Source organism: Protomyctophum bolini, assembly GCF_963924005.1.
Source record: "Protomyctophum bolini genome assembly, chromosome: 3".
Taxonomy (NCBI): domain Eukaryota; kingdom Metazoa; phylum Chordata; class Actinopteri; order Myctophiformes; family Myctophidae; genus Protomyctophum; species Protomyctophum bolini.
In genome coordinates, this window is record NC_137864.1 from 16,221,575 (window position 1) to 16,284,074 (window position 62,500).

The window sequence follows — 62,500 nt, forward strand, 5'->3', positions numbered from 1 at the left end:
CTAAAATGCAATGAGTATGAGTCTGAGCAACACACACACACGTCACACACACACACACACGTCACACACACACACGCACGCACGCACACACACACACACACACACACACACACACACACACACACGCACGCACCCAGGGGGACAGCAGTGAGTCAGAGCGAGTCACACACCACAAACTCTCACACGCGTCCGTACACAGCAGTTGTAGCTTGATGCGCTGCCAAGATGCCAAAGAACAAACAATCTTATTAGTTGCAGTCCTCGCTCCTTAACTTACACCTACGGTTTGACAAATCTTCTTCTTATACTCTTATACATCTTGTATTAAGATGACTAGAAGCTCTAGCATTTGTTGTGTAAAAAATTTACATTTGAGCTTGATTGAGACAAAGACCCAGTTGAGTGTCATTTTGAGTGAATTTGTCAGGTCTCATTCAGATCTGATAAAGACCAAGAAGCAAGAGAAACAAGCACCGTCAAGACTTATGTGACGGAGACATTATGAATGGTCTGAAACAAAGAAGTCAGTGGGCTTCATGGGCTATATGAAATATTATATTAAATAGCACCACTATCATGTCCGAAAATCCCGCAAATTACAAGTTACACAGTATCTCTATAGTCATGTGCTCAATACGGATCTGTCCGATATTTCATATTCCATCCTAACAGGCTAACATTGGCTTTCAAAGTTTGCAGGATTGGCCCGTTTTGAACAAATATATCCCAACCTTTGCACATCGGCCTGTTATAGCGCCACCAACAGGTGGATTTCTCAAAAACACATTTTTGGAACAAAATGCCTCAAATCATCCAATTGCCATCAAAGGCGTAAGAACAAATTGCACCCTTTTCACATTGGCCTATTATAGCACGGTTAGCGTCACCAGGAGGCCACAACCTGACCTGGCCTGGTGGAGACCTGTGCCCAGAGGCGAACTTTTTCTAGTTTCCATTGTGGTTCACTGTACTCAATTCATCAGTAATACAATACATATTGGAATAAAACTCGGTAGAATCATAAGGAACAGATGGAATGATTAGTAGGATGCCCCGAAGCAATGATTAACCACTTAGGTTCAGCTTCATTACAAAGAACAAATTAGCTGTGATAAGTGATGTTTTTGAGGGGCACTCTACCCTCCAATGTCTGGCTTTCAGACATGAAGTCATGTGGCAGCCATGAAGTCTATGGACTTTTAATGTTTGTCTTATTCATGCTTTCCCAAAAATCAGCAAGCCCCCAAAAATCAACACGACCCCCCAAAGAAATCAGCATGCCTCCCCGTGATGTCATGTGACAGGGAGAAGTCTATGGCCTTTTTCCTTTAAGCATGTCCCCCGTGACGTACAAAAGCAAGTGTGATTTCTGTTGTATCTATCATTCAGGCTAAATATCTAGTATCAACTGAGCCCTGAACCATATATATGTATTGATTGACATAACTGTTAAAAGGATAATACACAAAAAAGCTTGAGAGCTTATTTCCATTGTGGTCCTTGAAAAAGAACCATGATGACCACCAACCACATTAGTCTACTTGCCAGCCCATGGAGCCCCATTGTGAACCAGGACATGTTTTATGTTAGAAATGTTGAGTATGGGCCCCCAGCATGTAGAAAGTAAACTGCTGAAAAAAACTCCTTAGGCAAAAAATTGCCATAGCCATCATCACAAAGTTAGCATCCGGCAGTTTCTAAATGTTGGGGGACACATACTCAACATTTCTAACATAAAACCTTAAGGTACTCAAAATGTACATTGCAAATTGTTAAATAAAAATCACACCCATGTGAAGTGAGGGGCGCTCTTATCATCGTACATCATCATGACATAAAATAGACACTATGTCTATTTGCTCAGACACTATGACGTAAAATTGTCCATTCATTATCAAAGGGAATCTTATGTTTGTGTAGGACAAAGTTTGTGCACACACCAAAAGCTGGATATAGGAGGGGCTAGCACCCCTCAAAAAACAAAATCTATACAACTCGGAAATACACGTTTCTACGCACAACAGTTTGTGTTGTGTGTGTGATCATGTCACTCACAGCTCCAGTTAGTCTATATAAGATGCTGCAGGGTGAGAGACCAGAGTTGTACACTGAAGACATCAAAGAGAGAAAGAACGGACCGTGTGAAGACAGAAAAAACAGATAGATGTTTCGGTGGACAGTGACAAGAGAGGATGGAGGAAAGGACAGAGCTGGTCAAGCTGTCGTCGCAGTTGGACACCAGGTTTTTTCCTTTACGGATTCCAGAATCTATTCCAACAAGGACCACGTAGATGTGAACGTCTTCAACACAGTGTCTTTGCACTGGAGGACCCTGTTGCCCCCGGTTACAAACGGAATAATACGAAGACAACGTCACAAGCGCTACAGCCACACAGCTGTGCTGATAGAGCACGTCGTCTACATCTGGGGGGTGTTACTACATGGAGGGAAGACGTATCGAGGGAGTACTGTGATGTCCTTTATGCATTTGATGTCGACACACACAGATGGTTCATACCAGAGATTTCTGGGGCTGTTCCAACCCAGAGGTACCTCCACTCAGCCTGCGTCTTGGGGAAGGTCATGTTTATCCATGGAGGATGGACCCAGACTCCATTCACTAATGACATGTACAAGTTGGACACCACCACAATTGTCTGGTCTTTAATTAACACCAGAGGCACTCAACCTCCTGTTTCATCACATTGCTCTGCCTCTGCCACCATCATCGGGACAAAGATGTTTGTATTTGGCCTTGGGATCGGCACATATGGTCTCAGTTAGACAACACCATCAGTGTGTTTGACACAGAGACCAACCAGTGGATGAACACACCTTCTCCACAGCTTCTTCCAGAAGAACGATGTGATCATTCAGCCTTTACCTACAACGGAGAGCTGTACATATTTGGTGGCTGGAACTATGATCAGACCTTCAATGATCTGTGGAAATTCAACCCAGATACCTTCTCCTGGAAGAAGGTTGAGATCAAGGGGAGACGGACACTATTTGGTGGTAATCGTAGGATGTGCTGTTGCATGCTGGGAAATCGTATCCTCATCTTTGGAGGATACAGAGACAACGGCAGCTCTAAACCCATTCTACTGAATGATCTAGAAATCTTAGACTTGAGTCCTAGCCTGAAGACGCTATGCAAGCTAGCAGTTATTCAGTACGATCTGGAGCAGTCTGAACTCCCACACGACATCAGGTGGGAACTGGCAGTCATGACGACCAATAGTTCAAGGGTAGTTAAAGGGTAAGACCACTGGATTGTGTAGTTACCTTGCCATGATGTAACTCCACATGTGGACAAGAAATCCAAAATAATTGCTCCAGTTTTACAATTTGAAGATCTGGATCCTCAGATCCAGTCCGGGTGTTCTTCCTAATAAAAATGACAAAATCAACAGGAAGTTAAATTTTGTATTAAAAATAATCACACCCGTGTGAAATGAGGGGCGCTCATCATCATCGTACATCATCATAATGGTTGTCCCTTATTGGCCAAGTGCTCCCACCGACATGTGATTGGTTAGCCGATTTGCTCGTCTACATATGACGTACATTTCCCCTGTCAGTGTCAATGGCGTTTAATGTTTTGATGTTTATATCATCATATATATGTCATATTTGGCGGGAATTTGACCTAATTTCTCCTTTCATTGTCAAATATTGAGACGTGTGGGGACAAGATTTAGCAGACATTTGACCGGAATTCCCCGTTTGTGTACAACGGAAATCTACGGCAGAATTCTGATATATTATGTATTTTTTGCAAACATGACCCGCTTTAAATACAGTCTGTCTTTTTTATGTCCAATGTATTTCTATTTAGTTCATATAAGTCATCATAACTATAACTAAATGCATTTGAAATGAATTGGTTACTTTTCAGGATTCCAATTCAAAAATAGCCAAAAAGAATTCAGGATTTAAATTAAAATATAGCAAAGATAGCAGATCTACAAGTTAAAAATGCGTCACAGTTTGAGCTTGTAGATCGGCTATTTTTGCTACGACAGTAATATGCAATGTGGCCCTCTCTGGAGTGAGTGTGCAAATGTAGTGGCCCTCTCCAGCTTCAAAGTTGTAATGTACACCCCTGGGCTAGCTGAATATAGGAGGGGCTCAAAAAGTCTGACGATTGCCTTTTACATGCCAGGCATGTACAGTTGGATCAGGACTGATCCGGGCTAAAGTTTCCAGCCAGTGTGCCAGAGAGGCACCCCCCACACCATCATGTAAAAGCATGGCTAACCCTTAATCACAAATGGCATGATGTCATCTCTCCCACATTTCTTTTTACTGGCTGCCCATAAAATCTGTTAAATAGTAAAAGTCTTGCGTGGCTATAAAGTGCAGTTGCTAACAGTGATATTGTAAACAAGCAGGCAGCTGCAATCTGTGTTGTATTCCTGTTCTCTTAAAAAGCATGCTTAGCTGAAATAAATTAAGAGCCTATATAGGAACACTTTCTTTGCTTGCACCAATTCATCAGCTCACATTATAAACGCTGATGATGTTGGACCACAGCCTCAGCCGCAAGTAATTTTCTTCTCGTACACAATAGTTTCCCTTTAGCCTTAAACACACATAAACGATCGCTGGAAATATTTCCAATCAATCAGACTGTCAGACGGTCTAGCCGTAACAGATCCTCATATTTTCCATAGAGAGAAAGAGAGGAGAAAATGTTCTGCGAGTCCTTCAATGCAAGCTCAGACAAGGAGAATGAGGGGTTACGGAAATGGTGAGACAGCAAGTAAGGAGAGTTAAGGAGAGAATAGGCTCTATATGCATATGCATTGCACACACACCATTTTGGAAAGAACTTGGGTCTCTTCCCTACTTCCTTCACAGGTGTTAACGATGATATTAATAATGAAGGCTCTGTTCCATTCTGGTCAAAGTCAGAGTCAGGGTGCTGCTGTCGTGCATGTTGGCTCACTGGAAACACTAGCTGCTACACCAGTGGGTGTCAAAGTGTCCTCGGCTTGAGTGGGTTGCAAATGGGTCCCATTTGGCTCCATTTGTACACTCTTTATGGGGGACCTTGAAATTAATTTGAGAACCACTGTACACTAAATGGAACGGAGCCTTAATTAGTATCATCTGTAACACCCGGCCCGGAAGTAGGAAGACTCTGAAGAGTTATTCTGTTTGCATAGAGCCTATTTAGGGAGAGGAGAGGAGAGGACAGATGGCTGAAAGTTGTAGTGTAGCGAGTGGGGATGTGAAACAGGGCTGACTAGCTGTCAAAATGCATGCGTCACTGAAGTTATTCCAAGATGCTTATATCCATAGTCACACTCACAAACACTTACCACATTCCCTCATCCCAGTCTGGGCATTGTCAAAATCATTCCTTGAATCGTTCCCCACTTCCCCATGACTTTTTAATTAGGATCTCATGCTTGTTATCGAGCATAGCGGCCCATGACAAAATGTTTAAACAATCAAGACAAGAGGCGATCAAGAAATTAATATAATCATCCATGCTGGCACAAACATGTCGGTCTAAAAGTGTATTGATACCTGCCAACCAGCGCTGTCCAGGTAGACGAAATTACGCCTTTAAAGTGACACATATTAACCGTCTGTTAGGCTAGGCTACTGTAAAAGATATTGGTTCTGTTCAGAAATTATTGTGTCCCGTCTTTCCACAAAATAATAGAAAATGCTCGATAAGAACCCGGCTTGATAAGCCTGATCGATTAGGTGCCCGTTATCAATAACAATTAACAAGCTCCATCTCTATTTTTAATTGGCTCTGTTAGTGGGGCAACAGTGACTCAGAGGTATAGAGCGTCGCAGTCATGACGACGCCAGGCCCAGGAAATAGTTTCCAATGCATTTTTCCCATAGACATTTCAAAACGTATGGTTTGGTGTTTTCATTTATTCTTGATTTGGGGTAAGTGGGTACTGCCAGGTACACTTACCCTACAAATTTTGTGCCGGCATGTTGGCTTGAAAGTGAATCTCTTGAGAATGAGAATGAGAAAGGACAGAGATACAGACAGAGATCAAGACACAACGATTGAGAGGAAAGGAGGATAGAACATTTACAACATATTTGAGGCCCTCTTCAATATATGCCAACCTGATTTACACATCATGACCAAAGACGTATGAAATGCATTGACGTCATTTAGGGACCCTGACAGCAATATGAGTTGCTGCTTGATGTAACATTCTGTTCCCTTCTATGACTTTCAATGTGTTAATAACATGTCTGTGGTAATCTTATTCTAAGGTCAATAGTTGTTCCCTATAAACTAGGTACCATTTGAAAATACTCTCAGTCGACTCAATTGAAACGTCCAAAAAGTTAACTTGACATGGCTTATATGTGGTTATGAATATTCTGACCAACACACTCTTCCTTTGTCTTCTCTCAGCGACATACACGCGAACACACATACATGCATGTGCGTGTGTTACACTTACCATTTACACACACACACACACACACACACACACACACACACACACACACACACACACACACACACACACACACACACACACACACACACATGCGCACATGCACGTTCACTACAGGAAATAAAGCATTTCCTGCTGTATTTGGCACAGGAAATGAGGTTAGTAAAGCGGCGGGTTTCAATCTATTATGAATGACAGCCATGTGGATGACAGTCTCAGTGACAGTACTGAGATGATGCTCACACTGGTATTATTAGATTAGAACTACACACAATGCATCTGTCTGTCTGTCTGTTATCCAGGCAATCAATCAATCAATCAAAAAATAATTATATATATATATATATATATATATATATATATATATATATATATATATATACGTATTTACAGGGAAAGGAAGGTATGTAATGTATGCAAGTACCTGACGAAGCCAAACGGCGAAACGCGTCGTGCAATAAAGAAATGAAGCATAACTAATCTTGTCCTGAGTCTTCTGGAGTGTGCGGTTCCTTTCCCTTTCCCTGGGGAAGTTATTTTTGGCCAGCATTTATACCTTGCCTATCAGCACCTCCTCCACCTGGATGTGCATGAGAAGCTATCTGTATAATTTTAATTATTTTTTGATTGATTGATTGATATATATAATTATTTTGTGATTGATTGATTAATTGATTGATTGATTTGTTTAAGACAAAGTAAAGTAAGACAAAGTTTGTGGACGGACGGTAACTAAAAGCGGGATGTTTGAGGGGCTAGCGCCCCTCAAACATCACACCTGTGTGAAGTGAGGGCCGCTATTAATTACAGTATAATTTCTGGGTATAATACCAGACACTAACAGTAACAGTATAGCTGCATGGTGGAAGGAGAAAAAACTAAAAGCAAAAGTACAGTTGTTTAACCGTTTCGGCGTTTCACTGCTGGACAGAATTGAGTTGGCTGTGGTTATATACCTGACTGAAAGCTTGCCATGTTTCTCTCTTTATATTACTGGTGGTAGTTTAGTTTAATTCCAAAGGGGTTTAATGAAAGTATTGCGATGCCTCTCCCCCTGTGTGTGTACTATAGGTGTCTGGGCTACGCCTGCAGTCTCTGTTATAGACATGAGGCTCAATATACTAGTATATACTATAAGGTTGGATGGTCCTCCCTGACAGAGAGACGACAACTGCATTGGCACCTGTTCTTGTATAAAGCCATGCTTGGAGATTGTCCTACAAATACATCTCATCATTTCTGAAATGGGACTCTGAACCCTACCACACCAGATCAAGTAATTTCCCCAAAGTTAACTCTGAACTTGGTAGATCTGCTTTTAGCTTCTGTGGCCCAAATACATGGAACGACCTGCACACTACATTAAAATTGACCACATTGGTACCCCTGAGTCGTTTTAAAACCTTGGTGAGCATACAGATCCCCACAATATGTGACTGTTTTTAGATCGTTTTGAAATTTGTCTTAGCTTTTATTTGTAACCTATATGTAATTCACATGTATACCTTTTATCTTCCTTTTCCTGATCTTCTGATGTATTGTGATGTTTTTTTATATGATATTGTATTACTCGACAACACTGAAAATTAGTTTAATTACTCAATGTGTAATTTCGAGAATAAATAAAACTTGAATGAATACTAATTATGTGCAGACTGTTACCTACATGTCTGCATAATATTAATCCTCCATACCCGACTCAGATGAACCACGCTACTTTTTTTGAGAAACTGTGGCACCCTGCCACTGAGACTGAAACCAACCAAGTTTCCCAGAAGTGACATGTCAATCTATCTATAATAAAGATTGGATAGGATGTAGCCATTTCTTGTAATACCGTTAAAGATATATAGCACTACTGAAGAAAACCCTCTTGTGAAGTTGTGACCACAAATGACTCTGCAATATCTCCCTCGGTTGCTTTCTTATGAAGAGAAATAATGACCTTTTATAGAATTGAAGTTATTCTTGTCTTTTCATATTGTTGTTATTTATTATCTTGTCTTGAATGTATTGACGTGAGCAAAACGATTTTCCCTCGCAGATAATAGGACATTATCTACAAAAGCCAGACCTCTTGGTGCTGTTCATGGGAATTAAATGATGAACACAAGCATGACTAATAAACTGATTAACTCAGTACGCCATCAGTCAATTCTCAATTAATGATAACCAATCGTTTGTCTTCACTCTGATCGATTAAGTAATCCTTGCCGAGCCATGAGGCTCATATAAGGCCTATCTCCTGTTTCTGTAGCGTGAGGCAGCTTGATGTACAAGTACAGTATACACCCCCTGGACATGATGTACAAGAACACCCGCTGGACATGATGCTATGGTATGTCGCAGGGATCCCTGATCCAACCCTTGATAGATTCTGGACATGATGCTATAGTATGTCGCAGGGATCCCTGATCCAACCCTTGATAGATTCTGGACATGATGCTATAGTATGTCGCAGGGATCCCTGATCCAACCCTTGATAGATTCTGGACATGATGCTATAGTATGTCGCAGGGATCCCTGATCCAACCCTTGATAGATTCTGGACATGATGCTATGGTATGTGGCAGGGATCCCTGATCCAACCCTTGATAGATTCTGGACATGATGCTATGGTATGTCGACATGATGCTATGGTATGTCGACATGATGCTATGGTATGTCGACATGATGCTATGGTATGTCGCAGGGATCCCTGATCCAACCCTTGATAGATTCTGGACATGATGCTATAGTATGTCGCAGGGATCCCTGATCCAACCCTTGATAGATTCTGGACATGATGCTATGGTATGTGGCAGGGATCCCTGATCCAACCCTTGATAGATTCTGGACATGATGCTATGGTATGTCGACATGATGCTATGGTATGTCGACATGATGCTATGGTATGTCGACATGATGCTATGGTATGTCGACATGATGCTATGGTATGTCGCAGGGATCCCTGATCCAACCCTTGATAGATTCTGGACATGATGCTATGGTATGTCGACATGATGCTATGGTATGTCGACATGATGCTATGGTATGTCGCAGGGATCCCTGATCCAACCCTTGATAGATTCTGGCTGGGCAGACTGATAGATTACTGTCTCAATATTGTTATACCAGTAAGACGCGCAAACGCGGGAAGCGAACGCAGCTGAGACCCTGCAGATCATGTCTGTCTGTCTGTCTGTCTGTCTGTCTGTCTGTCTGTCTGTCTGTCTGTCCCGCTGTTACTGTATATGTGGCCCCTTTTGTGCCCATATATGGAGCTGAGTGGTCCTGGCCCCTTTTGTGCCCATATATGGAGCTGAGTGATTGCTGATGCAACACACTCCATATTTGGATAGCGGGACAGACACACACACACACAGACACACAGACAGACATGATCTGCTAGGTCTCATAGTAAGTGCTCACTGCGTTCGCAATAATATGACCTATATGCCTATTCGAAGTAACAACGTGTTCGATGCCATCTTTACGAGACAGCAGTGCCAGAGAGTGTTTACCAAACAGAATTTGACAGAAATTTGTGTTCACAGGCAGCTGCGACAAGCTGTCCACTCCTCTGTCTCTGCTTTATTTCCAGGAAGCAAACAGGACCAGAAGTGTTGAGTGTTAATGATCATCAAAGGCATCACGGAGCTTCAGAATGCATCTCCGTCGCCCCCACACACAGTTTCAGCAGAAATCACACTATCGATATCTACGGTAACCACACATGGCAGACAGCTCTTTCTCTGTAGTCGGTTGGTTAGCCTCTCCCCAACAAACATTTCTCATCACACAGATGCCATCAGTCTCATACTTACACATGCATGCATGCACACAACTGGCACACATGCAGAGAATCAAAAGCACTCGTGCAAACAAGCAAAAGCACACTGGTATATATATCAGTAGAGTAGACACATAATCAAGTTCGTTGTATAAGTAATCGATAGTGATAACTCCAGTAATCACTGTAAAGAATAAACATACCGTGGTACGTGGTAGCAACCATCTCTGATTCAAATTACCTGCTGGGAAAATGTGTTGACTGTGGGGAGAAAGTGACCTCAAACCAATACCACACCTTCAAGTGTTACACATATATAGAGGACATAAATTATAGCCTAAGTCATAACCATCATTTATCAGCTACAGTGATTATAATACAACCATTTGCCTTCATCTAAAAACAAGGCCTCTTTCTCACAGATCAGATTTAAATTGTGCAGGTAATTTGGAACTAGGTGCTTGCATACATAATATGTATGCAAGCACCTGACGAAGCCAAACGGCGAAACGAGTCGTGCAATAAAAAATTAAGCACAAGTAATCTTGTCCTGAGTCTCTGGAGTGAGTCAATTCCTTTCCCTGGGGAAGTTCTCTTTGGCCTGCATATATATATATATATATATATATATATATATATATATATATATATATATATATATATATATATATATATATATAAATGAGACATTGACTGTCTCAATTCACCTGAATATGAAAGAAGTATATTGTAAAACATTTTGTCATCAAATTTGGCATCATTCCCAATAAAAACTCAGTTATGTACAGTAGACAGCCCCCCAATGATTTGAGGTATACAGATATAACCTGGTGTTATGTTTTGCTACTTAGTAGACCATTACTAATCATGTATTTTAAGTCGTCTTTAAAAAGATGGATGTATAACTGTACTTAATTTTGATAACTCAACTGAGTTATGTTTTTATTATTAAATGTTTGTCTCTGTATTGAATCTGCCGGGCTACATCCTTTGATGTAGGGGGAATTTGTGTCATGTTGTTGATCAAAGGACCACAATGAATGGACATGATAAAATGTCTCTGCATGGGACCCAACTATAGAGGGTATGGGCGTGACATCATCGTCATACCTGGAAATTATGCCTACTGAGTGGCAAAAAACTACTTTCTGGCCTCGACAGCCCATACATCCAAACAGAAAAGTGCTATTTGATTGCATTAAATTACTTTAAACAACACTAAATTCACTTTTCCACTCCATTTGCCACTCGATCTGCCATTCACTTTATGCATGCACGTCGTATACACTCTATATTTGGTCCTCATGACCGCATCCATCTCTGTAGATCTTTCACATAAAACCTGGTGTGCATGCAGGGTGTTTGTTTGAATTGCTGTTGCCACATTGCAGGCTTGCATTCCAGCAACCATTTGGGGAAATGAAAATGTGCCATACCTAAAGGCTCCACACCCTCGCCTCCTACCACCTCACATTCACTTCTCTTATTTTCTCACAAAGAGGAACCTCTGACTGCGACAGACAGAGAAATCAAGCACACTCATCCTGAGACCCGAGCCTCCTCCCTCCCTCATCCCTGAAGGGCTCTTATGTGAACTCTGTATAAATCCACACATTGGTTTCCTAACTGAGATGAACACAAACGGACGCTTATATTCAATGATAAAAATGGTAAAATAAAACCATTTAACGATGACGAATCCATAAAGATGTCCAGAGTTATGTAATGGCAAACAAATATATTGTGTGCTACGCGCAGTCAAATTCGTTTAATACACGTATAGCATCACGTAATATTTAGATCAGACTGACTTTCCTGTTTTGTAGCACTGGTCTATGATGTGTTTGGGTGTGTGGAGGGGAGGTTGAAAATGACCTCTCGCTGAACTGCAATCCTCCCAGTGACCATCCCAGGCAGTGACCTGACACCATGCATTTATTCATTCATTCATTCATTCTCATAATCCAGCCATGAGTGTTAAAGCTCATGTTATTTATTCTCGCTTGTTCTCTGTTGTGATAATGCTATGATGCACAATAGTGTCTTTCCCCACTTTCCTCTTGCTTTGTTTACACAGTCTTTCTAGACTAGAGGCCTTTGTACAGTAACATGAGGAAAAGCCAAGTCTATGACTTGAGAAAGCAATATAAACACCTTTTTCTCATCACCAAATCAATGTAGTAATAACTACATAACAGACGAGACTTGTGTAAAGATGCACAATTAATAGCTTAAGATAACGGCAACGTAAGATAAATAAACATAATTATGCTTGTGAATCAATTCTATCCCAAATAATTCAGCATTGAAGCATCTTCATAGGGAAATAACAAGGGCAGCAATAAGTTAACTCAATTAATAAACCAAATGAGCATGTAAAAATCACATTAGATCTAATTAAATACTACACTCTCTGCCATTTGCTTTTTTCACAGATTGGCAAATGACAGAGTTTAAGCATCCACACACAGTAAAACTGTGAGTGTCAAAATAGACTGAACAGACCAATTTTTACACTCTAGAGTTAAATCAACACTGGGGATTTTCCTGTGCACGAAGATGGAGGGAAAATGGCACGGACAGCTCCATATGCGTTATGTCACCCCCAGGGGACAGTCGGGTCCGACTGTCTTTTCCTGCCACGCTCATTTGGCCCTAGAAATCTTTCCGTCTTGTGCTAAAGGTCTCTCGTTGCTACAAGGCTCCTTGGCACTATCTGGGAGCTGCAGACGGGGGATTTGGTGATTAAACACGCCTTCATTAAAGCGATTACATGCATAGGGCCATTCAATTTCCCACAGGCAGCCAAGTAACGATGAGAGGAAGAAGAGAAAGAGGAGGGTCTCGATTTGTGGAGGAGTACCATGTGGGGGAATATCGACAATAGCTGTTTGTTTGTGCTAATAACCCTGTGCCGTTATAGGACTATATTATTATATTATAGGACTAGCAGTCCTCTGACTTGGTTTGCTGGGCGAGGGCGTGAGCTTGATCTCCTTGCGGGGACAGCAAGGTTTTTTCCCCCCGATGAACACTTGTACCTGACTCACCACACCTACAGGCCACTTCCAGGTCAGTGAGCTTCCAGCATGGAGGACCTTGCCAAAGATGCAGGAAACATGTTAGTTCTGGTTCATTTAATCAAGCTGGCCAGTGTTTAGTGCCCGGCAAATGCCTTAAAGTGGATGGGAGAGATTGGGGTAGAAGGGAGGAGTGAGTTAAAGTCACGGTGAAGGCCAAGTGAGCATCACGCTCCTTCAGGGCTCCTCCTGTTTTGTCCTTGACTAACATGAAAGAAAATGAGCTAATTACAGGAATGGATTGTTGCCAATACAAGCACAGAGACTGCAGTGTAAGTTATTATTCTCATGAGTAAACGTTCAACATCAATGGAATGTCAGCTTGGCTGAAAGTTTATCATTTTTTATTTCTATGTAAAGTTTCACTCAGCAGATTTAAGGATGTGGTCCTCCCTTCTCTTTATTTTTGGCAAATACGTTTTATTAAAAGAAATATATATATAAATGTTCTTTTTTTAATGAAAAACAAAAAAGAGCAAAAAAAGAAAAACATCACACCCTTGTGAACTTAACAGTGCAACTATAGGCCTACTTTTTATATTGTGATAGTTACTGTACTGTACTGCATGTGTACTCTGTATACTTTTATTGTTATAGTTGTGCATGGTGCTCAGTCACATACGGACGTACAGACATAGGGACACACACGGCCAGTGTGCACTGCTCACAAAATAAAGAACAAATAAGACACACAAAATGAAAACAAAACCCTCAATCCCTCCCGCCCATACTGCTCAGTGACATTGTATAAAATAGAGTAGTACGATTAAATGCTGTCATCGAAAACAAAAAGAACACTGATGATGATAGACAGTCCAGTCCATTAAGTGCTTCTACTCAGGTAACGGACAAGGGGCAGCCAAACCTTATCAAATTGTCTCTCTTTGTTTTTGTTTTCTTTATTCATTCATAACGACAGTATACATATAATTGTACTGTTTCTGTTATGAATGAAAAACAATTGATAACAAAAAAAAATCTAATTTTCTCTCTATATTTGTTCAGTGTCAGTGGCCTTGTGGTTAGAGTTTCTGCCCTGAAACTGGGAGGTCGGGGTTCGATGATTCCCCGGGCCGGGTCATACCGAAGACTATAAAAATGGGACGAAATGCCTCCCTACTTGGCACTCAGCATCAATGGGTTGTATTGGGGGGTCAAATCAACTAATCAAATGATTCCCGAGCACGGCACGGCTGCAGTTCGCCGCTCCATGGCCGCGGCTCATCGTACGACTTTGACTTTGATTCTCTCAAGGTGAGGTCTACTAGTCATTAGCCAGTTAGCCATTAGCCAATGATTAAATGCAGGAGCCTCCTCCTTCGTCCAGTGTGCTCCCTTCTCTTTCATCTGTCTGTCCCCTTCCTCCCTCTCCTTACTTAGCACAGCCAGTTGACATGTATAACCTGTGACATAGAAACAGGTTCAAGCACTGTTTGTCCATGCTCATCACCAGGGCACTGCCACAGGCACCATGTTCAGCACCATGGCTATTTGCCTCCATGGGTTTCTGATTGCTCCTTATTTTCCTTAAATTTCTCGAAAACCAGATGAATTCTGTCAAGCGCATTACCCTTCCACTCAAAGCCAATGACAAAATTGCATATATGAGCTTTATCTCTCTCTGCGTGTGTGTGTGTGTGTGTGTGTGTGTGTGTGTGTGTGTGTGTGTGTGTCCGCATTTGAGTGTGTGGACAAGAAATACAATGTAATTTCTTCCACTGAACAGTCTCTGACGTGTGCTCGGATGTGCTGCCATTACAGATGTTTTGGAATCAACAGAGTTCACTGAAATATAGCATTTTTTAGCTGTGCCAACTGCTCCCATGAGTGACGGAGTGTGTATGTCTGTATGTTCCTATGTCTGAGCACGACCCATTGACCCCTGCAGCTGATGCTGATTGCAGCTGATTACACACACACACACACACATGCAGAGGCCAGAGTACAATACAGCACAGCACAAGTAATACGACTAATAGCCTACAGTACAGTACGTATAGTTGCACCGCTCAGTTCACATGGGTGTAATTTTTTTATACAATATTTCTGTTAGGAAGAGTCGTAAAACTGAAGAGTGACAATGTAAGCATCACCGTGGTTACAATTATGTCAATTATTTAGTTAACTGTATCAAACATTACTTATCTATTTTCAGCCATGGATGGAAGAAACAGGATGCATGTGGTGAAAAGTATATTTTAAGCCAAACTTCATAAATTGAACTTCAAAAGATGACATTTTACATCAAAAGATCAAATGCCATGATCATGCCATTACAAAACATTATGATGGCCATTGACTGAGTGGATGAGGTTATACACTCTGAAACTAGAACTGACCACTAAAACAACAGTTTACAGTACTTCTGTTTTGTTCTTTCCCCTGAAGTTAGATCACAAGACAGCAGAACAACAGATGGACGGTCAGGTCAGTCACTGGTTCAGTGGAAGAGGACAGATGGACGTCAGGTCATTGGTTCAGTGGAAGTTAAAATAACCAGTAGGCCTAACCAGAGTGGTGTAAGACCAGTAGTTCCCAAACTTTTTCATGTCAAGGACCCCCAAATTGACACTAATTATATCCTGTGGACCACCATTTCAAAAGATATACCATAAGAGAAGATTTTTAAGGATCTAGCAGTGACTTTCAACCCATTTAATTTGGACACAAATTTAATTTAATGGCATTTCTATCTCTGGGACCCCAATTTATATTGTAAAATCAATGTTAATTTAACTCTGAGAGTGTACAAATGGAACCAAATGGACCTGTTAGGGTCCCGGGTCCATTTGTACACTGAGTTACAGACTCATAAGGGTCCATTTGGTTCCAAACTATCATTTAGCTGGGGACCCCCTGGAACTCCATCAAGGACCCCCGAACCCCACTTTGGGAACCACTGGTGCAGACTAGGAGAGTGGCGTCATTGAGGGGGCAGAAAACAGCACTCGAGCGCTGTTCATGCAGCGCTGGAGTGTGACAAGCTGGACTTTCAAATAAATCGTTTTCAACGAGGGCGGCACAAATATCAGCGATTTTAGGCATGTGTGCAACACACCAACCATTTTAAAGTATTGGACAGTGACAACTAAAGTCTCTGTAATGCTGAACCTAAAAAATAATTTAAAATAAAGGAATTTAAGATCATTAAAGCTGGGCTGAGTCCAGTGCATGCTGTCAACTTCCGGTCCAGGACTTTGTCACTCTTCGACATGCTCTAAGTCTATTGTAGAAGAGCCGCTGGACCATTGGACTGGCCCCATGAAGTGAACGGAGATGTCTCAACAACCTCATCTAAACGGCGCTGGACCTAACCACCATGTGACAGCTGACCTATAACCACTGTAGGCAGTGGTGTACACTACAGTAACTCTGTGCATTTACTTAAGTACAATTTGGAGACATTTGTACTTTACTTGAGTATTTCTAATCTCCAGTACTTTTACCACCACATCTCAGAGGCAAATATTGTTCTTTTACTCGACTACATTTATCTGAAAACTATCGTTACCAATTACTTTGTAGCGTGGATTTTGATCATTATTACAAAACAGACATTAACCACTTCAGCTCTACATTTCGACCATGTGAAAATAGCAGATCTACAAGCTCACAATCCGTCGCGATGCGATACCCCACAACAGCAGGGGACCCCGGATGGTCCCCGGAACCCGTTTTGAGAACCAGTGCTGTAAAGATTGCAGGTGATATATAACATTATATCAGACCAATTAATTTACCCACATGCAGTCAAAAACCTAGTCTGTGGTGGTGGATATAGGCCAGGCCACTGTGTTATTGTCAAGGGGGGGAAAAAGGACAGATTGTGCACCACTCAGAGCCTGTCTGGGATTTGGCAAAGGTGAGCAAGCGTGGGAGGAAAGAGCCCTTCATATCAGGGAGTGAATCAGAGTTCATTAACATACAGTGGAGACAGAGACGTCTTTCTCCCAAAAACAGGTGTTCAGACTGTTCAGAGTGGGGGACATTTAATGTTATAGCCTACATGTCTGTCTGGAGTCATGTTTGTTTACGTTACCATGCTGTTTCTAAGGGACGTTGGAAGGAGCAGTGGTAATAATAATACTAATAATACCTGGGATTTATATAGCGCTTTTCTGAGTGGGCCCTTTTAAGTTGTGTGCAGGGCAGCCATCCCGGGGAGAGGGCAAGTAAAAACAACAACTTTACTAGGAGGGAGAAGAAGAAGGGCAAAGGGAAAACTGGTAAATGATTAAGCAACATATAAGAATCAAGTGAAGAAGGCAGGTATGTTGCTGCAGCAGCAGCTACATGCACAGACAGCACCTTGTTACCTTTTCTCTCTCTCCCAGTCCCCATGCAGCAGCACATCAGAATTGTAAGAGGCATTATTATTCTTTGGCTGATGTTGGGCTTTTTTTTATCCCACTTGCAACACCAAGCAACAACCAACCAAATAGTGTATAAAACATTAGGCTAATAATGGGAATAGCACATCATGTTGTAGCACACATTTCCTCCATTTACAGTTTGCTACAATGATGCGGTCATGCGGTCACATCACTTATTTCATTTTTCCGCAATATTTTAGTTTTTACACGCTCGTTTGTTCACCAACCAACCCCTCCTCCTCTCGCCTTGGGCGACAGAGTGGAACTGGAACAATATGCCTCCTACTCCTCCTCCTCCACCCACATCCCGGAGGCTTGCTTTTTGGACGCCGTCCAAAATGGGATTGGCTTCCCGCATCTCACAGGGAGGAACTGGCGCGGCAGGATACCCATATATGGCTTGACTGATATTGATTTCGATCGCATGCATGATTCGGCAGCATAATAGGCTTCTTATCAATTGCCTGGACATTGTTCATCTTGAAAGTTGAAGCCGAAATTACAAGGGATTTTCACTTTAAGCTTCCGTTTCAATGTCATAACAGTGCGGTCACTAGTACTCACTATAGTCTTTGATTGATTTATTGATTAATTGATATTGATCGATTGAATATTTTATTAACAGTTTCCAGAAAAAAGCACAGGAAAGTACAGTTCAATACCAGGTCTGCTAAGAGGATTTAACCCTCTCTCAGTCCTTACGGCTTGTTTCCTTTTGGGTCCTTCATACTCAATGAATCATCTTCAAGAAAAGCCATGTGTGTTTTTAGAGCGTATTCAGGTTACATTAGCTTTAATATCGAGTACAGTATGCTATCGTTTACCACACAGTTTTCTCTAACAATGATCTTGTTTACTGTCCTTGTTCCTGGCAACAACGTCATCAAGAACCTAACATCCCGGGGGGCGGGCTATAAGGAAGCGGCCAATCGCTGTAGACTAACAGGTTGGCCAGCCTGTGGAAGAACAAGATCCTATAAATACCACGGATCTCACAGTGCCACAGCACTGACAGTCTGACACACACAGTACACGAGTATAATAAACGAGGAAACAAGTACAAGTCAAACTTTTCATTAAGAGAGAAGAGCAAAGGGAAAACAGCGACAACAGGGATTGGAATCAAAACATCAGAAATAGTCGCTGGACACCGCTAAAGGAACACAACTACAAGTTGGTACAGTACAGTTCCACTATTTTTTTTGGGAAGTTTTGCTTTGCTTTGGTAACTTTTGATCATTCGTCAGCATAAATAGTACAGCCAGGACTTGGCGCTGTAAAACAGAGAAACAATTTGGGGCGATCGGTGTCTGTCCCAGGCAACATCGCTGCGCACACGTTGTGTATTTTGACTGTTTTGCTTTGAAATATGTCCACAATAATGGAACAGCCTTTTTATGACGACTCGTTTCTCTCTGCTTATGGCCATTCAGGCGCTGCCCTGCTGCCAGACTACAAGCTCTTAAAGCAGAACATGAACTTGAACTTCGCGGATTCATATCGGAATTCAAATCTCAAGTCACAGCTACGCGCCGCCGCCGCCGACGGTGGATTCTACCCGGTGGGAAGCGCATCGGTGGACGCGCAGGGCTCTCTAAAGCTCGCCTCTCCGGAGCTGGAGCGACTGATCATTCAGAACAGCAACGGGGTCCTCACCACGCCGACCCCCGCACAGTACCTACAGTACCGGGGCATCACCGATGAGCAGGAGGGCTTCGCAGACGGCTTCGTCAAAGCGCTGGACGACCTACACAAGATGAACCAGATGGCCCCGCCGAACGTGTCCATCGGCACGGTGGGGGGCGGCGGAGTGCAGGTGTCCTCGTGCCCGGGCCCCGGCTCCGTGCCCGTGGTGTTCGGCTCGTCCTCCGCCTCCATGACGCACGGCGGCGAGCCCCTCGAGTACACCACCCTGGGCAGCTGCTCCTCCTCCTCCGCGGCCTCCTACCCGTCCACCACCATCAACTACCTGCCTCACCAGTACCACCACCAACACCAACATCATCCCCAAGCCATGGCGCACCACCATCACTTCCAGCACTCCTCCTCGCTGTCCGGAGCTGGCCTCCACGCGGCGGCGCAGCGTTCCGCCTTCGGCGTCATGAAGGAGGAGCCCCAGACGGTGCCCGACATGAACAGCAGCGACAGCTGCGACTCTCCGCCGATGTCGCCCATCGACATGGAGAACCAGGAGCGCATCAAGGCGGAGCGCAAGCGTCTGCGGAACCGGCTCGCCGCCACTAAGTGTCGGAAGCGCAAGCTGGAGCGCATCTCGCGGCTGGAGGACAAGGTGAAGGTGCTGAAGACGGACAACGTGGGCCTGTCGAACACCGCCTCGGTCCTCCGGGACCAGGTGGCCCAGCTCAAACAGAAAGTCATGACGCACGTCACCAGTGGCTGTCAGCTCATGTTGGCACCCAATGTTAAGTCCTATTAATAGGCTATAGGCTACGAGACATTGATTGAGACAATGCACTTTTAAAAAAAGAAAAAAACACTGGACAATTTATACGAACAGCTGGTCAAAAACAAAGTAAAATGCACTGACAAGAACACGAGACTTTTTTTTTTAAAGACAATGTGTTTTTACGTTTGTATAAACGTTTAAATTGGTACGTTTTAGGACGAGGTTATAAAAGTGGTTTCTCTGAGTCTCTGAACACAAGGCTACGAAATCATAAGCACACAAGACTGAAACACTTAGGGCATTTTTTTAAACTATTTTGAATCTCTATAAAGTCACTTCTCTGGCTTTGCCTGTTTACAATTTACTGTGCCATTGTTTGTGATCGTGATGCATTCCACTGTAAGTTATTTGTGTTCGTCAGGCTGTGCCTGTCTTGTCTTTTTTTTATTACGTGTACAGTAAATATTTAAGTAAATACAATTGAGAAAACTGTGGAGTTTTGTCGACTTTATTACAGATAATTATTTGTAGCCTAGTCTATATAGAGATAACACTGGATTATGCAGTGAGTGATATAATATTGGCTTGTTTGTCTGACAACACAACCAGTTACCAAACAACACTACATTTCTGAATAAATGGTGGACTATATAGAAACAGAAAGTCTAGCAGGCAGGACTCGCATGAGGCTATATTAGTTAGTTTATAGAGCAGTATAAGTAGGCTAGCCTAGCGAGACGCTGACATGCCGATGGGGAATGTTTTCCTACTGACGCACTTACGTATGTCTATATATGGGCAACTTCTGTTAAACGTCACATTTCACGAAAAGGTTTCCGGGAACTCCCACCTACATTGCCCGAGTGCCCAGAAACGTCGCGGTCTGGGCGTGTGTGTGTGCGCGTGCATGTAGGTTTGTCAATGAGTGGTTTATTATCAGATAGGGAGTTTCCCCACTCAGTTCTCAATTTCCCATAACAGACAGCCCAGTTAGTTGAAAAAATGTTCAAACTTATGTGTATTATATAACATTGTCCTACAACTGATAGCCTATCGTTTAACAGATTTGAACTTATATTGGATAGTATTGTGGACTAAATTAAATTATAACCCAAGTACTGTAAAAGAATAACCCTTAGACTATTCAATACAAATGGACCAATATTGGCTATTGGGTCTGGATAAATGTTATTCCCAGTGTCCTAAAACACATTAAATGTTTATGGGAACAACAAGTGTTTCCCAAAGTGGCACAAGCTAATAACAAACTAAAAGCTAAAATAAAGGCAGCACAAGGAGTCTACTAAACAAGTCCACCATATTTTTTGTAGAACAATTCCGTTCAGTTTAGTACCCTACCAATGATACCCAGCAACTATTATGTTTTCCACATCTGGCCTGTGGCATTTGGGTGTAACATGGCAGTTTGGAAACAACTGGCGTATATAAAGACATAGCCCTACTCCAAATTCTTCACCACTATCAGTGGTGGAAAAACTAATTTTACTCACTCAATAAAAGTTTGGAATTCAAAATGTACTTGTAGGCCTAATGAAAATCTACATAAATTGTTAAGTTGTGGAGTAAAAGTACAATATTTGGATCCAAGATGTAGTAAAAGTAGTATTGTAAATACTCAAAATTGTACTCAAGTTTACACCACTGTTAACCACACATCCAAAATGTTACAGAAACTAACAAAAATGTCACATGGCAACATGTAGAAGTACAATGGTGCCACCTAGTGTTCATGTTGTAGAAATGTCGAATGACCAAGAGCAACACAACTAAATTAACAAGTATTTTCACTTTGCTTTATTTCTTTGACACAAAACACTCAACACTGCCAAACATATCAATACTTTCCATTGCTTTAAATGAGACGGCTGACTGATTAAGTAACAGAACAAAGTACAAAATAATCATTAGCGATGTACTTTCAGTGCGTAGGACTATGAGGCCAGGAACATGTCGTAGGAAGTGGGTTTGTGTAAATCACTTTCAAACTTGCAGAATTTGTTGAGATGACATTGGACACCAAAAAGAGAAACTGCCTGGAACGGGAAAAAACTTCTCATCTGAGGGTTAAGTGCTACGACTAGGAAGTCAACAGAGGGAGAAAGGGTCACTTTTACTGCTTGGAGAAAAATGCTTTGCTCTTCTGGACATCAGGGACAATGGTATCACTTCCTGGTTTCCAGCCAGCGGGGCAAACTGCGGGGAGGGAGAGAGGGAAAAAGAAATCGACCACATTCAGTGACAGTTTTAAACTTAAAGGAGAACTGACACGCCCCTCGGGAGCTAATAACTGCTATCAAACAATGCTATCATGATTCTGACGTCAGGGTGGCGAAAGCTTTCCCCAACGACTTCTATGCGGGCTCGCCGGGCTTGGTGGCCGTGGTAGCATAGCAACTTATGCTACTATTTTGGTGTCACATTTAGCTTGAATACTGGGTGAAAGTCTCATTCAAAAAATTAATTTTTCGCAACATTGTTCAGGTGAACTGTGTGTTTATGCTTGTTCATTGTAATAATCAATATCGCTATGATTATTTTATTTATCGCCGCGTCGCTCCGCATGACAACATACAGTCTAGCCCGTCTCAGATGCAGGCTGCACACACACGGACGGACGGACGGACACACACACACACGCAATGGCACGGAATCTGCCTCGGGCGTCTGTAGCTCTCTTCCCCGCTGTCATGCACTATAGCCGTGTGTGTGTGTGCGTACACACATGCCCAGTTCAATGCGGGGACCTGACCAGAGACTATACGTCCGTCCGTCCGTCCGTGTGTGTGCAGCCTGCATCTGAGACGGGCTAGACTGTATGTTGTCATGCGGAGCGACGCGGCGATAAATAAAATAATCATAGCGATATTGATTATTACAATGAACAAGCATAAACACACAGTTCACCTGAACAATGTTGCGAAAAATTAATTTTTTGAATGAGACTTTCACCCAGTATTCAAGCTAAATGTGACACCAAAATAGTAGCATAAGTTGCTATGCTGTGTGTGTACACATGCCCAGTCCCCCGTAGAGGCTCATGATCTCGTCCGCAAGACTATGCCTCGGCATAGCGATATTTATTATTACAATGAATACAAACATAAACACACTATAGTTCACTTGAACAATGTTGTGGTAACTAACTACGGTATTACAGAGTGAGAGCGAGGGTGTACATGTCAGCCTGCGGCTGAGAGGGGAAAAGAACAGTAGTCGCGCTGCTCTCACAGCGGCCAGACAACAGCAGACCGTCCGTAGTCGCGACTGTCGCGCTGCGGGGCTGAGAGGTCTCAGAGCGGGCAGACAGGGGTGTTGGCGACCGGGGGAACATGGGACTCCAGTCCAAAATTTGCGCTTGTGCTGCAGTTCCCCTAAAAAACCCCACGCCAACCTCAATTGCATTCAAACTAAGCATTTCTGGCGAAAAAATAATTTTTTTCAATTACATTTATAGCCAATATGACGCTAAATGTACCGTCAAAAACGCTAGCCTGACCTATAGCCACTTGTTGCTAGCGCCGTAGCCCCGTTTCAAACTGTTTCAAACTGTTTTCAGTCAGACCACGTGATGTGCTGTACCACCCATATTAATTTCGGGGCATGTCAGCGGACCTTTAACATCCTGTACATAGGCACAAGGACACTATTCATGTGTGAATAAACATCAGCATTGTAACTCATTCCGTGTCCTTTCTGTATGACTAAATAGGTTGTTCAGTTTATTTACCCTCTCCAAATTTGTCAGTGTGCTGGAAGGCCTGGACCAGACGCAGGGTTTCATCCACAGAGCGGCCAACAGGCAAGTCATTGATGGTGATCTGTCTCAGGATGCCCTTGTCATCGATCACAAACAGACCCCTAACAGGGACAAATGTACAAGTTTAAGTCCTAAGCAAAAGTGGTCAATCACACGTGTGTGTGTAGTAAACTATGCACCAATCATGTAATCAAACAGGGAAATCGGAGACAGACATGTGGCAAGTACTATTGGTTGGCAGCATGAACCTTCCCCTCTGAAACAAATTTAGATTTTTGTTCAAGTAAGCCTACACGTGTACAACAGACAAGTTTCAGTTCAGCAATGATAAAAGCCTACTTCCTTACACATTTCTCCAAATTGTGAGGAATACATACACACTGGACGACAAGCATATAGTCCCGTTTGCCGGTGACAAAGACATGTAACATTTTCAGGTTTCAAAGCAATCCATAATAAATTCCCAGACCCAACATTAAACTGTGGACTATGGTGAAGTGATATAGTAAAAAAATATAAATCCAACCTGTATGCGATGCCTTCATCCTCCTTGAGCACGCCATAATCTCTGGAGATGGACTGAGTGAGATCTGCCACCAAGGGAATGTTCATGGGACCCAGACCACCCTCTTTCCTTGGTGTGTTGATCCTAAATAAATGAATGAGTTTTATTTCACTTAAAATAAAATGAATTTACAACCCATACATCTCTATATATCTGCATACTCAAAGAAAAGGATAATAGAACAAAAACTGTTGCAGCAATAACAGAAATAAAATTCTATAAAACAAAGTTGATACTGAAAACATCCACAGGACAGGAGGAATTGCAACACAGTTGCTAGGACTTGTGACCCCCTCCTCATCCAAAATATGATATTTTTATATGACAACCCAATATAATTCTGGACTGAGTTGGACCTCCATACTAAAGTCCATTCCATAAACTGAAATGCACATTTGTTTCAATCTTGAGTTAACAGTTTTAATGCCGGGATTAAATGAGCGTCTTAAAGGCTAGACTGCCTTTAAAGTTACCTTTGTCAGCCAGTGCACCGATCGCTGAGTTGCTCGTCATGAAAATTCACTTTAAAAACGGTGTTATCACTTGTAGTGTTGAAAAATATTCCAAAGTGCCGACCACAACAACAGGCAGGACAGGGCAGCCGCGCGCTGCTATGCAACATTCCCATTGTAAACAGGGACTCAATTTCCCGTAACACTTTGCACGTCGGCACGACAGACCTTTTTGCGATGACGTCATTAAAACGCGATTAAACAATGAAAACATAACTCGGGCAACTCACGAATCGCAGCGAAAGTGTTCTACAATTAATTAATTCTGGCAAATTGTGAAAAGTAAGTCAAAGTGTTAACACGATGTACTTTGAAAGTAAACTCTCGTTTTAAATTGTAATTTATTGGATTATGATTCTTTCTAGAAAGCCAAGTTGGACAGAGTCATGAGACTGACAGTTGGCTCAGCATATCTGGTGCCAAAGAACATATCACCACTATACAGATCAGCAGAGTCAGAAGAGATAAGCTGGGTCGGGTGTTAACCTTTCAACATGTCTTATGGAGGTGGCAGTGGCTCACTTCGATCCCAGGCTCCCCCAGAGTTAGTGTCCTTGACCAAGATTCTGAACCCCTAATTGCTCCCGATGAGCAGGTTGGTGCCTTGCATGGTTTCAGTGTATGAATGTATGTGTGAATGTAATCAATGTACAATCATTGTAAAGCTCCTTGGATAAAGGCGCTATATAAATGCACCATTGATTTACCATTTTTTATAGTCCAATTAAACATTTTATTATAGTAACCTAACTTTTGAGACATTTGTAAAATTTCAAAATATTTTTTTAGTAGAGTAAAGTAAACCTATACAAGTTCTCAAATTAAACAAATACCTTTGGAAAAGATGCAACCCAATTAAGTTCTGACTAAGGCGCGATTCATACTCCTATTTTAGAGCTGAATAAAAGTCAGTTCGGCTCTATAGAGCCTACAATGCGACGTCATTTGAGGTTCGGGGGGGGCGGGTACAGTCCTAATTAAAGTCGGCTCTTTGGTGCTACAGAAACTTTCTGACTAGCCAAAATCTTTGGCAGTACAGCGGTAAAATAGGAGTATGAATCGGCCCTAAGAGTCTGATGATAATAATAATCAATGCTCACCAGGCCAGGTGAGAGAAGTGAGAGTCTGTGGAGGCGCCAATGACCTCACAGCCAATCTTACGGAATTCCTCTGCCCTGTCGCTGAAAGCCACGATCTCAGTGGGGCACACGAAGGTGAAGTCCAGGGGGTAGAAGAAAAAGACCACATATTTCCCTAGATAACACAGAGGAGTTAGCAAATGTACATTGTGGACAATCCATTAGTTATACCTTACCGGTAATAGGTATATGTTATTTATCAGTCTGCTTTTAACTCTGCCACAGTCTACCATTCAAAAACAGGGTGTATGTGCAAATGACAGATCTAGAAACTGAGGAACCATTTAAAATTGTGCTTTTCCAGTAAGACATTATATAGTTCATGTCTATTACCTTTGAAGTCGGATAGCTGGATGTCTTTAAACTGCCCATCCATCACAGCTGTGGCTTTGAAGTTGGGGGCAGGTTTGCCGATCTTAGCATTTCCAGACGACATGGTGGTGTGGGCAGTTCACTGAGGGAAGAAAAATAATATCAACTTGATGATTTCTGACGGCGACGCTATAATTAATATGCGAAGAAGCACTAATCTAGTAGGCAGGGTGCTCCTTTTCAATGTCAGCAACAATATAATTAGGTCACACGTAGAAAGGTCCAAACTAACTAAACATCTCAGGCACCTACTCAAAGGTTTGACTGTTCTCTCCCAAGTGTCATACTGGATCAACGGGTTAAAACCATGGGTTAAACAAAGTCACATGCGTGTCAGTTGTTCAGTGCACAACAGTTACCGTATTTAAGAGGCTTACCATACACACCTATATATTATATATATATATATATATACACACACACACATTTAATATCATGGAGGATAATCACATAACCAATAATAAGTAACTTAGAAAATACTAGTGGTGATGATGCTGCACCATTGGAGAAGTTCAGATAATTTTAATATTTTAATCACTGCTTTTTCACAAGCATCATCATGGTTTTCATCGATTAAGACATTGATTGTAACATTACCGCCATCTATTGACAAAATTAATACCAATTAAAGTGCATGAGTAAATGCAACAGTAAACTATTCATTGCAGTCGTTAATATTTTTTTGTTGCATATTTTTTTAGACTTTGTTTGAGTCACGTTACACAACCGCACAGCAGCAATTAGGGATTAAGAAAAGAATAGTGCATGTACAATCTAGGCGTTTAGCAGACGCCCTTAATCCAGAGAGATTTACAGCAAGCAGGAACAATACAATGTAATACATCAAATACATAGAAATAGTCATCAAGAATCATAAGCAAGGCAATAAAGAACCTAATATCTATCAGTACATTATCTGTGCAATGAAGCTATATGATGTAATAATTATGCTAAATTAATGACCGGTATATATTTCGACAAGATTATAGCAAATAAAAGTCTCGTTATGATCGAGATTCTCGACATTATTTACAAAATCAGGGACAAAGAACCAAAGAACAAGCTTATAGAAAGAGGCCCCAAGTCCCCGAAGGAGGAGGAGATGAAGTGAGTGACCCACAGTGCAGTGCACACTGTCTGGCTAGCATAGCCAGGGTCCTTTGTTTTAAACTCTCTCCCAAAGAACGCCACAAGGGACTCTGGTCTAAAGTAAATACATTATACGTGCACGGTTCAACTGAAAACACGAATAAAGAGAAGAAAAGTGTGACATTTTCACTTACAGTGCGTGTTCTGTGGGTAGAATGGAGAGACGTGGGGACGGAGAGAGGCTCTGCTTGCAGAATGAGTGGAGAAGAGACAGAACCGGCTCTGGGTTGCCAGATTTGTGGGAGAGAAATAAGCAGCCAGGTCAAGCAACTATATAGGCCAGAAAGGGGTCTAACTGCAACCTTTTTGAAACAATTGTGCCATGTTTTTATTTTCTAGATTAGCCCTTTTCATGTCAAGGCCCATTATTTATTCAGCATTTGACCCACGGACGGACCACCATTTGATGACATTAAGCCTCTCTTGGATAAGACTTTGTCCATTCCATGCTGTATTGATGTGGTATACCATTAGGAGAGATAACAGACAATCAAAATACATCAAAATAATAATTCCTCTACATTCTCTAATTGAAGAAGAATTATGAAGAATAATTATGAAGAGACCTCGCCCCAAAGGGCTTCTCGCACGGCATCCGCCTGGGTGACTGCAGACTGCTGGGCGAGGGCTGGCGCTTTGGAATGGGGGGTCAGATGAACATATGGAATGAATTCTGTACTGGCCATATATGGAGCATGTCTTGAGTGTACAGGGTTTGATGAGGTCAGATCAACATATGGAATCAGAACAGGTCAGCTCCATATATGGAGATCTAGCCCAGGTAGGGCCGGGCCTACATTTTTGGGCCTGTTGAGAACTCTACTAATAACTTTGGGGTGGGCCCGTCTAGAGTTTGAATGGACAGGTATCAGTCAAAAGGGAGACATCGAAGAGGAAGGACGGGTTAGGTGCTGCGCAGTGGTATATTATTATCACAACGTGAGACTAGGTCAGCTCGATCCATATATGGAGATCTAAGGGTTTGAGGTCAGATGTAGAGTTGCTGGCCGGCTTATATGCAGATCTAGGTGATGATCCAGTCTTCTCCATGTATGGCTATCCAGGGTTTGATGAGGTCAGTGTCGTGATCTTCATATAGCCTATGGAGACGGTTGGCGTGACGTGTCACAAGGCGTGATGGACTGACGGCCATATATGGTGGTGTGACGGACTGACAGGTTTTTCAGGTTTTCATATACATACTGTACATCAGTGGTTCCCAAAGTGGGGTCCGGGGACCCCCAGGGGTACCTGAGGGAGTTCCAGGGGGGACCCATCTATTTTGTTCATGTTCATAAAGTGCTAAAGTGCTTAAAGCAGTGGTTCCCAAACTTTTTCATGTCAAGGACCCCCAAATTGACACTACTTAGCCCGTGGACCCCCATTTGAAAAGATATGCCAGGGACCCCCATAAGAGAAGACGTACACATTTAGACGTCTACATTTAGACGTCTACATTTAGACGTCTGTATACATTTAGACGTCTACATTTAGACGTCTACATTTAAACGTCTACATTTAGACGTATACATTTATTTGTTATCCGTGTTGCGAGGATGAGGGGGTACCTGGAAAAATATCTACCCCAAAAGGGGTACCTGGTCCAAAAAAGTTTGGGAACCCCTGCTGTACATGATGTGAACTTTACAGAAAAATAAGCCCCCAAAGTCGCTTATAATAAGCAGACATGGCAACAGTGGAAAAGACCGCTGCAAGAAGTAGAGAAGAGGATCTTCCAGAAGCGCTTCGCCGGACCACGGTGTCGCGCCCCGGAAACAGCTGATCTACAAGCTCACGGGGCGTTGCCTTCGCGTCGCCGTGTGAGCTTGCAGATCGGCTCTACTTTCGGCGCGCCGACACCCTGGAAGCTAAAACGGTTAATTTCAAAATAAAATCTATCTTAAAGTCTCTATTGGCAGCGGTTTATCGCAAATCATTTTTTTAATCAGTCTACCAAGTTATATGATTACGTATTTAACATGTCAATCAAAAACGTTGATAAATATCCCATAACTACAAATGTAACAATAATAATAAAAAAACATAATAAATATTATTATTATTAATGTATTATTATTATTAAAATCTAATTTAAATGAATTCATTTCTCGAGCATGTAAAATGTAATCAAAACTTTTATTTTGAAGTTGAGTTTGTGCACGTCGTCCGGTGATGATTGTGTGTGTGTTTGGTGTTGTTTGTTGTGAAACTTGTTTGATCTAGGCCGCCCGTACACACAACATTGAAGTATTAACGTTAGGTGAGTGAGTTAAAATACGGTATATGAACTTTGATCTTTAAATGGTGATTGTATTCTGATTCAGTTGCCAACGCGTCATTCATTTCATATGAGGCTTTAATCTGTAGCAGGCAGTGCTAGCGTGTAGCTAATAATCTAGCTACACAACGTTAGCTGAAGGTCTCAACAAAAACAATGGTTTTCATGAAAAGATATGCCAACAAGGACCCCCCATAAGAGAAGATTTTCACGGTTCTAGCAGTGATTGTGATTCTCAACCATTTTCATTTCAGGGACTCCCAGTTTGACATCCATTAGGCTACGGACCCCCATTTAGTGACATTTTCTATCTCTGGGACCCCCAATTTATATTGTAAAATCAATGTTAATTTAATTCTGACAGTGTACAAATGGAACGAAATGGACCCGTTATATAGAAGTTTATAGAAATGTATAAATTGTACGCCTCTAAATGTTCTGATGAATTGAAAATGGTAGACCCTGTTGTAAACAAGTGTAATGCTTTATCATAGTTTGTCCACAACAGTTTTTGTATTGACTTTGTGTTTTCGTTTGAAATGTATGTACCCATTCTACATACTGTGAAATAAAAAAAATCAATCAATCACCTTTGACACTTGATTGATGTTTGATATTTACCAATGTATACATTCTTCACCTCAAGGTCAGAGATCATTCTCAATCTTGGAGTACACAAGAGACTGGAATGGACTCAAATGGTAAGAGGAACATTCAGGACAGGAACCCCTTTTGGTGTTTTAAGCATTATGTTATAATTTAGCTATTGAAAAATAGCTAAAGTATTTTTGAAATCATGAAAATGTGTCGCAAATCTTTTAATATATATTCTTTCAGAGCAAATGTTTTTAACTCATATCTTTGCTTCTGGGGCATTCCCTGGAACAACATATTTTCAGATGGGGGTCGGCGGCCTATTACGTATAATTTTTGGGGTCCTTAGTTTGAGAACCACTGACCTAGAAAACTGTAATGATTTAGAAGACATTTAGTAGAATCTGGTGTCTGGTCTAAATGGGTTAAGCTGTCTCACACACACTGTAATCTTCTCCACGTTCCTCACCTCCATCACAGGAACTCCGGTCATATGCGAGGTATGCGGGACCTACTTTGAGACACGACGAGGCCTCTCCAGCCATGCCCGCCTGCATCTGCGGCAGCTCGGCGTGAGCATGTCGGAAAGCAGCGGAGCGCCCATAGAGCTGCTCTACAAGATCCTCGAGGAGAAAGATGATGTCCCTCTGTCCAACCCCGAATCATCGTCCTCCCCGGCGACCCCCCTGCCCCAAAAAGCAGCCCAAAAGGAGTCCTCGGCACGTCCTGTGACTAAGGACAAGGGTTCTTCCTCCTCCAAAGCGTGGAGTAAATTCACGACGGTCTCATCACAAAAGTCGACCTCTCCGCCTGGCTTTAAAGAGTATGCTGCCTCCCTCCCCTCATTGTCCTCCACCTCCGTGGGATCCTACGAGCCTGTGGCCAAGCCACTCTGGGCTCCACAGCTGACCGATGCCCCTCTCACCTTAGGTAATACCTGAACATACAATTTGGAAAGTTATGTTGAATGAATCGATGAGCAATAATGCTGCATTCACATGGAATCAGGCAAGCGGTAGACGGCAAAAGGCAAAACCTGCAGGACGTGAAAGATTAAATATTTTTAACATTTATGCCGTCGCCGGTTCTGGCTGCCGTTCCATTTAGCGTCCTGCTTCCGTCCACTAAAATGACTTTCGGTTTGACGTCTACCGTTTGCCTGATCCCATGTGAATGCAGCATAATCTTTCCAACTAACAATTATTTCCGCTGTCAATTAATCTGTCAATTTCTTTTTTCTTTTAATCTGCAATTAATTATGCTCATCAAAGTTGGGGTGAATCCAAACGGACATTTTGAATTTGTTTACCCAGCACTTACTTTTTATAATCCATCTTTAATATGGATACATTTTGGTGAAATAGTAAGCACATAATATTATAAATTATTGGGTGACGCATCACTAAACCGATTATTGAAACACTAAAATGCTATATGATTAAGTTTCTGTCTATTGACTAATTATTAAATTACACAAGTGCACAAGTTCTTGATTTCTAGTAATATGTTTGGTTTTAATACAAATTATACAATTACTAACATAATTAAACGACACACAAATGTCACCTCCTGCTTTCCCTCTTATTGTATTTGTGCAGCCTCTAATTCCAAGGACGAAGCTCACGTGTGCCAGCTGTGTGGCGCCTGGTACGAGACGCGTAAAGGTCTGGCCAGCCACGCCCGCGCTCACCTACGGCAGCTCGGAATCACGACGGAATCAGACGGCAAGAGCCCCATCGAGCTCCTCAACGAGATCATCAAGGCGGAGGACATCAAGCCGGGCAGTAGCGGTCAGCAGGAGGATCCGTTCAACCTCCACTCCCCCGCCAAGTCCACCACCAAACGGTCCTCTGCCCTGTCCACCACCACACCCACGCTCAAAGGATCTCCATCTTCTTCTGCCCTCCTCCAGGCACCTCCCAGCAAACGAGCCAAAACGACCTCCGAGGACTATACCTGCATTCTTTGCGGAGAGGAGTTCGAGAACCGCAGAGGCCTGGGAAGCCACTCGCGGTCTCATCTGCGGCAGATAGGCGTGTCTCATCTGCTGGAGAAAGGTTCCGCCATCGACACTGTCCAGGAGCTGGTCACCAGCGGTGTCCTAGCAGGCATACGGCCCCTCGAAATGAACATTGCCGCCGGCGTGGTCTCGGCTCCCTCCCCGTCCCATTCTCGGTCTCTGTCTCCGGCCCTCTCCCCAATCCCGTCATCCACTCAGTCCCCGTCTTCACCTGCCAACCGGGCCCCCAAGGCTAAGAAAGGCTTTCGGCTAGCAGTGGACCCACTCAGTAGGAATCTCAAGCCTGAGGACGTGGACATGTTTTTTCCCATTTCACCAGAGAGATACAGTAACAGCGGCTCTCCTGCACAGAAGCTGTCCAATCCAGCTGCTATTGCAGAGCGCTCCCATTCAGGTAAACATAACTCAAATGTGATTTGAGTTGTAGTGTTAGTAAAGTACTGTATGTTATGTCATTGTTTGATACAATGACATTATATAATCCTTGAAGACGACCACTTATTTGACCTATTAAGTTCTTACTGTTGTTATTCAGTAGCTCTGATCGACTTCAAACAGGAAAATAACATCAGATACATTCGAGATATATTTATTATACATTTATTTATTTTTCGATTTCTTTGCCTCCTCGCTTTCTCCTATACTTGCTCTCCTTTTGAACCAACCCATTATTCTTTAACTAATCCACAGCCATCCCAGAAGTCCAGTGTGACGTCTGCAGCCAGCTCTTTGACAGCCGTAAGGCCCTATCGTGCCACGCTCGAGCCCATCTGCGCCAGCTCGGCATCGCCTGGTCGGTCAACGAATCGCCCATTGACATCCTCAGAGATGTCCTGGCCCACGAGGTCAAAAAAGAGTCCACGTCGTCGTCCAGTGGACATTCTTCCGCCTCGGCTGTGCCCATGTGGGCTCCTCAAGGTCCCAAGAACTCCCTGGACTCCCGCTACATGCTCCAGGATCTGCCCAGCAAACACTACACCTCGCCCCTGGATTTCTCTGTGAAAGCGAAGTCGTCTCCCCCCAAGGCTGGTAAGGCATTTACACCACTTTAACACATTCAGTACGTATGACGTGTGGGAACGTCATAACTAATCCAACCGACTGATCCAAACGACGTGTTTACACGTCCTAGCGCTTTTTCATTTATATCAAACAGGGATATAATTCTTTTGAAAATATATTAAATAAAAGGCACATACAAATATACATAATAGACATAATAGAAGACATTAATCAAATATTGTAACGGGGATATAAATTTGGGTTGGCCTATCCTTCTGCAATGTACTCCTTGCTTTTCGTGCATGCGAACTGGGACTGATCTACCGGCCACTGTACCCCTGAGCCACTGCTGCCCATAGAGTATTAAAAGGATAGAGACTAAACTAGCGCGAAGCTCCGCCCCCTCTGCTATTCATGTCAGTGGAAGTTGCTCAGTGGCGTTTTGAAGCACCCGGAAGGCTGCCGGAAGTACCGTCTTTTCGCTGATTCAGCATTTCACTTCCGCATTTGGACACCAAATTTTGGTGTCCAAATGCGGAAGTGCACCCAGAGTGCACCTGGGCTTTACATTGGGCGCTCGGTTGCACGGGGTTTCCTCGTCAAGAATCCACGTGTCTGCCTGCAGTCCTTCCTCTTACCACTAGGGACCAGCGCTTCAACATTGGAGTGCCTAGCTGGCCCCTTGCTGCTGCCCCATTCATATGCATGAATTATCAACTTGTATTGAAGCCCTAGCCAACTGAAAATAAACAAATACATTATGGGAAAACTGATCTAGCCATCTTATTTACTTTCTGCCATAGAGATCCAGTGAACCATTTTACAGCGTCCCTGGAACAACATATTTTCAGATGGGGGTCGGTGGCCAATTACATATAATCTTGGGGGTCCCTGACATGAACATGTTTGAGCACCACTGACATAGAAACATAGGGTTTTTCATAAAACTGTCATGATTTAGATTTTAGAAGACATTTTTAGAATCGTTCCCAGGTCAAAATGGGTTAATCTAATTGTAGACCTCTCTAACCACTCCCTCCACAGCGCCTGTCACCTCATGCGAGCTGTGTGGCTTTGAGTTTGACAACAGGAAGGCGCTGGCCAGCCATGCGCGAGCCCACCTCAGGCAGTTGGGCGTGGTAGTGGAGTGGAAGGCAGAGGGAATGAAGGGCCTGTCGCCCATCGCAATGCTCCACGATTTCATCCGGAAGGAGCCGGCCAAAGTGGCGGAGATCACCCGCCGCTACCAAACGGGAGACCTCTTCATCAAGAAGGTTTGTCGTCTTCCTCAATAGCATCAAATAAGACTAGAAAATAGTACAAGTACATGACTTGAATTTGATCCATTGGCCTCTCTCGAATTTGTCAAACAGCCAGATGAAGTATTGAGCCACATGTCATCACAGCTCTCCTCCCGGGACACTCTTTTTGTGTGTGGGAGTCCTATACTATACTAGTAGTAGCCGGTTGATTTACAGCACCGGCTACTACTAGTAGGGCGGGGTTATGGGGAAAACACTCTTGCCACGACCCTGAGTCGGCTAATCGACCTAAGCAACGTTCGACACGGCAACTCGCTTGGGACGGCGGGCCTCGTCGCGCTCTAGTCCATAGTTATATATAAACGAGCACCCATCGACTCCCAGCTCAGCAACAGAGGGAGTCCCCTCCCTCTGTCTCCCACATGGCATCACAGCCCAGAGGGCACACGGCCCCGAGAATAATTACGATAATAATAGTGGACTCACTACTTGAGCCCACAATTAGTACATAAACCAATTCAGAGGTTATTCTGTTCCTACCTGGGAATGATGCCCTAAAACTATCTGTAATCCTGTGTTGTGGACCTTACATCAAGATTTATGTAGCCAACGTGAACTCTAATCTAAATCTACATCCATTTCTCTTCTAGACCCACAAAAACGCCCTTTCTCCTGCTCCTTCGGACTCAGACTCTGTGTCTGGGACTGCTTTGGCTCGGCAGTCTGTGCACAAGGTGTATCTGTTCAATGGAGAGTCGTCTAAAGCAACTCAGGAACGACCACACGCAGCTAGAAGCCACATGCAGGCCAGGGCTGCCTGTACTGACCTCAGCGCTCGCTCCTCAACGGGTGAGACATCTCTGTTCGCTAAGGCCCCGTCCCGCAATAGTGATTTATCCAATGCTAGCTTAATGGCAACCGTTGCTAAGCGTGAATATGACACGATCCCATTCATACAATAAGTCAATAATCTACATAACATAATAACACAATGGTGAAACGCTGCTGCTGTGCAATTTGCAACAGTGATTGCAGGTGCCCAGAGCAATTGGAGGGTGTGGCTGTGGCAAACACACACACTCACACAATGAAAAAATTACACATAGGTGATGACAGTAATTCTAATATTATGACATGAATCATAAAGGTACAAATCATAAGCAAACGTTAACCATGTTGACATCATGTCGGCCTTTGAATGTTGCATAATGAATACATTTAATTCGATGTATGAGTGAGAATGTATTGAAACAAGTGTAGTTTAAAAATAGATAAATGTCTTTTACGTGTGTGAATTGTTTTTTTTATGCAAATGTTGAGTTTTTGCACCAAATCCCAATACTTTCTGGTTGTGTTTCAGGTTTTTGGCCCCAGAAAAGCTCAATGGCTACAGAGGAAGAAAACTCCCAGCAAGCATCACGTTCTGGTAACATCCCCGCTCTGCTGCCTCGGCCCCCACGCACGCCTCTGGTGAAGCTGGTGGGCAAGGTTTACTCCCTCAAGTGCAGGTCAGTCCATTAAACCTCGTATTATGTTGTTTAACCACATTCTTGGTGTTTTAAGCATTATGTTATACTTTTAGCTATTGAAAAATAGCAGATCTACAAGCTCATGGCGCGGCACCAAGTGGAGCGCTTTGAAAATTCTTTAAAATGTGGCGCAAATCCTGGAATATATATTCTTTCACAGTGAACAAATCTTTGCTTCTGGGAGGTCCGTGGAACAACATATTTTCAGATGGGGGTCGGTGGCCAATTACATATATTTGTTGGGGTCCTTGACATGAAATATTGAGCACCACTGAAATGTCAGAAAACATTCAGGATTTCAGAAGACATTTTTTAAATTTCGACGTCAGGCCTAAATGGGTTAATAACATAGTGACCCGGACCCTCATTGATCAATCAAACATAGAAAGTAGAGCAGATATGAGTGTAGTTCACGTGTGATTCATCAAACGGTTGTATTTCTTACAGCCCAACAATGGTCTGGCGTCGATAAACGTGGTGGTCGACGGTTGAGAACACTCAATTTCATTTAAATATCGTGCCCAAAAATATATTTGTTTAGAAGCGAGACTTTATAACATGTAAAAGTGGAATATGGCCAAGATGTAAAGATAGATATTCTTCTGACGTCTCGAAGTCCAATCGAATCAACTAAAAAGTGGCATTAAAGAAGTCTCATAAAAAGGTCACTGATATGGTCAACAGTTGGAGGAGATACAGCAAATAACTCACTTCTATCCATCAACAACACTTGTCTTGACTCGACACAAGTTGAAACTTGATGTGAGATTTTATCGCAGGACATGCTCACATCAAAATTGATGATACATTGATAAATGCCAAGCATTGCATGGAAATAACTATACCGATAGTTTTCTGTCCATGTGTTTTTCATAAATGAGGGCCATTGTAAGTCAAACTGGCTGCACAGTGAAATACTCATTGTTAATTTAACTGGATGCAAATGGATGAATGAACAGAGTTCATTGAGAGAGATTTCACTGTGTGCGCGCATTGTGGTTAACGTCTTTATGTTCCATTGTGTGTGTGCGCCTGACAACATTCTTCCTATTTGATAACATTTCCATTAATCTGTGGGGTAATTATATTGGTAAAATGACAAATTATTGTTGATGTGCAGATTGCTTGAAGTTAGTTTTATGCAGGGATTCAGATGACGTTTTTTAATCAATCAAATTGAGTTGCCGACATTCTGATGTGTGTTTGTAGCGACAATGCAGATAGTTCATAGTAAATATAGAGTTATAGTATTGTATCAAAAATGTGGGAAGATATGAACGACCTGGCTGTCCTACACGGTTGGACTGATGATGGAAATGCAATTAGCCCTCCCCAACCCATCCTTGTCCAATAGGCACGTTGGCAGCGAAGAAAGCTTGACCTGCATACTGTAGCAACCGTTGCGAAACTATTTGGATTGGCATTGGGCAATCGATTTTATAAGGTGGGATTTAGTGAAGGGCTAATTGCCAACTATTATCCGTCGTGCTCTGACTCGGAGACGTTCTGTGGTGCAGTGGAAAGCACTTAATCATGTATTTGTATCCATTGGTGTTCACGCTGCTCTCTTGTGTTGTACTTCTGTTCCTCAGGTTCTGCGAGGAGGTGTTTCAGGGCCCTCTGTCCGTTCAGGGGGATTGGATCAGACACCTGCAGAAACACATCCTGTCGCTGGGCTACAGAGGGAAAGCCTCCACCCTTCCTGCACCAGTTGCCGCTCCCGCTCTCGTGGGTCCAGTAGCCGTCTAGTTTACTCTACGGACTAAATCGGGATACCGCAGCCCTCATTTATCACCACCACCACACATAAGGTCAATTTAGGGCTGTCACGACTCACGATTACACATTTAAGTTGACGATTAATTGACACACAAATAATTTCGATTAATAATATTTTTTATTGTCCCGAAGGATATTTGTCTCCACAGTCTGTTCAAACACCCACATCAAGAAGCACATGACACCAAGACAATACAAAACGATGAGGTCCCCACTGTATCCAGAACCATCCCATCATACATGTACGTTGTATACAGAACCATCCTATCGGCGGGGCAGTTTCTTTAATGCTGCGATGGCTGAGGGGACAAAACTGATGATTGAATGAATGTTTGGCACCAATAATGTCACCCCAAAGGAGCCACACTTATTGTGATCCTCACAGAGGAGTACATCTCAGGGCACCCACAAAGAGGCTGAAACTTGTGGCATCACCGACTACTGTGACAAAAGTAAATAACTTTAAGTCCCCTCAGTATTCTGGAGGTCAGATCACAGTGGACTGTCTGTGGGAGGATTTAATTCAGTGCCTTGCCAGCAGAAATGCCAGTTAACCGCTTTCAACCTCAAAAAGAGTAAAAAGGATTGTGAAAATACCCGATCTATGGTGCGACACATTGTGATCTTGTACTGTTGATTAGCTATAATACACTCTCCGTTGTATTATGTAGGGCTTAAATGTTTAGTTAACGCCAGGTCACGTGTGTCTGTTGCTGTTTTTTGTATTTTTCAAATGTATGTGAAAAAAAGTGTGTCACCTAAATGGCTGAAGTATGGGTTAAATATCAGGATGTCAGTAGACAATAATGTGACACTACTGTATACATATTTTGAAACTGTAAAGAGTTCTGAGCTTGTCGACTCTTTTGCGTTTCCTTCCTGTGGAGATGACTGACATAAAAAATAGATTTCCCCTATGACCCCTAGATGGCATACTTGAGCTATTTAACACAATTGTGAAGAAAAATAGGGGTTAGGGTTCCATGATGATGTGAAAATGTCATTCAGCCCACATCCATACTGTTAACAGTCTGAAATTAACTTTTTAAATGTTTAAGTATACATTGTTTGTGATGATCAAATGGCTCAGGTCTGTTCTTGTATCTTCCTCAAGGTTTTGAATTTGTACATTCCATGTGGTTTTATTTTAAAAGAAAAATGGAATCGATATAATAAAAAGCCGTTGTCAATTCCACATGAAACTAAGTCATTTTATTTATACATTTTGATTTGGAAAAGGTAATTGGGGAATGGCCCTATTGTCTACATCAGGGATACTCAAATAGATTTACCTGTGGGCCACATTACAAAAATGGCAAGGGGCCAGGGGCCAGTAGATAAAATTACGACATTAATGATACTTGATAACTTCTCTCTTTCAATTGCTTTATTTTCGCAAAATGTATCAAAGTACAATGTGCATGCACACAATATGTAAATAAATAAATGTGTTACATTTTCTTGCATAAACACAAAGAGCTGTTTCCATAACTGCACAAATTATTGCACATAACATGAGTAGCTGTTATAATAACATAACATGAGTAGCTCTTTGCCTGCCTGCCTGCCTGCCTGTCTGTCTGTCTTTCCATGAGTAGTTATTTGTCTGTCTGTCAATGAGTAGCTGTCTTACTGTCTGCCTGTCTATGAGTAGCTGTCTGCCTGCCTGTCTATGAGTAGCTGTCTGTCTGCCTGCCTGCCTGTCCAATTGTCCATGAGTAGCTGTCTGTCTGCCTGTCTGAGTAGCTGTCTGCCTGCCTAATTGTCCATGAGTAGCTGTCTGTCTGCCTGTCTATGAGTAGCTGTCTGCCTGCCTGCCTAATTGTCCATGAGTAGCTGTCTGTCTGCCTGTCTATGAGTAGCTGTCTGCCTTCCTGCCTGTCCAATTGTCCATGAGTAGCTGTCTGTCTGTCTATGAGTAGCTGTCTGCCTGCCTGCCCAATTGTCTATGAGTAGCTGTCTGTCTGTCTATGAGTAGCTGTCTGCCTTCCTGCCTGTCCAATTGTCCATGAGTAGCTGTCTGTCTGTCTATGAGTAGCTGGCTGCCTTCCTGCCTGTCCAATTGTCCATGAGTAGCTGTCTGCCTGCCTGTCCAATTCTCCATGAGTAGCTGTCTGTCTGTCTGCCTGTCTATTAACAGAAAATAAATTGTTATGGCTGAGTAAAATAAAATATAATAAACACAATTTGCCTGAAAATAGATTACCCAGCTATGACCTTTTTCATGAAAAAAAATGAGTAGTGATATGGCTGACTGAGTAAAATAAAACAATCTACCTGAAAATAGATAGCTATAAGTGAAGAGCAATTTCCGCAATTTCCGCAATTACCATTTCCGCAATTTCCTCAATTTCTATTTCCGCAATTACCATTTCCGCAATTTCCGCAATTTCCATTTCCGCATTTCCGCAATTTCCATTTCCACCATTTCCGCAATTTCCGTAATTTCCATTTCCATTTCCAACTATTAATGGCAGCTGGGTTTCATCATTCAAATAAAATAGAATTCTGTCCGTTTAGCTATAAAATTATGTCAGGTAATAGGGATACACAGTATTTCATTTGCATTGCATCTCCCCCCCCCAAGCTTTTATTTTCGTTCGAGTAATAGTACAACTCTAATAGTATTACTTATAATAATGTAATTAAAGATAACTTCATTCAGATTTATTTATTTTTATTTCATTTTCCAGATTTTTTTTTCTTCTTTTTTTTAGATTTTCATTGGTGGGCCAGTCATAATGGTCCCACGGGCCTGATGTGGCCCGCGGGCCTGAGGTTGAGTATCACTGGTCTACATGAAATAACCTCCCAACTTGCTTGGTAACTTATGGAGAGAAAATATGTCATGTATGGTCATTTCACTTGTTTGTTTTATTTTTTTGCAATATCCTTTTTTAAATAATAAAAATATATAATTTGACTTCGTCAGGATGAGTTTTTCTTTTAACCTTTTATATTGATGTTACTAGAGAGTTACCATATCGAAGAAAAAATGCAAATACATTGAGGCAAGGACGGATTTTTATTCTTAAATTCAATTCATGCATTTCTCATCTTTTGAGCACTTTCATCTAAGACGATAAAAGTCTTGCTGTTTTTATTTGATTAGCAGTAGGCCTATTAACTTAAACTTTTCATTCTTAGATACGTGTGTGTGTGTGTGTCTTTAGAGTTACTTTTACAACAGCAGTGTGTGAGTTACAAAACCATTGTGGCGGTTTCCTTGCGAAGCTCAGCTGGGAACAGAAATGGAAACCTCGAATGTTCTTTACTTGAAACCTTATCGTTGTGTCTTTAAGCTGAGTCAAAATATATTAAACTCATGTGTAATTCCTTCTGTCTGTGGAATGTCCAAACAATACCCTCTGCTGAATGACAGCTTGGAGACCGGACTGCATCCAATGGATACACTCACTTTGTCCATCAGACCTCTGTTCCGTTCACAGATTGCTTCTGTTCAGGTGGTGCCAGTAATCCCGGGAATATTTTCATTGCTTGGTTGCTCAAATTTCCAGAATTTTAAACATCTCTATATCCATTCCCCTGAAAACTCAGTTGGCTTAAAAATATTTCCATGCTAGATTCTGAATTCTTTGGAGGATTGCAATTACCCATCTTATATTCGTATCCACAGTATAATATAACAGATATTATATTACTGTTACATATTGCCATATGGGCCATATAGCCCTCTAGGCATCCATAGGGTGACTTCTGACTTATAATTGATAGGGGTGGTCATTATTCTTACTGCCAGTATGAATAAATCTGACTGGTCTATGAGCTACACTCGTAAAAGCCGATTCATAAATTAGGATTTAATAACCCCTACATCCCAGAGGGTCTGTGCTCACTAGTAAGGAGTGATTTTATTCACAGCACACAGATGTCGTCTCGTTCCACACACCAATTAGATTTGGGCTTTCTGATACTATAGCCTTGTGAAAGCTAAAACAGACTATTGTAAGAAATTGTACAAATTATGTTTTATAAATAATGCAGGTGAGATGGGATTGACGTATCGTATCCTATACGCTACGTGCTTTTACCACAAATTTCCAAAATAGATAAGCATAGGACAGTTCTTGAAAGGAGCAATAGATGGAACAAGTAGGCTAGTGTTCCTGAATTGAGACAGTAATGTCCACCTACTGTATTGGTACCTTAAGCCAAGGTACTTTGACTGTGGTTGATATCTGTTGTGAACTTGTGACAATTGTTTGGGGAGAGGACCAGATTATTGCTTGCCTTTTGTCATGTCTACATACAGTTCTATCTGTTTTTAGCAACTGGTGATACATTCTCAAGGCTGATATGTCTTCCTGAATGCCAAGATAAAGTCGCTGGAGGAGCAACAAGGCACCGAACAAAAGAGGGATGAGTTCAGAGCCATGCAGCGATATCTCATGGACGTTATAACAACAAGTGCTGCTTTCCAAGTAATCCCTCTCATGGAAGTAAAAGCCCAAACTAGGACCACGTCTTTCTTCTATTTCCACAAATCTGTGGGCTTTGGAATATCCGTCATGATCATTTTGGGTTTGAGACTGCGGTTTTGGGGTTTTATACTGACTATCTTGGATGATCTCCCAGCAAAGAAACTGCACTGACTTCCCCATTATACATGAATTGAGAGTCTACTGGAGACACCACGACAGGAATGGAGACCTGTAATGTTCCAGTGGCGATTACATGCACCAATATCCAACGCAAATATCCCATCCTGACCTCCAGTGAAGGGTGCATCACAACCTGCTATGGTACAGTATAACATGGTATAATGTTATGCGCGTTGAGCAGGGGAGGTAGCTTTAGACACTGCTCAGACCACCAGCAGCAGCAGCAGGCCTAGTAATTCATTGCAATATCTGGAAACATACTATATTAACAGTACAGTCAGCAGGGCTATTTTCAGAAAACGCTTGAACAAACAAACAAAGCCTTTGTCTCTTGATGATATCCAGGCAACAACTGTCCTTTAAAAAATAACAGTGTTTTAAATTTATCCATAATGCCTCAACACACTGACTATATGTTCCCTTAGTTTTTGAAAATAACATGTGTGTTGATATTGTACAAAGTCGAGAGGTTAGGAGGATAGTGAGGGACAAGAAAGCTTTGGGATATACGTAACTTTGGGGTGATTTTTCTCTTGCTTTGCTGCATGAGTTTCTCAAACTGCAGAATTCTTCAACATGTCTCCAGTTAGATTTATAACATGCTTTGGGCCGGGGTTTGGCAGAGAGTGGAGTTTTCTCACACGGCTTGTGGCTTTGCAATCAGTCATCTCTCCGGGCAGATTCTCTCAGACTGCGTAATGCTGGCATCTTCTCATCTGTACTTTTCCTTACTTGATGTGTGGATGTTGATATTTTTGTCCCTAAACAGTGGGTGTTGGATGCCGAGTATGCGAGGGACTCATGGGGTTATAATAAGTGTCATCATTCATCTTCTTTCCTAAGGCCATATTACACAATTTACAATAAGCATTTAGCAGATGCTCTTAATCCAGAGCGATTTACAGTAAGCAAGAATAACACACGGGAATACATCAAATACATAGAAATAGTCATCAAGGATAATAAGCAAGCTAAGGACATAAGATCCGTCTAACATAGAATATCTGTACAATGAAACTACTGTATGAGTATACACTATAGAGTGCTATGACTACATAAAATGCTATCTAAATTACATAAGTTTAGCCTTTGCATATGCCTGTAAGGTCCTAAGGGCTAAAATAGAGTCTGAAGAGGTGAGATTTCAGATTTCAGACTACGGTGGAAGATTGGGAGTGAGTCTGCAGTTGTGATTGCGATGGGAAGTTCATTCCATTTCCATACTTTAGGAGCCTGAAGGGAGAAGAGTCTGGGAAGTGTGGAGCGTTGTCCCGGGTGTTTTAGTAAAGGTTCTGCTAGCCTCCCTGTGTTGGCTGATCTGAGCGAGGGGGCTGGATCAGACCTTGCACGTTATGGGGGTGCCATACCTTTGGTTGCTTTGTAGGCCAACATCAGAGTGTTGTACTCTGTGTGGGCAGCAACCGGGAGCCAATGGAGGGAGCAGAGAAGGGGGGAGACGTGTGAGAATTTTGGCTGGTTGAAGACCAAGCGTGCTGTCCTCCACGACCTACACTGGCTCCCTGTCAAACAAAGAATCTTATTGTTACTGCTCACCACCAGTCCACAACCTGGCTCCCCCCTACCTCCCTGACCTCCTCCAGCTGTCCCGTCAGTTCCCTCAGGTTCAGTGATGCCGGCCTCTAGGAGGTCCCCATGACCACATGGCCAGGCAACGAACCTGAGGCGACACAGCTTCCACCCCCCTTCCCCTCCCTCTAATGCACTCCCAGAGATGTGTGCTCCCTGCCTTCCTTCAAAACCACCCTGAAAACACACCTGTTCAGAATTGCTTTTCCGAGTTGACATTTATCTCAACTCTTGTTTTTTAATATGCATTTTATTTAGTTTTTCTTTCCTAATGTAGTTTTTCCTAATAATGTTTTTACACCCAGTTTGACCCATCTTTTTATTATTATTATTTGTTTATTGCCAGAAACAGAAAGATAGTCAGCTGTTCAGATTCTAACGTACTATATCAACATAGTTTAAAAAAAAGAGGAATTCCTTCCTGCATGTAAACTTTAGAGTTCATGAAAGTTCACAGTGCTGAATCAAAAATGACTCTGAAGTTTACATGCAGGAATCATGATTCAGCACTTTGCTGGGCAGTCATTTCAAAGGCATGAGGTCTTGACTTGGTCACCATGCCCTTGCCTGCTCAGGTTTCCTGTTCTGTTCCGAGGTCTCGTTTTGCAGCCGTTAGGGTCCAGTGTCACTGGACACCATGTGAGATGAGTGCCGAACGAGCGCTGCCCAGAGAGATATACTGTATGCTGCTGATGCAAATCATTAGTTCAGAGGATGGTCAGGTGACCAGGAAGGTTTATCTGACATGATCTTACTTGAAAGAATGTGAGAACAACACAGTTGGTGCAGGAGGGCTTTTATTCAGACAGGCAACACCTATGTGAATAAAAAACACTTCCATGCAGTTCCTGCATATATGTGTCTCTATATTATCTTCACACGGTTACTAAGTTGGCTAATATTTTCAGCATCATGTAATGATTTGTTTGTAAGTGTCCTGGCTGTGGAATGTAATAGTTTATCCTTACTGTGCCATTTATCAGACACCTTTCTTTTCAAGTCTGTTTTTGATATGTGTATAACAGCGATTGTTCCAGTAATTTTGACTTATATGGCTATTTATGGCCCCCCGACAGACAGGCCAACAAAATAAAGCTACTTAAGGAATTCAGAACTGTCTGCTCGGAGAAGGAAAAAAAGATCTGATCTTTGTTTTGATTATCTCTCAGTCACGCTCTCTGTGATAGCTATTGGCTTCAGCAGCCCTGCATGTCTGAATGTTAGCTAATTACACATCTGCTGTGTGCTGTATGCACGCAAGTTTGTGTGTGTGCATGCTTGTGTGCGTGTGCGTACTCGAACGTGTGTGTGTGTGTGTGTGTGTGTGTGTGTGTGTGTGTGTGTGTGTGTGTGTGTGTGTGTCACTGTGTGTGTGTGTGTGTGTGTGTCTGTGCATGCATGTGTGTCTGTGTTCCAAGTTCCAATGGGAGAGTAGTGAGTACCATATCTCTATGTAATGTATAGTTGGGTGAGACATGGTCAGACAACAGGTCAGACAGACTGAACTCAACCCTGGCAATCTGTTTTGTTGCAGTTTAGATGTGTGTGAACAGACACACGCAACCCGCAGCCTTCAAGTGTGTGTGTGTGTGTGTGTGTGTGTGTGTGTGTGTGTGTGTGTGTGTGTGTGTGTGTGTGAGAGAGGGGGGTTAAGAACAAAGCAGTGTGGAATAACAGAGGTCTTACCAAACAAAGTTGCAGTGAAAGTGAAAGGAGCATTGTGCAACCTCCTCAAACAGAGCTGTCACCATAAGGCTGCATTAAAATTAGTTGAACTACAATTATTCCCATATGTTGCACCACTGATTGTGGTGATTACACCTCATGACCTCAATGATACCCATGTACCTGTCGAACTACTTAAAAAACCTCAATCAAGTCCACAATCACAACACTAGAGGGAGCTCCACAAATCACGTTCAACCCAGATTTGGCACGAACGAAGGGTTTCAATTCGTTCTCCTGGTATGCCACCAAAATGTGGAATGTCCTACCAACAGTCATAAAGAAGTGTGAACTGCTCTATAAAATAGCACTTACTCTTGGCTGCAATTCAGAACTGGCCCCAGTAAAAAGTCAAAGCCGTTGACTGTTAATAAAGTAATCAATCGGCCTGGACGGTTAGCTCAACCGTCTGGGCACCTAGGCTGCCAAGCCAGCCGGACAGCGTGCTGCGGGTTCGACTCCTGAGCCCGACGGCTTTTGCTGCGTGTCACTCCCCATCTCTCTCCCTTTCCTGTCTAATTACTGTACCCCCATCAATAAAGGCAAAAAACGCAAAAATATTATCAATAATATTGGGAGTTATTCACAGTTAACTGCATTCCGGTTGGGGTTTTCTGCGTGTGTGACGTAGGAATAAATGGCCACCTTGTAAGTATAGTCAACACCATTGTGTCCCATGCGTATGCACATAACCAGATGGCACTGGTATTTAGGACATGGCATGCATGTTCTGAAGAGCCTATGAGATATGCCAGTATTTGACTGGAAGTCAGACATCAAAGACATCTCCGGGGACCTGTGACTTTCTGCTTAAGGTATTTCCAGAGACAGGAGAGACCCACAGTCCAGACTAACATGCATTCCTCACTGTTGGAAGACCCCAGGGACTCGACATGTCACTTTGTTATACAGTAATATGCACACTAAAGCACGTGCTGTGCTTTTTACTGTTGAAGGGATTCATTATGTTTCTATGGTTAATTCTATACAATTACTCAATTAAAATGTATTCCTTTTGTATTATGTTCATCTAGCTAACATGGTATCAATCATAATGAAGGAAACAAATTAATGACTAAAAATAGTAGACAGTTACTATAGTCATTGCCTTCCCAATCTGAGCTTATTGAGCGATATAAATTACAATACAAGATCGCCTCGCGCTTTTACAGAAAACACCTTGCAACATTTGAGAAAATCATTCAGCAGTAACGACCAGTGGCATACACATACCCTCAACAATGCTCAGCAAGCATAGCCTACAGCAGGGTTTCTCAAAGAGAGTGCCGTGACACAAAATATTGAGATAATATTTTAAATTGATCAACATCACTTCAGTTGTCTTAGATTTAGACCCTCTAGTCTAGACTTTGTAAAACGGACCTGCGTTGCACTGTACTATATTTTCCATTTGTATTTTTCCATCTAACTTTCTTCACCAAAAATAGCAGATCTGCAAGCTCACAACGACGTGATGAACGTTTGCCCCCAGAATAGGGATGCTGGGGTTAAACGTCAAGTCTAAAAGTTATTTTCAGTCTGTCCTATAATAGAAACTGATATTCTCTCAAGCTTTTCTCTGTGACATACTGAACTGGGGAAAGATTAGCAAAAAGTTTTTTAAAAGGGCTGCTCTGAGTCAAAAACGTTTGAGAATCACTGGCCTATGCCCTACAGTACCTCACATGTAACCATGTCAAAGAAGTGCCAAGCAGACACCTCGTCTGTCACACTAAAAATAATACCACAAGTGGCACATTTCCTTTATTTCCTGTAATTATATTAGACCTGCTTATTGCCAATAGAGAACAAACCAGGACAGACGTGTGTTCCACAGCAAAAACATATTGGATCTATTTTTATACACTCTCACTTATTTTGCTTTGTATCATCCCTACCGGCCTCCATCTGAAAAAACAAACAAACGCAAAAATTATGTCCTTTTTCCATCTCAACTCTCCTGCCAGGAAAACTATGTGAGATTGAGGAATTGTTGGAACCAAGGCACATACAGTAATGGTGCATCATTTTAAGTACATGTCATGTTATGATGAATGGATCAGAGGGGAAATAGTACGTTACCATGTTTAACCGAGCCCAAGCATAGCGGCCTGAAAATGCTACGTGCAGCCGTTGTAAATCTATGTCTTGAGTCTAACCACTTTTGCAATTGTAATTATTAATGTAATCTATTGACCTCGAAACATTTTCTCTATTCCTTGTTTTGTTTGGTATGCCTTTTTTATTTTAAACGTGTGTAATGACTACCGTCAAGGTCTGCAGCCACACGAACATCAGACCTGTCAGGAGAGGCACAGTAATTTAGTGTAAATACAGAGTATTTAAATACGAGTGCATCTTATTTTCCAGAATAAAACATCATTCTAACCAGTCTGTATGGTAGAGTATATTAATACAATATAACTACATCTTTACTCTCTAATTGTTATCACTCAGTTTTAGCAACAGAAGCGTCTAACGTTTTAGGGAGTGACTTGTGAGTCTGTTAAATGGATCAGATTGACTGGCGAGTTTAACAGCCTATATGGGCTAATGTTTTTAATGTCTACCTGGAATCCTTGCAGAAGCTGCTCTTTGTGGAGAACTTAAAGAGGATTAAGTAGTCTGCACCCTGAACACGTACAGCAGCCAACTCTGCTGCTACAGATAAGATAGCCTAAGATTTAGACTCTCATACTGTATTTTATCGATTTTGAATATGAAAATCAATAAAATGCATCTACGAGAGTCTAAGGGCTCGATTTTCACCAGTGCTAAACCCCTTATCCCTAAACTACTTTGTATTTTTTTTTACTATTTTGATTTTATTTAAATAGTTAAAATAGCCAATCTACATTGACACGTTGTGAGCTTGTAGATTGGCTTTAACTATACGGTAATGTTTTTCAAAAAAAAAAGGTAAAGAAGTTTAGGGATAAAGAGTTTAGCATGGACGAAAATAGATCCCTATATCTTATAAGAACGCATTCTGTTTTTCGTGTGTGATAGGGTACTCTCTTCACTGGTCATTTAATTTAAGTTATTTTCAGTTAGTTATTTTGCTATTCTTAACCGGAAAAACAAACTTGAGTTACAGCTATGCTTGGATCCTTTTTTTTTCATCCACACTGAAAATAGCTGATCTACAAGCTCACAACGCATCCGTCGTGCAATGCTGGGGTTCAAGTTGTTTTTTGTGCCTTTTTTATGCTGCATTCACAGTTTCACACGGGCAAATGCAAATTGACAATGAATGGTAGACTGCATCTTTGCATCTGCCTGTGTGAACGCAACATTAGCTTTTCTCAAATCACACATGGTTTGTATACTGCATGGTCCAATAAAAGTTCATCTGTAGATAGCAGTTCAGTAAACAAACTAAATCAAAATATATATTTTTTTGTTAGTTCAAGGAAAACTTTGTGAGGTACTGTAAATGCTGTTCTTGTGTGCATGCATGGCCCTGAGGAAAACAGGTGCCTTCCTGGACCTGGACACCATCCATCAACCTTACTGTAAGTAGTGAAGGGCAGTTTACCTACATGGGGTAATACTGGGATTCTACTAATGACCGAAACAGAAATTCTTAGATTAGTTGCCTATGATATAAATAGCCCCCATGTGGCTATTATGTTTCAGCAGCTGAAGGACACACAGGATGGAGTAGGTGGTATCCTGACATAAGTTTGTCCTCTCAGGCTTTCTCACAGAAGAACAATTCAACACTGAAATCTGTCTTTGTCTAAGCGCATGGATGCTGCTATTTTTATCCATTTTATCAATGTTCTGTTTCTCTAAATGAATGAGCTGAGAGGCCAGATGAACTTGGGAAAATATGCTCTACAACCAAAAACATCTCAAAATCTACATCCCAGTTGTTTTTTTCACTTGCTCCTTACTCCCTTTCCCAACACCGTATAACCTTACATGAGCCATTTTTAACCGGGACAGATTCGATGACACCGACAGAGCAGCTTATCCACTTCCCAATGGAAAGCAGATGACCCGCTGGCCCGCGGTGTGTAACTGGCTGGCTGGAAGTGACATGACACAGACAGATAACTAGGACCTTTATAGAGGAGGAGAGCCGGGGCCAAACATACGCTGCTCCAACCCAGTGGTAGAAAGTAACTAAGTACATTTACTCAAGTACTGTACCTTTTTTTTTAAGAGGCAATTAAGAGGCATCTGTACTTTACCTGAGTATTTCCGGTTTCCAATACTTTTACTTCTAGTCCTACTCCACTACATCTCAGAGCCAAAATGTTTACTTTTACTCCATTGCAATTATTTGAAAACTTTAGTTACTTTGGAGATTTTAAATTTGATTAGATTACATTTTGATCTACAAAATAAGATACAAAAAGATTTTGTACACATTTTGAACTTGAAGAAATGGGACATTCTGCAATATGACTACTTTCACTGTTAGTACAGTAGCCTACATTATGATGCAGATACTTTTGTACTTTTACTTGCGTACGTTTTGAATACGGGACTTCTACTTGTATAGGCCTCACTCACACCTTTCGATCTAGCATACAAAATGTTTTACTCTCTTAATTCTTATCCCACGATTTTGTAACCCATGCAGTTTTCTTTTTTCACCCAGTGCCAATTATCTAATGTAATCCTGGGCGCTACACTTCCTCTGCCAACCTGGGGGGGCAGCGGGCTGACCTCATGCCTCCTTCTATGCATGAGGAGTCCAAGCTGCTTCTTTTCACCTGACAGCATACAACATTGATGCATGCTAGATGTAAGCAAGATGTAAGTGTCATGGCCGCCCCAATGCATTTCCAATGGAAGTCACATGGTTTGATACAACATTTTGGACTACAAGCTGTTGTATGGCTTTCGGCTGCGTTTCGACTTCCCCCCTCCCCGTCATACAACACAAATGTTGTGTCAAACCATGTGACTCCCATTGGAAATGCATTGGGGCAAGATGTATCACACCCTTTGTATACAACACGCATACTGTACATCAGTCTGTTGCAAAGGTGTGAGTGAGGCCTAACGGAGAACATCTATATTGCAGTATTTATACTTTTACTTAAGTAAAACATTTGAGTACTTTTTACACGACTGCAAATATACGGTGCTCCAACCCACTGTGAGTGGGCGTTCTGTCTACCAGGGGCAGGTGTAAGCCATAGAAGATGAATGTTTCATCTACATTTCCAAGAACTGGCTCAACCTGAATGAGTTTATTATTTTTTTCTACCAGGTTGGAGTTCTCCAAGTCTTCCCACAATTAAGAGCCATTTCCTGCTGGGTCTGTGAATGCGTTTGAATTTTATATGACTGCACCGATTAAGGGCTCTCTTATTTCTTTTAGCAAATCATTATGGGATGAATGAGCTCCTATGAATATGACTAAATAGGCCTAACGCTAGCAGCCAGCTGGAACAAGAGGAAAACTAATAAAATGTGAGCAGGATATCGTAGATGGCGAGCCACATGCGTACACAAGGAGATATATTAATGACGGACACTAAAAGAGGACTGTGAAATATAGATACCATCTGGGTACTGGGTTGGGTATTTCTCTTTATACGCGTTTAATACTTCAAAGTTTGTTGTATGCTGCGCAGGCAACCGAATATGTCAAGGTTTGCTTGAATAGATTAACATGTCAACCTGCAGGCACCTGCAAGTACAAACGAGAGATGTTTAGACTTGGTTCACTCATAGCAGATGACTATCCATCTATTTACTTTTGTAGATATAGGTCTACTGTGACCCAGATCACAGCATTGAATGCAACTGATGTAGCCTAAAGGTTTTGCACCCATTTTCTTTCTCCATGCCAATAATGCAACTCAACTACAATCTGAGTCAACTTCATGCAAAATGTTCCAGGAAAGATGTCTTTTAGAGCAGTGGTTCCAAAGGTGGGGTCCGGGGACCCCTAGCTAGGAGTCATTGAGGGAGTTTCTGGGGGTCCCCAGCTAAATGATTGATAGGAATCAAAATGGACACTTATAGGTCTGTAACTCTGAGAGTGTACAAATGGAACCAAATGGACCTGTGTACTCTCTGTACACTCTCAGAGTTAAATTTGATTTTACAATATAAATTGGGGTCTCAGAGATAGAAATTACATTCAATGTGGATCCGTAGACGCCTAATGCATATCAAACTGGTTGTCCTTGAAATTAAACGGGTTGAGACAGAGTCACTGCTAGAATCTTCGCCGTAAAGATCTTTTCAAATGGGGGACCGCGGGCTAATAAGTATCACTCAGCAATGTTATGCTCTACTCTCGCCACAAAATGATTTCCAAAAACGCTAAATCAAGTGTAGTCAGATTATATATTATATCTATGGGACTTCTTGTTGTCAGACTAAACGTTTCTGTATTAAATACAGAAACGTTTAGTCCCATCTCCAGGATGAATAATGAGCATGCAGAGCGAATGCGGAACGTGCATATGCGGCCAATGTGTAAGCAGGTATACTGTAGATGTGTACTTGGAACATCTTTTTTTATACCCCCATTAAAATATATACACCTCTAGCTAACCAGGGCAATACATACTTATGTCTTTATAGTATGGCAATTGCAGTGTGTTGACCACACTCACTGACCACGATCACATAAACCGCAATTTATCTGATTGAGAACAAAATTAAAATAGTGAAATAATTGTAGATTTAATCTTGAATAAATAGGGAACACCTATGCACATACGTACATGCACTGAATATGAGATGTACACATTTTACTTTCTATCATCAGTTTAGTTTTCTATCAGACGTTAAACAGCCGTCATAATTACAAGCTGAAGCAGCCTAGCTGAACCGTGGAAGTATACGTTAGGAGTCTGAACATAAATTGTGTGACTCTTCATTGTGTCACATAAACACATGACGCCTCCATGGTCCAGCAATGCTCAAGTAGCAGAGTGCAGCTCCAAATATGGATCCAAAAGGATCTCCCCCAAAAATCTCCCAAAGCTCTCCGAGTGATTATTTTTACAGTTGTTTATGTTGACACCCAGGATAACACAGAGTGCAGGCGAATCCAAATGACTCCTAGCTGTTAATCCAGGAGAGGGAACAGAACAGAGGGCCGAAATGTAGCCCCTGAACAGCGGTTGACTCATGTTGTTTGAGAATCACTTGCTCATTCTTTGTTTTATTATCTTTTCACTGGAAGATCATTCTTACATAACACACGTTAGTTTATCCTCAGGAGACTTTCTGATATACCGGCGGTACTGTATGTCTGTATTATTCCATTTACATGATTTAACAATTAGTTTAACATATTCTCACCATTTCAGAATATACCATTTAGTGGCTGGAAGCAAACTTGTAAAGTGCAATCAAAAAGTGCTTTATTTACTGACACCAAAATAAACCAGGAGCTCCAACATATGACTAACGAATGCATAAATACATAAATATATACAAATACCTGACCTACACCACTAATGATCCCTTATGAGGATAAGACAGAAGTTATCATAATTGGTCCTAGTGAGCAGAAAGACATTTTAGGGGTACACGATTATGAAATTATGACCGATATCCGATCTCCGATTATTTGCAGGGTCATATCTGCCGATACCGATTCTGACCGATTGGATATGCTGCCTTCAAACATTAGAAATACTCCAAACAAAAGCGACAGAGTCATTGACGGTCACATTATTATTGCGTCATCAAAATCTGTGAAAATAATCTGGATTATTTTGAGACCGATCCGATACCGATCCGATACCGATACCGATATGCCGATTTCGATATGCTACCGATTATATCGTGCACCACTAGAAAGAATCAATAATAAGTAGACTTACTGCAGAAAGTAAAAGCACTAGTTACTAGTAACTAGTTACATGAATACCGGTATTCACCTCCCCAATTAGTGGTAAACAGAACAGCCTGGTAAACATGTTAAACTTTCAATCGTTATTTAGCATTACATTACCCATATTGCACCTGCTGTCATACACATTTCACTTGGTCTCTATTACACTCATATATTACACATATTGCACTTGCCAGATTATCAAACATTCTGTCTCCACAGGTGGAACTAGTTAGTTGAGTGCCTGTAGCTCAGCTGGACAGGAAACATATCAAAATGTTCAGTTAAATTTAATCGACAATCGATTTCTTTAAAAGTGCTCCTATGCTGCAATGAATCAATCAATCAATAAAGGTTACTATGTACATGTGCAAAGGTAGTAGCCTAACAGAGGACCCGTTACACACAAGTTGCAATCTTGTCTTCTTTTTTGTTTTGTCTTCATAGACCTCAACCTCATCAGTGGTGTAACAAGTACTCAATTGTTTTACTTAAGTAAAAGTATGAATACTGCAATTTAGAACTACTTCGTTACAAGTAAAAGTACGGAATTGAAAATGTACTTGAGTAAAAGTACAAAAGTATCGGCATCAAAATGAACTTAAAGTACTAAAAGTAAAAGTACTCATTGTGCAGAATGTGCCAAAATGTGTACAAAATCTATTGAAAATAGCAGATCGGCTATTTTCAAATGGCCGAAATGTATAGGGTTTAAGTGGTTAATGTATGTTTTGTAATCAAAATTAAAATCTCCAAAGTAACTATAGTAACTAAAGTTTTCAAATAATTGTAGTGGATTAAAGTACACATTTTAGCTCTGAGATATAGTGGAGTAGAAGTAAAAGTATTGGTAATTGGAAGTACTCAAGTAAAGTACAAATACCTCAAAATTGTACTTAAGTACAGTACTTAAGTAAAAGTACGTATTTATATACTACTGGACCTCATTAGCACATTGCATGCTATACCAAACAAATGATGCAGCACAGTGTATTTGTAATCTATCAGGGAATGAACAGGGAAACGACGTAGGTAATTCACAGTGCCGGGAGGCTCCATGGGAGAGCTCACAGCGCTGCCATGTTAATATGTTATCAATATGTTTAACTACTACATAAATAACAGCCGATGCCACTGGGGGGTGGACAGTAATGGCCTGTTAATGATACATTTTGTTTACATCCTGATGTCATGAGTTATTGGCGGAATCACTCCCAGACTATACGCTTTAATTAAGCAATATTACACGAGGGGGGGGGGGTGGTTTAAAGTCATTGATGCACGCCTGCGTTGCTACAGGAACTTGCCTGCAGGGTGAGTTCCGAAAGCAATGCCAGAAGTGCATTAATGACGTTAAACCACCCCCTCGAGCGTAATATTGCAATTATACAACAGTTACCTAAAACTAAGAAAATTGCTGAAAGAACATATCTTTTTTTAATGACAGATGTAGCCACTATGACCACAAATGTCCCAAGAATTAATGTCCCAATTTAGTCTACTTGCCAGCCCATAGAGCCCCATTGTGAACCCGGACATGTTTAGTACACCAAGGTTTTATGTTAGAAATGTTGAGTATGGGTCCCCAGCATGTAGAAACTTCTGGATGCTATAACTTGCATGTTGAGCAATTTTTATAATTGGCATAATATGTGACCATACCATTAACAACCTATACACTGACACCACGGCGTGTATTCAGAGCATCAAGCTGTGACTCCGCCCACCCCTGGGGGAAGTTGTGATTTGCTCTCGTTCACTGCAATGCAATTTGCGGCATTTCCAAAACCATATTGCGCAGAGTAGTGATTATCAAACGTATTTGCAATGCCATACGTTGAAAGATCTGTTGCCCGTGGACAAGGCACGCTACCTCCACAAGTTAAATATTATCGGCATAGATGTTTGTCCGTATGTGATTAAGGATTGGACCAAGTTGCATTGGCAGCCATAGAAAAAAACTGGGCATGGCCATTTTAAGTGTGTTTTTGTTTTCAAAACTAATGCTTGGAATGGATTCAGCATCATGAAAACCCCCTAAGTGGACTAATTAGCTAGCCTAGCCACCGAGTATGCTGTATGAGAACAGAGCAGTTGATTTTTTTGTTTTGATTAGCCGTTCCATGATGCTGGTTTGAAGCACGGCTAAAAGGATGTTTCAACCAATCAGATTGCTTCCTCGAAACGACATGTTGTATAATGATTATTATTATTATTATTTTTAAGATATTTTTTTGCGGCTTACGCCTTTTATTGGTTTTGGAAGGGACAGACAGTAGGCTGACAGGAAACGGGAGAGAGATGGGGGATGACATGCAGTAAAGGCCGTGTCGGGCTCGGGAGTCGAACCCGCGGCACACTGCGACTGGATTACCAGTCGGGTGCCCAGATGGTTACGCCACCGCCTGGGCTGTATAATGATTATTAAGGCCCGCCCGGGACAGAAACAGATCAATCTGAGACGAGGCAAGAGTCCAGTATAGCAGGTGGCAAAGTTTACAAGTTCAAGTTGACCATAACCGTGTTTACTCGCAGAAGGCTATGTTTTGACTCTTTTAGGGTTAAATTAACACCCCTGATTTTGAGTATTAAGAATTTGTGGTCTGCTTCTCCGTCGATCTGTCACTCTAGCATCTGTCTTATTTATAGTATTACTTTTATCTGTTTGCCAGCCTATCTGTGTGTACCACCCCCCCCTTCCATCTCACCTTCTCCCCATCATATATCTCTATGATGTTCATTCATGTGTTGGAGGTCATCCAATAGATTTATCTGTTTGATGACAGTGGGACATCAATGCAGTTCATCACCACCTGCCATGTCTGGAGGTTAAGACAGCATGTTGGCACAATATGGGCTTTGTATTGCATGCTGAGGCCTGTAATCCTGTATCTCTTTCACTATACGGTACATCGCAAACACAGCTGGCATTGGTGTAAAGCTTACCATTAAGTATTCAAGACACATGGTCACTTTGAGACATGTATTATCTCTGTTTGTTTATCTCCAAGTGAGAAGTATAAAAGTAAAAATATGCATCCTACTAGGAGCACTTTAAAAGAAAAAACATCCAGTGTGTGTTCCACATCGCTGGAACATATCGCAGCAGGAGAGCAAGATGAAACGGTCTCTCCAAGTTGTGTGATGTCAGATGATGATCTGAAGAAAAACACGTGCAGCAAACAAGCAGCACATTTTCATTACCCTTGTGTCTCTCTCTCTCTCTCTCTCTCTCTCTGTGTCCATAGGGACAGATATTTCATCTGTTAAAGATGTAGTGCCTGCATGATTTTTTCCCACCCTAAAACATGATCATCAGGTATTATTATTATACAAGGAGGAAGATTTCTTTCAAAAAAGTCTACAGTATTAGTTAAAATGTAGTTTTTTTGTGGACACGCCCACAGGTTCATTAACTATGCCGGTTTGCCTGGTGGGTGCTGATGGATGGCGATCCACTGAAGCCACCACCACAGCTGTTCAATGTTGTATGATAAAGCGGGAGGGGTTAGGGGAGGGGATGATATCGTGATGTCACCAAATCAAGTTTTTTTTTCATTGGCACGTTTGACTGTCAAGGTTTCAGCCTCCAGGAAGAAACCCTAAATACAAAGGGAAGACATCATTGCACATAACAACCACGCCAAGGGATCTAATGAAGTACTGTCACCTCATAAACACATGAACAACTGGGGGAAATAAATGAAAAAAATCACGGCACTCCATCTTTAAGCGGTTACCGTCCCTGAAGCGTGATGGATTTTGGTAGGTCCATCGCTGTGGTTGAGAAACAGTCTTCCATGGGAATTAAATCATGCTTGTTGTGTGGGGGACCATGTGTCACCTGACAACAAGGAACCATAACAGAACATTAGCTTTGTTTAAAACACACACCCCCCCCTGAGTCTGACCTTACTGACATGGCATGGGAGGTTTTAATAAAAAGAAATCCTTGCAAGAAAATAACAAGTGTGCAGGCCAGAAGCAGGAGTAACAAATTATTTGGAGAAAAGAAAGGCAGATAGCTACACTAGGTGTAGAAGCCATTTCACTGTGTTTTGTATTTTCTAGCCTCGATACCCAGGCTTTCATTTCGTCTGTGCGAAAAATGAAAGCCTGGAGGAACGCATTGGCTGCCTTGGTCTAGAAGTGGGAGTCAACGCTTCCGGGTGGGTGTCGCTCCAAATTATGTGACGTAGCGCTTCACTAGGTGGGAGAGGAGTGACCAGGGCTGACGGATAGATCGGTGAGATCCAATCAGGACGTGCGCAAATCTCAGCCGCGACCCACCCCTATAGACCAGAAACTTAACACTAGTTAGCTCAGGCTATGTATTTTCTGATTATTATTTCTGTTATTATTTAGCCTTATTAGTTTGCAGAATATTCTGTAGATCATTGGCTAATTGGTTTATTGTTTTGGGCACTGACGGGCACGCCTCCCAGGCCTAGGGTTTAATTATGGACAGGTGTGGGGGGGAAATCATGCACCTACATACACGGTTTTTACCAGTAGCACAGGAGAATGTCATGTTGTATTTATGCACGTAAAAGCAAAGCAAAACCAATGCAACTTTGTAGACATTGGACTTCTTCATGCCTGCCTAAGCCTAAGCCATATACTGGGTGCATCATGTTTTTTTTTTATTGTTTTATTTGAAAGCCGACAAACACCATTACACTAGGTTTCTTCTGATGCATATCATTATCTACTCCAGGGGTTCTCAACGTTTTTGGCCCGGGGACCCCCGGAAATGCTTTGGCAATGTCTCGGGACCCCCGCCCCGCCCCCTCCCGACCCCCAATATAAATTGACTGCTACAATAACCTTAATAATAGAGACAATACACCATAAATAAATACTGAAACCAGATATAATCATTAGGGAAGGTGTATGCATGTACTATGTGTACTATATGTAAACTCTTAATTTCCATTTTCCAAAAAAAACGAAACTATATACATATATATATTTTTTTAAATAATTTGGGGACCCCCCAAAATAATTTGGCGACACCCTGAGGGGTCGCGACCCACGGGTTGAGAACCCCTACACTGTCCAGGTTAATGTTAAGGGCTCTGTGTGGATGGCCCTATAACCTCTAGAATGCTCTCCTCTCAAAGGGCACCTACGGACGTCTGCAATTCCAAACTGGCCTCCATATTTAAAGTTTAAGTCCCCCCCCACACCCCATTTCCCCCCATACTGTACTTGTTTTTCCCATTTTTTTCCCCCTTTGTTTATATGATGATTTCCTGTCTTTGTAGAAGTGTATATTTGTACGTCTCTAAATGTTCTGATGAATTGAAAATGGTGGACCCTGTTGTAAACAAGTGCTTTATCATGGTGTCGTCCACAGTAACAGTTTTTGTATTGAGTTGTATTGAGTATGCATGAATTGAAATCTATTCTGCATACTGTGAATAAAAATGTCAATCAATGAATCAATCAAAACTCTCCCTCAAGGTCTGTGCCAGTATCTATCAGTGGTGGAAAAAGTATACTTAACGTTTTGCTTAAGTAAAAGTATATCAATACTGCAATGTAGCGGTCACAACTTAAAAGGACCAAAATATATGTTAATGACGTTTAGTAGATTTAGAACACCTTCCTGGGGGTCTTTATGTGTGTAATATGTGGTTTTAGATATTTTAGCAGTGAGCCCAGTGTCTCTGTTGTCATGGACACTGGGCTCACTTCCTTCCTGGACTAATTCCCATAATTCTTTGGTGCACTGCTTGGGTAATGTGAACTAAACGTGAACGCTATGTTTCATATACGTGAACGCTCACAAATGGTGCAATGATAGTCAACGGTGTTTGACCCAATCCATCCCAGAATGCACTCTGTTCCTACCGGGAAGGAGGAGTGAAATCGCCTCAACTTAATGCAAGTGAATGGGAGGAGAAATCAGGTGACGTCTCTATAAATATATACTCTAAGAATCAGAGACACTGGGCTCACTGCTAAAATCTAAAACCACATATTACACACATAAAGACCCCCAGGAAAGTGTTCTAAATCTTCTAAAGGTCATTCACATATATTTCTTAGCAAAAAGGGTGAAGTGTCCCTTTAAGGAGAGATTCTCATCACATGGAGGGAGGGTGATCGTATTCTGCTGCCATGCCTTCATAGATGTGTGTGGAGTGAGCATGTTTTTCTGAGTTTACACTCCATATTTCAATATGTCAAATAATAAAGGTGGAGAGGTGAAAGCCAGAAGATGGAGATCAAATGATGGAGCCAAAGTTTAAGAAAAAGAACCCCAGATAGATCGGTCTGGCAGCGTCGTACTGTAATGTTGTGCAGCTGCATAACGCATTATGCAAAACCTTAAAAAGTTCACGAGTCTCTTTGGGTGGGCTCGTGGGTTTGATTAATACTGTGATAGGGACTGTTTCTTCATTTGGATCCATACTAGAGGTTCGAGCCGCTATGCGGCCCTCAAAGTAACCTCTCTCTCTACCTCTATCGTGCCTCTTTCTCGTCTCTCTCTCTCCCTATCTCTCTCTCCCCTCTCCATATATATCTCTCCCTTCACAGCGCAAAGTGACTCATCTACTCAATTGTATATAGAGCACCGAAGTCCTGACGTCACTCACTCATCCCCTGGTTCTGCCTGGTTCACGGAAATGGAAAATAAAATCGTTTAATATAAGCATTGTGGTCCGAAAATAAACAAGCTGTCTCTGCGTTATTGTCAGGGAGGTATTGCTGTATCGTTTGTGACCGTCAGTCACGTCAGTCAGTCATATACTGTATGATACAGTCCGTTTCTAGTGAAAATGTAACTAATTCAGTAGCAGTAACAATAGCGTTTTCTTTCAGTCAGTTCATTCTTCATATGATATCAGACTTCAGTGCTCTATTATACGATATTTAAATACAATTGAAAATTAAGAACTTTATTGAAACAAAAAGGTTCACCAAATCTCGTTTCAAGCCAGTCAACCTCAATAGACCTAGTCTGTCGGGTGGAACGACAACCAGACAATTGTCATTTCCCTTATTCCATACGGAAATATGCACATTAATTCTATTCTTTATAATACCGGTATTTAAAAAAAAGAATGACAAATGAACAGGTCAATGTAGAGCTTGAAAGGTGTCACAGTGAGACTTCGACAGCCTGCCACACACCAGCAGTCATTTCTATATCAAGTGAATGGTAATCCATGTGAATGTCCAGCTCACAGGGATACACAGACATCAGATCGTGTAGATCTGCTATTTTCGCTATTTTTGTCCAAAAATGCCCACAATTCCAGCCCCTGCCTCTTTAACACGTGTGGTTCACCTGAGCGTAAACTCAATATTGCCCAATTTGAATATGGCTTAAAAGCGGTTAAAATAAAATGTACTACCTCGCTGGGTGTGTCCGATGCAGTTAGCAAAGCAAAGAAAAGTTACTATATTTACTCAGGGTAACTGGACTAAGCTCAAGAACTTGTTTACAGCCGGGCCCTGCTCCTAGAACATTTCATGGTAGAGGTTCAATGCCTTGCTCAAGGGTACTTCAGCGGTGGTAATTTTAACGTGCCGGTCCGGGGATACGAACTAGCGACCTTCCGATATCAAGACCGCTCCGCAAACCGTTCGGCCACCGCTGCCCCTAAGTTAGCGCTCCAATAGTCACCAATGTGATCTACAATCTCTGCAGTAATCAAAGACACTCACTCTTTTCATCGCCTGGCTTGCCTTTCAGAAAATAAAGTGTTTGAAAAGAATTCCTGAAGTGATTTATGGATTTCTGTTAAGGATTTAGTGTTCCTTTGCAACACTTTTCCGCTGCAACACGTTTGTTCGTTCAGCGTTTGACAGCTGAGTCGAAGCCTGTCGCCAACGGATGGGGTTTAGGACAGAAGGATGCTGCAGCTCAGTCAATAAATGACATAACAGTTGAACTTTGATAGTGACAGACATACATGGTCAATATATCATATTAACCTATTTAGACCAGAGAACTGATTCTACAAAATCAGTTCTGAAAATTTCTGAAAAAACTGTTTCTATGTTAGTGGTTACTGTATGTGATTGGCCACCGATCCCCATCTGAAAATATGTAGTTCCAGGGACCTCCCCAGAAGCAACGATTTGAGTAAAAAAATGTTTACACCACATTTTCATGATTTTTCAATAGATAAAGTATAAGATAATGCTTAAAAGTGGTTAAAAGCTAAGGCGACACGTATGCGTTCCCGTCCAAAATGGGTTAAAAACGTATACTGAATATGAACTACAGTATATAGTACTAGTGTACCTACTCGATCCAATCCAATCAAATGTTGTCTGTACTATTGATAAGCAGTGGTGGAAAGTAACTAAGCTCACAGTCACAATGCGTCGATCTTCTATTTTCAAAATATTTGAAAACTTGAAATGAGACATTCTGCATAAGTACTTTCTACTTTAGTACTTTTACTATAATATAGATGTTTAATTCCGGACTTTTACTTGTAACAGAGTATTTTCTATACTGCAGTATTGATACTTTTACTCAGTTAAAAATGTGAGTACTTTTTCCACCACATGTGCCTTATACTGTCTTCTTCAGGGTTTGGGGATTCTAGAAAGTTAGAACAATGTCACCAACTTTCGCAGCTTGTAAAATGATATTATGACATCATTGTGGGAAAATACATTTACTTGACAACTTTTCTAGGGACCATGCAGTAAAACCA

The 62,500-nt window shown here is 41.8% G+C and overlaps 3 protein-coding genes across 4 annotated transcripts; 2 read left to right on the plus strand and 1 right to left on the minus strand.

The window, feature by feature from the left end:
* Positions 1-18,560: 18,560 nt before the first annotated feature.
* junba (JunB proto-oncogene, AP-1 transcription factor subunit a) lies at positions 18,561-20,570 on the plus strand. Of its 2 annotated transcripts, none has more exons than XM_080759821.1 (2): positions 18,561-18,847; positions 19,108-20,570. In XM_080759821.1, the coding sequence occupies exon 2, from the start codon at positions 19,149-19,151 to the stop codon at positions 20,109-20,111; it is 963 nt and encodes a 320-aa protein (XP_080615947.1). In that variant the 5' UTR covers positions 18,561-18,847; positions 19,108-19,148; the 3' UTR covers positions 20,112-20,570. The 2 variants fall into 2 exon arrangements, with proteins under 2 accessions (XP_080615947.1, XP_080615946.1); XM_080759820.1 differs by having other exon boundaries at positions 18,563-18,851.
* A 1,303-nt stretch (positions 20,571-21,873) lies between these two features.
* On the minus strand, positions 21,874-27,824 carry prdx2 (peroxiredoxin 2). The gene is made up of 6 exons (XM_080759815.1): positions 27,731-27,824; positions 26,409-26,529; positions 26,037-26,190; positions 24,386-24,508; positions 23,830-23,960; positions 21,874-22,295 (listed from the first exon to the last, which is right to left on the minus strand). The coding sequence occupies exons 2-6, from the start codon at positions 26,509-26,511 to the stop codon at positions 22,213-22,215; spliced, it is 594 nt and encodes a 197-aa protein (XP_080615941.1). The 5' UTR covers positions 26,512-26,529; positions 27,731-27,824; the 3' UTR covers positions 21,874-22,212.
* Positions 27,825-29,747: 1,923 nt separating this feature from the next.
* Positions 29,748-39,239, plus strand: LOC308312742 (protein Wiz-like). Its single transcript, XM_080759450.1, has 9 exons — positions 29,748-29,856; positions 30,521-30,575; positions 30,949-31,398; positions 32,067-32,882; positions 33,179-33,517; positions 34,535-34,764; positions 35,403-35,601; positions 36,113-36,260; positions 37,874-39,239. The coding sequence occupies exons 2-9, from the start codon at positions 30,563-30,565 to the stop codon at positions 38,028-38,030; spliced, it is 2,352 nt and encodes a 783-aa protein (XP_080615576.1). The 5' UTR covers positions 29,748-29,856; positions 30,521-30,562; the 3' UTR covers positions 38,031-39,239.
* Positions 39,240-62,500: the final 23,261 nt, after the last annotated feature.

What these genes read in the sequence shown, in the direction of transcription:
- junba (XM_080759821.1), top strand. Translation starts at nt 19,149, where the DNA reads ATGAACTTGAACTTCGCGGATTCATATCGGAATTCAAATCTCAAGTCA.
- prdx2 (XM_080759815.1), bottom strand. Translation starts at nt 26,511, where the DNA reads ATGTCGTCTGGAAATGCTAAGATCGGCAAACCTGCCCCCAACTTCAAA. An exon ending in CACTTCTCTCACCTGGCCTG is followed by an intron (nt 24,509 to 26,036) that starts GTGAGCATTGAT and finishes TCATTTATTTAG; the next exon opens with GATCAACACACCAAGGAAAG. An exon ending in CACTGACAAATTTGGAGAGG is followed by an intron (nt 22,296 to 23,829) that starts GTAAATAAACTG and finishes CCCTCCCCGCAG; the next exon opens with TTTGCCCCGCTGGCTGGAAA.
- LOC308312742 (XM_080759450.1), top strand. An exon ending in CAGCGCTCGCTCCTCAACGG is followed by an intron (nt 35,602 to 36,112) that starts GTGAGACATCTC and finishes GTTGTGTTTCAG; the next exon opens with GTTTTTGGCCCCAGAAAAGC. An exon ending in GTTTACTCCCTCAAGTGCAG is followed by an intron (nt 36,261 to 37,873) that starts GTCAGTCCATTA and finishes TCTGTTCCTCAG; the next exon opens with GTTCTGCGAGGAGGTGTTTC.